Source organism: Scyliorhinus canicula, chromosome 9 (genome assembly GCF_902713615.1).
Source record: "Scyliorhinus canicula chromosome 9, sScyCan1.1, whole genome shotgun sequence".
Lineage (NCBI taxonomy): Eukaryota > Metazoa > Chordata > Chondrichthyes > Carcharhiniformes > Scyliorhinidae > Scyliorhinus > Scyliorhinus canicula.
The window spans coordinates 142,586,210-142,658,139 of NC_052154.1; the positions used below are offsets into that span (position 1 = coordinate 142,586,210).

At 47.6% G+C, this 71,930-nt stretch overlaps 2 protein-coding genes across 13 annotated transcripts in view; both read left to right on the top strand.

The window, feature by feature from the left end:
• Window positions 1-29,973: 29,973 nt before the first annotated feature.
• Window positions 29,974-42,878, top strand: slc35c1 (solute carrier family 35 member C1). 2 transcript variants are annotated; one of them, XM_038807805.1, is made up of 3 exons: window positions 29,974-30,091; window positions 30,292-30,797; window positions 40,984-42,878. In XM_038807805.1, exons 1-3 carry the CDS (start codon window positions 30,063-30,065, stop codon window positions 41,541-41,543), a joined length of 1,095 nt encoding a protein of 364 aa, XP_038663733.1. In that variant the 5' UTR covers window positions 29,974-30,062; the 3' UTR covers window positions 41,544-42,878. The 2 variants fall into 2 exon arrangements, with proteins under 2 accessions (XP_038663733.1, XP_038663734.1); XM_038807806.1 differs by having other exon boundaries at window positions 30,080-30,198.
• A 16,388-nt stretch (window positions 42,879-59,266) lies between these two features.
• Window positions 59,267-71,930, top strand: part of cstf3 (cleavage stimulation factor, 3' pre-RNA, subunit 3) — a 221,347-nt gene continuing 208,683 nt past the window's right edge. For 2 of the 11 annotated variants that reach the window (XM_038807807.1, XM_038807808.1), the window contains exons 1-4: window positions 59,322-59,591; window positions 67,270-67,378; window positions 68,159-68,301; window positions 70,301-70,485. In XM_038807807.1, the coding sequence (XP_038663735.1) occupies window positions 59,434-59,591; window positions 67,270-67,378; window positions 68,159-68,301; window positions 70,301-70,485 (595 nt within the window). In that variant the 5' untranslated portion in view covers window positions 59,322-59,433. Of the gene's footprint in view, window positions 59,592-61,092; window positions 61,112-67,269; window positions 67,379-68,158; window positions 68,302-70,300; window positions 70,486-71,930 lie in introns of those variants that run through there. The other 9 variants (XM_038807814.1, XM_038807812.1, XM_038807815.1 and 6 more) reach the window with 9 other exon arrangements.

The window sequence follows — 71,930 nt, forward strand, 5'->3', positions numbered from 1 at the left end:
GGATGCACTGCAGCAATTTTCCAAGCCTCTTTCAACAGTACTTTCCAAATGACATCTGGTGGCAGCCATGGAGTGAGCAGTCGCACTTTTGGTGACTCGTGGATTCGTTCGGGGCGGCACGGTGGCACAGTGGTAGCACGGCTGCCTCACGGCGCCGAGGAACCAGTTCGATCCTGGCCCCAGGTCACTGCCCGTGTGGAATTTGTACATTCTCCCCATGCCTGCGTGGGTCTCATCCACACAACCCAAAGATGTGCCGGGTAGGTGGATTGGCCACGCTAAATTGCCCCTTAATTGGAAAAAAAATGAATTGAGTACACCAAATTTATGTTTTTTAAAAGTGGATTGTTTTTGGTCTTTCCCCGCCTGAAGGGTGTAGTATTTGAGGGCAAAAGGGGCAAGAGTGCCCAGGGAAGGCAATTACCCCTCTGGTGTGGATGGTGCATGGATCAGCGGATGAGGAGCGCCACAAGAAAGAAAGAGCAGTTGGAGCAGGAATGTTTTCGTGGTGCACCACAGGTAAAGATGGCAGAGAGCAAGGGGCGGCGTGCTGCCCACCCAGTGGTCGATGGAGCAGCTGGTGATGTTCTTGAACAAGTTCCAGCAGCAGAGAACAGAGGCCTGGAAAACCTGGCCATGGTGGTGGAACCGCTGAGATCTGCGATTGAGCGAGTTGAGCAGAGGCTGGATTCCCAGGGCCGGGCGATACAGAAAGTGGAGGAGGCGGTTAGGGAGCATGAGGAGCAGATGGCCTTGTTGACGGCGGAGTTAGGAGTGCTGCGGGAAAGCCAGAAGAGGCTGAGGGAGAAAGTGGAGGACCTGGAGAACTGCCCCAGGGAGCAAAATGTGAGGCTTGTTGGGATGACTGAAGGCACTGAAGGAGCAGAAGCCGCTGTGCAGGTGGCAAGAATGTTGGAGAAATTGATGGGAGAAGTGCCTCTGATCGGCCTCTTGAGGTGGTCTGAGAACACAGGGAGCCGAGGAGGAGGCCGCAGGGGATGAGCCGCCGAGGGCAATGGTGGTGCGGCCACTGTCCCTGGCAGGGCAGGTGCAGAAAGTGAAAATGACGGTGCTGCCTAGGTGCTTTCAGAGTGGGGACGGTGGCTTTGCCGAATATGATAAATTATTACTGGGCGGCGAACATTGCAATGTGAGGAAATGGGCCTTGGGGGAGGGGTCGGTGTGGGAGCGGGTGAAGGTCGCGCCGTGTAGGGAAACGAGTTTGAGGGCTTTGTTGTTGGTGCCTTTACCATTCTCGCTGGCCAGGAGCTCCGCGGGCTCAGTGGTGGTGTTGGTCCTAAGGGTGTGTGGGCTGCGGAGGCAGCATTTAGGGCTGGAGGGTGCCTCGGTGTGTGCACCGATCTGCAATAACCATAGGTTTGCGCCGGTGTGGCTGGATGTGAGGTTTAGAGGTGGCGGCAGGTGGATTTGCGCGGTTTGGGGGCTTGTTTATAGGGGGCAAGTTTGTGGGACTGGAGGACTTGGAGGAAGTATATGAGTTGCTCAGGAGGAATGGCTTTAGGTACCTGCAGGTTCGGGGCTTCATGAGGAGAGGGATGCCGTCCTTTCCTGGGCTGCTATCCTTGGGGTTGCAGGTCAAGGCGCCGTCAAAGGATGAAATATGGGAGGGGAAGGTGTCGGATATCTATAAGGAATTGATAGAGCGAGAGGGAGCCCTGGTGGGGGACATTAAATGTAAATGGGAGGAGGAGCTGGGAGGGGGAGTAGGGGCTGAGACGTGGGCGGAGGCCTTGCGAACGGTGAAAGCATCCTCGTCATGTGCGAAGTTAAGCCCCATCCAGTTTAAAGTGGTGCACGGGGCTCAGATGAGTTGGTCCTTTGCGGGGCTAGAGGATAGGTGTGGGCGGTGCACGGGGGGCCCCGTGAATCATGCCCCCATGTTCTAGGTGAGTCCAAGACTGAGGGGGTTCTGGCAGGGGTTCTCGGACGTGATGTCCGAGGTGTTGGGTGTGGGAGTGGTTCTGAGTCCAGAAGTGGCAACATTTCTGATGTTGGAAGATCCGGGAGTCCAGGGGGCGAGAGAGGTCCATGTTTTGGCCTTTGCCTCCCTAATAGCCCAGAAATGGATTTTTCTAGGGTCGAGCGACTCGGAGCCGCCGAAAGCGGACATGTGGGTTAGCCACTTGGCAGAACTCCTGAGGCTGGAGAAGGTCAAGTTCACTCTGTGAATGTTGGAAGAGGGGTTCACCTGGAGGTGGAGGCCGTTTAGCGATTTCTTTAAGGAGGATTGAGGGGTCAGCAAGGTGGGTGGGGTGGGTAAGGGGGTTAATATGGTGAAGGCAGGTTGTGGCAGGGGGTTAGTGTCGGGTGGGGCAGGTTGTGGTTGTTTACTGAGTTGTTTTGTTGTTCTTCTGAGATTTTGTGTATATAAGTGAAAATGCTTTGAATAAAAATATCTTTTTTTTAAACAGTAGCTTCCAAACCCGCAACCTCCAGCACTAATTGCAGTGGCTCCCCAATGAGGGTTTCAAAAACAAGTATTTCTCATAACTGATCTTGGATGCTTAATGGACATATAACTTTAAGTCGAGCGGGGGAAATGAGGAATTCAGAAGTTACAAAAGAGATCACTGTGCTATCCTTTGGATAGCAGAACTCAGACTTTTAGGCAGCCAAGAGATTGGCCAAAAGATTGGTGGGACTTGGTTCGATTGGATGGCAAGGCCATGCCCTACCCTGTAACAGGCGGTGATTAGATTCTGCCAGAGTTGGGTGATTTTCTTTTCAGAGATGATGTCGAGATGCTGGCGTTGGACTAGGGTGAGCACAGTAAGAAGTCTTATAACACCAGGTTAAAGTCCAACATGTTTGTTTCAAATCACTAGCTTTCAGAGCCGTGCTCCTTCCTCAGGTGAATGAAGAGGTAGGTTCCAGAAACATATATATAGACAAAGTCAAAGATGCAAGGTGATACTTTGAATGTGAGCATTTGCAGCAAATTAAGTCTTTACAGATCCAGAGAGAGGGGTAATCCCAGGTTTTAAAAAAAATGTTTGTACCCCACCCCACCCCACCAACAAGAAATAAACGGTAACAGATACGAAGTCAATACCCTTAACATCAGCAACGATCCTATCCTCCCACCACCCCAATCAATGGCCCACCTGTCAATATAGGCATCAAATAAAACAAACCATCCCACGGTGGAAAAAAAACAAAGGCGAAAATGCGAAGGGAGTCTGGAATCGCCCATGGTCACCATTAACCCAAAGAGAGCCCCCCCCCCCCCCCCCCCCTCCCGCCGCCGACACTCAATGCCATCCAACCATAAATGACACCAAAGAGTCGTAACCCCCCCCCCCCCCAACCTCGGTTCCTTCCCCCCCCCAACTTTCCACCCCGGCTAAACCTCTCAGACCCTGTTCTGCCAGGCTCCGATGGCCGCAGCCCCTCCCCCCCACCTCACCCCCGTTCACTGGCAGGCTTAAACCGGCCAGCGTGGAGGCCCCCGCCCAGGTCTCTTTCCCCATTGCCCGTCCCCAGGAAAAACCCAGAGGACCCCTTTAGCACACAAACCCCGCATACACATACACACCCCAAAGAACCCTCATTACGACTGAAAGTCCCATTTCTTCCCTTGTCCAAATATATACAACGTTGGCTCCTATAGCTCATACACCAGCACGCAGTGAAACAAAAAAAACAAAAAATTAGTCATGAGGCTACATTGGCGCATGACCATTTCTCAATTCTGCCACAGTCCTTCTGCCTTCGCAAACTCCTCCGCTGCTTCCGCCGTCCCAAAATAAAAGTCCTTGACCTTGTAGGTCACCATCAGCTTTGCTGGATATACAATGCCGCACTGCACTTTGCTAATGTACACTGCCCTCTTCACCTGGTTGAAGGCAGCCGGCCTTCTTGCCAGCTCCACCGTAAAGTCCTGGTATACACATATACCAGCTCCAGCCCACTGCACCACCCACTTCTGCTTTTCCCAGCACAGGACCTTCTCCTTTACACTGTACCTACAGAAGCACAGAGTCACTACTCTTGGCGGCTCATTCGCCTTTGGTACAGGCCTCCACGACCAATGAGCCCGATCCAGCTCATATCGGGAGGGATCCCCCCCTCCCCGAATAGCTTTGCCACCATCGTGGCAAAATACTCAGTCGGCCTCGGGCCTTCCACTCCTTCGGGCAGCCCCACAATCCTCAAATTAATCTGTTGTATTTGCTTCATAGCTATTGTTAATAATAACATTAATTGTGTTTAAATTGGGCAGCACGGTGGCGCAGTGGGTTAGCCCTGCGGCCTCATGGCGCTGAGGTCCCAGGTTCGATCCCGGCTCTGGGTCACTGTCCGTGTGGAGTTTGCACATTCTCCCCGTGTTTGCGTGGGTTTCGCCCCCACAACCCAAAATGATGTGCAGGATAGGTGGATTGGCCATGCTAAATTGCCCCTTAATTGGAAAATGAATTGGGTACTCTAAATTTAAAAAAAAAAAGAATTGTGTTTAAATTTATAAACTTGGTGACTGTAGTTATTGGGAAGCCAAGGGCCAAAGACTTTGGATGTTTTTCTAAGAATTATTTATTAATTTAAATTATGCTGTGATCCTGAGTCAAGTGGGCTGGAATTGACCGTGCACTATCCCAGGGGCCCGCAACACCATGAGCAATGCACAGGGCAATGAGGATAAGCCTAGCAAAATCTTTTTTTGTTAATTTAAGGATTGTGGGTGTTGCTAGCTCATCCAGCATTTATTGCCCATTCCTAATTGCCCTTGAGAAGTGCTGCCTTCTTGAACTGCTACAGTCCATGTGGTGTAGGTATACCCACAGTGCTGTTAGGGGGAGGGGAGTTCCAGGATATTGACCCAGCAACAGTGAAGGAATGGGTCCCCCTGACGGTGAGAAGCATGCAAGATGCATGAAGTTATTTTTGGATGGAACTAGAGACAATTAAATCACGTTAAAAGGGAAAGAGAAGATTATCATTGACGCTGTCAATGTTATTTGTGACACAATAATTTTTTTAATTCATTTTTACAGGATGTGGGCTTCACTGGCCAGCATTTGTTGACCATCCCTAATTGCCCTTGAGAAAGTGTTGGGAGCTGCCTTCTTGAACCACACAGTCCATATGGTATAGGTAAACGACAGTGCTATAAGGGAGGAAGGTCCAGGATATTGACTCAGCAACAGTGAAGGAATGACAATATATTCCCAAGTCAGGATGTTTGCCTGCCTCAAGACACACATTGCAACATTGACCATCTTTCCCATCATTCTGACAAGAGGTGTTTGGATTTCAATTCAGCAATTATTAATACAGGCGTGTTCTCACAAGTTAAAAAGCACTAAAGCAGTTAAGCAGTGTTCACTTTGTGTATTTTGGTGGCTTGCATCTTTGTGTTCTAAGGGGCGAGAATGGTCAGGGTCGAGAGGGGTGTGATGTCATTGGGAGATGGTCGTGACATAATTTGGGGGTGCAGTGTGACATCATAGGAGGGCCCAGGAATGATGGCCAGCATGGGGCTCCACAAAGTGTAAATCCGTCTCTGCTGTGCACAAGTGTAGTCCTTGAATGAGGTGGTGAATAGGTGGAAGACCATTAGATCACAATACATAGGCATAATTCAATCCCCATTTTAATCTATACTGTGGTATTTCAAAATGATAGGATTGCAGACCACAAAGGTACAAACAAACAACAGCTTTATTGGAAAGGTGTTTACTCAACAGGTTTTAAAGATAGACTGCCCATTCGGCCATGCAAATGGCCACTGACATCGTCAATGCATCATGTGATTGGACTTTTAAAATGACCCTGTTTTAACTAGGACAGCACGGTAGCATTGTGGATAGCACAATTGATTCACAGCTTCAGGGTCCCAGGTTCGATTCCAGCTTGGGTTACTGTCTGTGCGGAGTCTGCACATCCTCCCCGTCTGTGCGTGGGTTTCCCCCGGGTGCTCTGGTTTCCTCCCACAGTCCAAAGATGTGCAGGTTAGGTGGATTGGCCGTGATAAATTGCCCTTAGTGTCCAAAATTGCCCTTAGTGTTGGGTGGGGTTACTGGGGTTATGGGGATAGGGGGAGGTGTTGACCTTGGGTAGGGTGCTCTTTCCAAGAGCCGGTGCAGACTCGATGGGCCGAATGGCCTCCTTCTACGCTGTAAATTCTGTGATAATCTATGAAACTAGAAACAACATGAATCCACAACACTTTCATCCCCTTTACTTTAGACATTTCTGCAATGCATCAGGGCAGCATGGTGGCGCAGTGGTTAGCACTGCTGCCTCATGAAGCCAAGGTCCCAGGTTTGATCCCGGGTCTGGGTCACTGTCTGTGTGGAGTTTGCACATTCTCCCCTTGTTTGCATGGGTTTTGCCCACACAATCCAAAGATGTGCACACTAAATTGCCCCTTAATTGGAAAAAATGAATTGGGTACTCTAAAGTTTTTTTAAATTCTGCAATGCAACACAATATGACATCAACAATAAAAAATTATAATATGAACAATTAATAAAAACAAGTCAATAAGTTAGACATTTCGGAAGATGTCGATTTCTCTGTGGTTGTCGGTGATCCTCGGGCGTCTACTTTTCCGTGCTGACTGCAACCTCTGGTGTTTTTGGTTTAATTTTGATATCACCCATAGTTATCTCAACCAGAGCCGATGTCGTTTTCAAAGGTTGGCTCAATGTTGAAGTGTCCTCAATGGGTACTGTCTTCCACATTTGTTTCTGGTATTGTCAGGTTCTCAGAAATGTCTAGGTCTTCACTTGGCACAGATTGTTGCGGACTCTCGGTTGATTCTGTCTCTGGGGGAGCAGGATGGTGGCACATTGAGTAGCTAATCCACACATTTCCATTTCCTGTTTTGACGCAATAAATTGTGATTTTCAGTCTTGAGAATAGTTGCCAGATTAGGGACAAACCTTCCATAACAATTTAATAAACGCAAAAACAATCAAAGTTGATTTACTGAGGTGCAGATGCCTCAGTTACGGCTTTTACTTTTGAATGTGATTTGTGCAGTCCCTTTGCAGTTCCAGGGACCTGGGTTCAATTCCGACGTCACGTGCCCCAGGTATTCAGTAGAGGATTTGAAGAATTCACATTTATCCTTCCGTACTCATAGTCTGTAATCCTCTAGGCTCTGGAGTGTAGCATCTAAGTTTTGAAGATGCTCTACTTCATTCTTTCTAGTAATTAAGATATTGTCTAAGTAGCACCTGACTCCTCTAGTCTGCTTAGAATTTAATCCATTTAATCCATGGCACGTTGGAACAATGCAGGTCCGAATGTGTTGCTAAATAGAAGTCTTTTATATCTGAATATCCCTTTGTGTGTCACGATTGTCAAATATCGGCAGCACGGTGGCACAGTGGTTATCTTTGCTGCCTCACGGCGCCGAGGTCCCAGATTCGATTCCGCCTTTGGGTCACTGTCCGTGTGGAGTTTGCACATTCTCCCCGTGCTTGCGTGGGTCTCATCCCCACGACCCAAAGATGTGCAGGGTAGGTGGATTGGCCACGCTAAAATTTGTCCCTTAATTGGAAAAAATGAATTGGGTACACTAAATTTATTTTTAAAAAATGATTGTCAAATATTGTTGCGAATCTGGATCCACATTTATCTGGAGATAAGTTGACTAAGGTCAACGTTACTAAAATGCTGGCCTCCAGCCAAACCAACAAATAAATCATCAATTAAAGGTGAATGTTACTGCCCTGCGCACAGTATCAGATTGATAGTGACTTTGAAATCACCACATATGTGTACTGAATCATCTTTCTTCATTGCGGATACTATGTGCATGGCCCAATCACTTACATAAACAGGTTTGAGGACATCCATCTTGGCCAGACTCTCCAATTCTGCCTTAACCTTAAGCCTGATGGCTTACGGTACTAGCCTAGCCTTCCTGAGCTTTTGCCCTTAATCTTTACCTTGACTGAGATCCCTTTCATGCTTCTCAGCTCTCCATTAAAGACAATGGCATGTTTCTTTAAAATCTTCAGTCGACCTGCTTTGGACTCTGACATGTGATTCACCGCGGCCCATTTTGTTTTATTCTCTCTGGCCTAGTTCTCCCCATTAGGGTGGCACGGCGACACAGTGGTTAGCACTGCTGACTCACAGTTCCAGGGACCCGGGTTCAATTCCGGCCTTGGGTGACTGTGTGGAATTTGCACTTTCACCTTGTGTCTGCGTAGGTTTCCTCTGGGTGCTTCGGTTTCCTCCCATGGTCCAAAGATGTGCAGTTTAGGTGGATTGGCCATGCTAAATTGCCTCTTCGTGTCCAAAACGTTAAGTGATTTACTGGGTTAATGTGATAGGGTGGAGGCGTGGGCTTAAGTAGGGTGATCTTTCCAAGGGCCGATACAGACTAAATGGGCCAAATGACCTCCTTCTGCACTGTAAATTATATGATATATGATTAGGGGACAAGTCTGAGGTCCATCCATTTAGCTGCACATTTACATCGATAAAGCTCCTCAGTGGAACTACTTCCCCAGTATATGTTTTTAATATTATCTTTGAGGATTTTAAGGCGATATGTTATAGTTTCTTTGAGCTTCTGGTATCAATTAAATGAAATGAAATGGCTGTTCCACTGACATTTTCACCAGTGGACCGGCGTCCATCCGGCCCAGTAATGTTTTTTGTGCCTGCAATGGCCAGTATGTTTAACGACAATTCGCCATCTGACTGTTATTCTGGTTCTTTATCCTGCCTTTTTGTATCACGCAGATCTTTTCTCTTCCAGTCAGTTTTCCATTTAATATACTTGGTGTCTTTCTTTTTATAGTTTTTGTTTGGAGCGTGTTGCTTCTTTCCCCAACATGTGCATTCAATGAGCCCCTTTTTACCACAGTTCCAATGTTTTGAATCTTTGCACTAGCAGTCTGCTGCTGTGTGCTCAATTATTGCATATTGGTGCCAATTTCAAACCTGTGTCTATGTTTGGGTCTCAGCTGGCGTTTGATGGATTCTAGTGCTCAAACTTAAGAGTTAGGCTTCCTTAACTGCCAATTCCATAGAGGACGCGATTTCTAAAGCTTTCTTCAGGTTTAAGTTGCTTTCTGTAAACAGTCTTTTTTGGATAGCATCACTGTCTCTTCAAGACATCCACAACACAGAACTCAGCTACTTTCTTCAAAGCAACTGCAAAATGTGTGGTTGATTCATCTTCTTGTTGGTTACGCTTCTGGAACCTGAACTTCTCAGTGATGGCCAAAGGTTCAGGTGAGAAGTGGCCCTGCAATATCTTCACAATCTCATCATAGGTTTTCGAGCCTGGTGTTTCTGACTGCACCAGACTTCACAGTGGGTTGACGGTTTCCCACCCCATTGTACTCAGGAAAGTGGGGACTACAATATCTGACACCATTTTGTTAGCTTGGACAAAATACTCAAATATTTCAGTATATGAGCTCCACCGCTTGGCGTTCTCATCATACCATCCCATGGTGGCAAAAATTCCTGCATTTGTATTATGGAAAGGGCCTGCGTAAGCACAATGCGGCATAAAACTTTTAGCACTACCTCGCTTTTTTCAAAGAAGGTGCTCCTGAGCTCAGTCTATTTCCTTCCGAGTTTTGGAGCACCTCCACATCTGAACAATTGTTGTCGGGTACTTACTCCCTCTACTGTTCCAGATCTTTCCAGGCAGAGCATGTGGTGAGCTTCTTTTCAATGTTGTTTCCCCCGAATCTATGTTTAAATCTCAGTTCCTTCGATGGCTTCTACCAATATTTAGCATCCCTCAGTCACCAGCTTTGGTGTAGCGAAGGTTTTAGCTTCTTAATCCTTTTCAGATGTCTGCTCACAGATCAATGATTTTACTATTTTTTTCTTCTCTGGGAGTCTGTCAGCACGGTACTGACCTCCTCATCGCCAGTTTTCTTTGTGGTATTTTTAAAGGATAGACCTATAGACCACGTAGGTACAAAGAAGCAAGAGCTTTATTGGAAAGGTGTTTCCTCAACAGGCTGTAAGGATAGACTCCCCATTTTCCCATGCAAATGGCCAATTATGTTATCAATATGTCACACAATTGCACTCAAAGTGACCTTATTGATACCAGGAACAATATGAATACACAACACGGGGACTTCCGGTGGCAACTATGGAGTGAAATGTCGCACATTTGGCAGTTCCCACTCTTGGTGGTCTTTTTATGGCTTTTAAGCTGGATTTCTACAGGAACTTTTCAAAATAAAGGTGTAAAATCGAGAAGAGAAGGAGGTGACCCCTTAGTTTATGGAGCTGCACACAGGGAAAAATCGAGCTGGGGAGTTGGAAGCTGGGGCCCTTTTAGCGAGGCACACTCTTGCATAATGGCCTTTTCGCCCGCAGCTGCTGCAGGTCGCGTTGCGGGCCGGGCAGTGCTGCCGCGGGTGCTGATTCTGGCTGCAGAAATGGCAGGCTGGAGCAGCATAGTGGCTGGCTGGAGCAGCATAGTGGCTGGCTGGGGCAGCATGGTGGCTGGGCAGCCACGTAGCACAGGCCTGGGGGAGTCGCTGGTCGGGGGCCCAAGATTGGGTCGCGGGGTCCGCGGGGAATGAGTTAAGGCTGCTAAAGGAGACCTCCATCGTGGTAGCAGCTTCCATAGTCGTTTCTAAGTCCTGGGCCCCCTTTTCCAGCAGTCGTTGGTGCACATAGTTCGATCTGAGGCCCGCTACAAAAACATCGCGTACAGCAAGTTCCCTGTGTTCAGCCGTGGTAACCACTTGATAATTACAGTCATTGGACAAATTATTGCGTTCCCTTAGAAATTCGGCGAGTGATTCTGTAGGCCGCTGGCGGCGAGTCGTGAACACATGGCGAGCGTAACCTTTATTAATGGGCTTTACATAAATTTTATCGAGAACTGCTAGCGCCGCAGTATATGAACTAGCCGAGTTTAGTTGCGTAGAGATTCTGTGGCTCACCCTTGCGTGCAGTAGACTTAGCTTCTGATCCTCAGTCTGCGTTTCCTCTGACCCCATGAGTTCCTTGTAAATGTCCGAAACCCTCCCTTCTCCCACCCATACTCTGGAAACTACCCTATCCTGTATCCCCCTTGGTGGTAAGAATGGGAAGGTTGAGACCTGCCCGCGTAGGAAGTCTTGCGCCTGTACGTACCTAAATCCATTCCCTCCCACCAGTTCAAATTTCACCTCCAGTTCCCTCAAGCTGGGAAAGCTCCCTTCTATAAACATATCGCCCATCCTCTCGATCCCTGCTCTCTGCTACCTCTGGAACCCTCCATCTAACCTCCCCGGGGCAAACCGGTGATTATTGCAAATTGGGGACCAAACCGATGCTCCCTCTGCTCCCACATGTCTCCTCCATTGCCCCCAGACTCTCAGGGCCATGACCACCACAGGGCTGGTGGAGCACCGTGTCGGCGGGAACGGCAGAGGCGCCGTTACCAATGCCCCCAAACTAGTGCCCTTACAGTGCCTCTACTCGCTCCCACACCGACCCCTCCCCCCCACCACCATCCACTTCCTAATCATGCTATATTTGCCGCCCAATAATAATTACTAAAGCTTGGTAGCGCCAGCCTGCCCTCCCCGCCCCCCCCGGCTGCGTCCGACTTCCCCGTTTTAACTCGCGGGATCTTACCCGCCCATACAAAGCGCGAGATCACTTTGTTGACCCATTTAAAAAAGGACCAAGGAATAAAGATGGGGAGACACTGAAACATAAACAGGAACCTTGGGAGAACCGTCATTTTCACTGTCTACCCACCCAGCCAGTGACAGCGGGACCACATCCCATCTCCGAAAATCCCCTTCATTTGGTCTACTAGTTGGGCCAGATTAAGCTTGTGCAGCCGTTCCCATTCCCACACCGCCTGGATACCTAGATACTGAAAGCTTCCCCCTACCACTCTAAATGGCAGCTCCCCCAGTCGCTTCTCCTGCCCCCTTACCTGGATTGCGAACATCTCGCTTTTCCCCATGTTCAATTTATAACCCGAAAACCAGCCAAAATCCCCAGAATCCTCATGATTTCTTCCATCCCTTCCAATGGTTCCAACACATATAAGAGCAGATCGTCCGCGTATAGCGAAACTCTGTGTTCCACACCCACCCCGGACCAGTCCCTTCCAGCCCTTTGAGGCTCTCAACGCAATTGCCAGCGGTTCTATGGCCAGAGTGAACAACAGCGGGGAGAGGGGGCATCCCTGTCTCATCCCCGGTGTAGCCTAAAATAGCCCACTGTCAGCCTGTTCATCCGAACATTCACCATGGGCGTTTGATATAGCAGCCTGACCCAGTCAATGAAGACCCATCCAAATCCAAACCGTCGCAGTACCTCCCACAGATAATCCCATTCCAACCGGTCAAATTCCTTCTCTGCGTCCATTGCGACCACTACCTCTACGTCCCTACCCTCTGGGGGCATCATGATAACATTCAACAGCCTTCTTACGTTGGCCGCCAACTGCCTCCCCTTAACAAATCCCGTCTGGTCATCCCCAGTCACGTCCGTGACGCAGTCCTCAATCCTGGAGGGCAAGATCTTAGCCAACAATTTGGCATCTACATTTAGTAGGGAGATCAGTCTGTAGGACCCGCATAACTCTGGGTCCTTATCCCGCTTCAGGATTAATGAGATTGTGGCCTGTGACATCGTCGGGGGCATTCCCCCTTTCTCCCTTGCCTCAGTAAATGTCCTCATCAGCAGCGATCCCAGTATCCCAGAGAACTTTTTGTAAAGCTCCACGGGTACCCATCGAGTCCCGGGGCTTTACCCGACTGCATGGCCTTCAGCCCATCTTCTATCTCTTCCAATCCGATCTGGGCCCCCAGCCCTTCTACAAAGTCTTCATCAAACTTCCGGAACTTCAACCCCCCCTAAGAATTGCCTCATCCCCTCTGGCCCAGCTGCGGGTTCCGACTCATACAGCCTGCTGTAGAATTGCTCAAACGTCTTATTGACCCCAGCTGAATCTCCGACCAGGTTCCCATCTCTGTCCCTTACTTTCCCAATCTCTCTGGCCACCTCCCGCTTTCTAAGTTGCTACTGGCCTTCTCCCCATATTCATAGATTGCCACCCTCGCCTTCTTCAGCTGCTCTACCGCCTTCCCTATAGTTAACAAGCCAAACTCCACCTGTAGCCTCCATCGTTCCCTCAGAAGCCCTGCCTCTGAGGTCTCCGCATATCTCATGTCAACCTGAAGTATTTGCTTTATCAGTTGGTCCATCTGTGTCCTGTCTGCCTTCACCCTGTGGGCCCGTTTCAGGATCAGCTCCCGTCTAACCACCGCCGTTAGTGCCTCCCAGACCACCGCAGCCGAAACTTCCCCCTCATCAGCTAAAAGCCCCACGTCTGACTCATCCTTCCTTAGTCTGACCTGGTCAGTTACTCTAAGGTGTGTCTCCTGCACCATTGTCACGTCCGCCTTCAGTGCCGTTAAATGCGCGAACACGCGTGCCCTCTTAACCGGCCCATTTAGCCCTCTTATATTCCATGTGATCAGCCTAGTTGGGGGGCTTCTCCCGCCCTCCCATCCCCCCCTCCGCCGATCAGCCATCACCTTTCTTGGGCCAGTCTCCAGCCCGCGCCCCGCGCATCCGCAGCCCCCCCACCCCCTCGGCAGCCTCCAACCCCGACCTCCCTATTGTCCCACAGCAAAAGTCCCTCCCCCGTCAGCAGAACATTTCCCCCCCTCCCATCCCTAGTAACAGCACTATATACACAGCCCCCTCCAACAAGCAAACCATCTGCTCACCCCCCACTGCGCGTCCATGACCTAGCCCGCCCAGCTAGCTTGGTGGCTCCTGCCCATGGCGCCAGACCTTTTCGCACATATTGTTCCCTACACCCCACCCCCCCACTGGGACACATATTCAAATGTAAACAATCCCAACCCAATTGCCCAAAAGAAACACACAGACAAAATCAAAACGATCAAACATCTAACATTCACACTTCCATCCCCCATCAGTGCAAATGCAAATTTTAACTCAAGCAGCTCGTCCGCAGACCCCAAGTCAATACAAAAGGCATTCCAAGTAACATCCAAAGACAAAATCTTTTCTTTTTAAAAAAAAATACTAGTTCAGGCTTTTAATGAGTCTAAGGATTTGGCAGTGCTCCCCCCAACGTTATCACAAGCATCGATCTCTCTCATTTTGAAGTGGGATAAGGACCCAGAGAGCTGTGGATCATACAGGCCATTTTGAACGTAGACGCTAAATTGCTGGCAAAGATATTGGCCACACATATAGAGGACTGTGTCCCGGAGGTAATTGGGCAGGATCAGACGGGATTTGTGAAGGGTAGGCACCTGACATCCAACATTAGACAGCTCTTAAATGTTATTATGATGCCAGCGGAAGGGTGCGAGGTTGAGTAGCCATGGATGCAGAAAAGACCTGTGACCGGGTGGAGTGGAAGTACCTATAGGATATTCTAGGCAGGTTTCGGTTCGGGCAGGGATTGTGGATTGGGTCCGGTTGCTATAACAGGCTCTGGTGGCGAATGTAAGAACCAACCGGGTACGGTCAAAATATTTTAGTCTTTGTAGGGGGACAAGGATGTCCGCTCTCCCCACTACTGTTTTCCCTGGCCATAGAACTCTTGGCAATGGCCCTTAGGTGAATGTCCGGCAGGGGATAGTGAGGGTGGGGGAGGGGGGGGGGGTGCACAGGGTCTCACTCTACGTGGACGATTTATTCATTTATATCACAGACTCGTTGGGGGGCATGGCTGGAATTATGGAGGCACTGGAAGAATTTGGGTGGTTTTCAGGCTCCAAGCTAAATATAGGAAAGAGCGAGGTGTTTGCGATTCAGGCATGGGGGCAGGAAAGGAGATTGAAGGAGTTATCTTTTAAAGTGGTGGGGAGGAGTTTCCGGTATCTGGGGATTCAGGTGGCTAAGGATTGGGGGCAGCTTCACAAATTAAATTTGGATAGAGCGGTCGATCAGATGAAAAGGGATTTCCGCAGGTGGGACGCTGTCACTGGCGGGGAGGGTGCAGATGGTGAAGATGATAGTCCTCCCAAGACTGCTGTTCTTTTTTCAATGTCTCCCGATTTTTGTCCCGAAGGCCTTTTTTAGGAAAATGAACGCGGCGATCTTAGGTTTAGTGTGGGCTGGATGGGAACTTTAGGAGTTGGCAACAGGCAGCGATTAGGAGATCTGGGGATCTCTTCATTGATGGGGAGGCATTGGAGGAGGAGTTTGAGTTGCCGCGTGGGAACGAATTTCGGTACCTGCAGGTACTTTGTTCGGAGGCAGGTTCCAAGCTTTCCTCACCACCTCCTGAGGGGACTACAGGATAAGGTGACGTCAAAAATGGGAGTTGGGGAGGGTCTCGGAGATATACAAGGAATTAATGGAATGGGAAGGAGTCCCAATCGGGGAGGTGAAGAGGAAGTGGAAGGAAGAGATGGGAGGGGAGTGTTAATTCATCCTCGTCGTGTGCTAGGCTTAGCTTGTACCAGATTAAGGTCGTTCATAGGGCTCACATGAATGTGGCCCGGGTGAGTAGGTTTTTTGAGGAAGTGGAGGATAGGTGCGGACGCTATGGGGGAAGCCCGGCAATCATGTACGTATGTTCTGGGCGTGTCCGAAGGTGAGAGGATTCTGGCAGGAATTTGCGGACGTCATGTCAGAAGTCCTGGAAGGGAGGGTAACTCCGAGTCCAGAAATGGCAATATTTGGGGTATCGGAAGATCTGGGGGCCCAGGGGGGGAGGGAGGCCGATGTCCTGGCCTTCTCCTCCCTGGTGGCCCAGAGACGGATTTTGCTGGGATAGAGGGACTCGGAGCCTCCAAAGTCAGGTGTATGGGTTAGTGACATGGCAGGGTTTCTCAGTCTGGAAAAAATTAAGTTTGCCTTGAGAGGTTCAACCCAGAGGTGGCAGCCGTTCATCGACTTCTTTAAGGAAAATTGAACGTCAGCAGTAGGGGGAGGGGAGGAAAATGGGAGGCATGGCAGTGTAAAATAAGGACAAGGAACATAATAAACGGGGAATCAGGAGATAGGTGTAGTAGGGTATGTTATTTTAATGTCGTTGCGTGAGTCAGCCTGCTCGGTTGGTTAAGGAATGCTAAATTGTTAAACCGTGAAAATTACAAATATTTTCTGAAAAAAAATGAATACACAACACATACAATCTGTCTTTATTTTTCCTCTGTCATTATGGGGAAGGAGTGTAATTAGAGGCTGGCAATTTTTATATGAACGGATTCCATTATGCATGAGTGCAGAGGAATTCATAATGGAAAAATAATTGCCGGTAATTGCACACAGATGCATGTTATCTTTATAAGCTTGACAGATTATACAGATGATCATTGCGAAAAGGGTATTCAATGTCACCCTCACTTGTGAATTAGTGGGAGTCTCAGCCATGCAGCCCCAGTGACTGAAGCATAGCTGTGATCCAATGGGAAACTGTCACACTTCATAAAATGTCAAGCAAGCATATTAAATATATCAGAAAACAGAAATACACAACCATTAACATGCTCTGCGTGGATCTCACCCCCACAACGCAAAAAAATATGCAGGGTAGGTGAATTGGCCACGCTAAATTGCCCCTTAATTGGCGGACCATCATCCACTAACAATGATTTTTGCACCTCATACCAGGATTCCATCATTAACAGCAAGCCAAATGCAGAGGTAGATATTATTCTTGTCAGCATACACAAAGATAATCAAGTATCGTCAGTCAAATGTTCATGCAAACACAGATGGACTCTCCCGACTACCTTACCAAATAGTTTATTTGTAAGCAGTTGGTGTGGAAACATTTTCTACTTAGAGGAAGTAGATAACAATCCTCTGACCGCAGGGCAGGTGAAGAAGCATACCAGAAGTGATCTAATACTGTCTGTAGCCTTCTAAGATGGCCACCTGCAAAGGACTATGGGAATTATGGCCAACCCAGATCTCAGACAGATACAGAGCCTATGTGTAGCTGAAACACAGGTAACCAGGCCTGATCGAAACCCCCGCTCATTTGCATTTTAATGGCCCATTTTCCCAGGACAATAGAACTCCAATCAAGCAACCGGTACAGCCACAGACTGATCAGCGCCACTCCCTTTACTCAGAAAGCCCAACTGCCAAGGTCAATGACCGCTAAGGACTCGCCCAGCCACCAAGACACCTGCCCCTTTATTGGCTGAAATCGAAGACGGTGATCAGAGCCCTGTCGAACTATTGGGTCCAAGGTTAAGGACCGTCCCAAAGAGCGTGAAATCCCAGAGGGATAAAAGAGAGCACAGCCATGTGTTCTGTCTCTTTTGGATCCGGCCTGTGCCAATCCAATCGCAGCAGGAACAGCCAGCCAAGTTCAAGACCAACGATCGCTACCTGACGGATGAGCCCAGCAGAGACAGAGCCACTTTCTTCGAAACAGTCAAGTGAAATCCAGATAAAGGCCTTAACCATCTGCACAGTGCCGGTCACCCTGAAGTTAAGTATAGGTTATTGTAGCTGATAGGTGTTGTTTAACTCGTAGTAGATATTGTATTTGTATGTCGAGATAACTCTTGTGTATGTAAATAAACCATCGTTTGAACTAACTACCTGGTTGTGTGGTCATTTGATCAATATAAGGGAAGGCTTGTGGTTCAACAACATTGTTAATAGAGCAACATGTCAGAGGTTATGGATATAGTATTCCAAGGCAAGACTTTAGGAGCAAACCCTGAGTTAAGCCGATATTCCACCTGAAGACTTGAGTTATCTGTAGGTTGTCTCCTCTGGGGAATGAGAGTCATCATTCTAGCATTATTACGAAAATGTGTATTAAACCAATTACACAAAGACCACTGTGGCATTGGCATTGTAAGGATGAAGTCGATAGCCAAGAGCCTTTTTTGGTGGCCAGGGCTAGATGCCAATATTGTGGAGAAGGTGGGAATGTGTTTGTCTTGTGAAAAAGTACAGAACCTGACACCTTTAGCTCCATTGCATCCATGACAATGGCCAGAGGAAGTCTGGCAATGGGTATATGTTTGAAGAATAAAGGGATTAAGGGTTATGGTGTTCGGGCCAGAAAGTGGAGCTGAGTCCACAAAACATCAGCCATGATCTCATTGAATGGCGGAGCAGGCTCAAGGGGCCAGATGGCCTACTCCTGCTCCTAGTTCTTATGTTCTTACACCGGATCATTTGAATGGCACATGTTTCTCATGGACACCCAGTCTCATGGATGCCTAGTCTCCAGGGAACAGTCTCGGAGGGCAGAGCATTGAAGTGGTGAGTATATAAAGTAACTTACCTCATGGATTTCATAGAGGGATTGTTTCTGAGAGCAATACGTTATGGAGCCAACCAGGGAGCAGGCTATTTTAGATTTAGTGTTATGTAATGATGAAGGGTTGATAAACAGTCTTGTCATTAAGGATCCTCTTGGAAGGGGTGATCACAGCATGGTAGAGTTTCACATTCAGATTGAGCGAGAGAATACAGAATACCATTCTCGCGTTTTAGTGTTGGGCAGAGGTAATTATACAGGCCTGAAGAAAGAGTTGGTCCAAGTAGACTGGGCACAAATAATTGAGGGTAGGGCAGTTGAGGAACAATGGTGGATGTTCAGGTAGGTATTAAATACCGCTCAATTAAAGTATATTCCTGAGAGGAAGAGGAATTGTAAAAGGGAGAAAAATGTTCCATGGCCAAACAAGGAAGTCAATGAAGACATAAAGGCTTGCGAGGAGTTGCGAGCTGGGTAGATGCTAGGAGCGGGGCCTCCTGGCTTTTATCAGCCATGCTGCACCGCGGCGAGCTGCTTTTCAGTTGCAGCATGGCTATTGGAACATACCCAGAGTGTTTTTAGTATTTTCTCAGAAGCAGCCTTGTAACTGAACAGGGGCATTTTGAGAGAATCATTGCAAGACATCATCGGATCAGCCGCTTGCACGGAAAAGCGGGCAGCCTAACATCACAGCCTGTAGTGTTAACATCTTCCAAATAAAGTTCTACATTTTGGTTTAACTTCCAAGGCCTGCGGACCCAATCTTGAATCTACCACACTCTCCACGTGCCTGGATGAGTGCACCTACAACAACAATCAAGAAGCTCAACACCATGCAGGACAAAGAAGCCCATTTGATTGACACCCCATCCACAAACATTCGCTCCCTCCACCACCTGCAAACCGTGCCAGCAGTACATACCATCTACAAGATACACGCAGGAACTCACCAAGGCTCCATGGACAGAACCTTGAATAGAATTTGAATTTCACAGAATTTACAGTACAGAAGGAAGCCATTCGGCCCATCGAGTCTGCATCGGCACATGGAAAGAGCACCCCACCTAAGCCCACACCTCTACCCTATCCCCACAACCCAGTAACCCCACCCACCTTTTTTGGACACTGAGGACAATTTTAGCAAAGCCAATCCATCTAACCTGCACATCTTTGGACTGTGGGAGGAAACCAGAGCACCCGGCGGAAACCCACACAGACACAGGGAGAACATGCAGACTCCACACAGACAGCGACCCAAGCCGGGAATCGAACCTGGAGCTGTGAAGCAACTGTGTTAACTACTGTGCTACCGTGCTGTCCCTTTCCAAACCCACCACCATCAACACTTTAAAGTCCAGTGCAGCAGGCACATGGGAACACCACCACCTGGAAGATCCCCTCCAAGTCACTCACCATCCTGACTTGGAAATATATTGCCCTTACTTCACAGTCACTGGGTCAAAATCCTGAAAATCCTGACTGAAGGAGGCTGCTCACCACCCCCTTCTCAAGGGCAATTACGATGGGCAATAAATGCTGGCCTAGCCAGTGACGCCCACATCCCGTAAAGTAAATTTTTACAAATGAGATGCAGTATAAATTCAGATCATTTGTAACATCAGATGGAGAGTAAAATAAGGGGGGTATAAATCAAACAGGGTATAAAATTGGACAGGATGTAAAATCAGGGGGTGGCACGGTGGCACAGTGGTTAGCACTGCTATCTCACGGTGCCGAGGACCCGGGTTCAATCCCAGCCCCGGGTCACTGTCCATGTGGAGTTTGCACATTCTCACCCCCACAACTCAAAGATGTGCAGGGTAGTTGGATTGGCCACGCTAAATTGCCCTTTAATTGGAAAAAAATACAATTAGGCACTTTAAATTTATAAAAAATGTTTTAAAAAGGATGTAAAATCAGGCACCTGGCCTGTTTGTTTCCTGCTGTGCAGGATGGGTTTAAATTACCACAGTTTATTTTTGAAAATTCACGCTTCTGTTCATTTGTCTGTGTCTCAAGTTGTTGGTGCTTTGATTTGGAATGTGTCCAAAAGTGAGGGAGCAGCCTGTTCAAACCTCCAGGCACTGAGAATTCAAGCAAGACAGTCCAATAATAAAGGCGCAAGCATCAAAATGACTGGTTTGCCAATGCATCAGGGGTCAGATTGCTTGGGCTGAAGGCCATTTTTGGACAACCCTGTCTTATGGAAAAAAAACCTTTGTTAGTATTGCTAAAACAATGTGAACAATTATTCTCAGAAGAGGAGAAAACATCAGGCATGCATCCCAACGTCATCACGCTGTTGCGCTATATTACAGTAGTAGGCACGGTTGGGAATCCCCTCGCCAATGTATGGGCAATTCAGCCCATTAAAAATTCAATTGCTTGGCCCATGCAACTTAGCGGTCGGTGTTCCATCCACACGATCAGACGGCCATCCCAGTTTTAATTGAAACTCAATCCAGGGTGGGATAAAATTCGACCAGAGCCATGGCACTGTGAAGAGGTAGGAGTTTAGTGAGAATTGGCTGTTGGTGGTTTTCTGTGTTTCCTACGTTTTCTGGAGGACTCTTTGGCTCAGAAGTTTTCTTAGAGGCTTTCTACTCAGTGCACCCATCAGTGCACTATCCTGTTCCATCTGTATTCCACTAAATGGGGATTTCCCACTCTGTTGGAGGGACCTATTCTGAAGAGCAGGAAAGGGCCAGAAAGGAGAGAAGACCTGTTGCCCAAAGGCTTTTACCCAAGAGAGTGATCTGTCGCAAGAGAGGTGCAGTCAGACAGGGTGCAGGGCCACCAGGAAGTGTAAGATGGAAGACTCCACAGAAGACATCATTATTCTGTAGCCAGAGTCTATAGGCAGTGCTCCAGCTACCTGGACATGTCCAAGATCCAGTGCTGAAGAAGGCTCTGCCTCTTCAGGGACACTGTGATCTCCATATGTCAGATGATTGGCCCAGAGATTGTCTCAAACTGTGCAGATGGCCACCGAAGCTATTGGTTCTTAGGGAACAGTAGCCTTAAACCATTTTGCCTCTTGTTCTTTCCAGGGGTCAGTGGGAGACCAATGTGGTATTTCCCAATTTGTTGTCTCAGTTGCATCAAGCTGGTCACTGATGCTCTGTTCATACAAGTCATTAACTTGATTAATTTCCAGACTGGCAAAGCCAGCCAGGCTGAGAGGGTCACAGGTCTCACTGTGATTGCTGGGTTCCCCTGCATCTAGGGAACCACAGATTGCATATGTGGCCATAAAGGCGCGAGCCTATGAGCTGCATAATTTCATCAACAGAAAAGGCTTCCACTCTATGAACGCCCAGGTCAACTGCGACCAAAAGAAACTGATTCCGCCCTGGCAGCTCCTATCATGTGTACACATGCGACATTCCCATTGGACTATTCAAGATGCGGTTCCACTGCCAGAACTGATCAGGGGAGCACTGCAGTATCCTCCAGAGGATGACTTGCTCAGTGTCATTGTGTGCTGTGCTCTGCGCAATCTGACTCTGTCAAGTAGGGACCCATTGGAGCAAGGCAGCTCTCCAGGCTACAGAGAACAACTCAACTGATGGGTCTGATGAGGAGCCTGAGGAGGCCTAGGCTGTGGATGTTGCTGCAGAAGTGAGGAACCTTGCGGGACACAAGGAGACCAGGAAGGCATTTATTCTCCATTGTTTCAGCTCGGCATCCAAGATATGGCTTGAAATTGAGGGCAAGGGTAATGTCTCCTTACTGAACATTCCTGATGAGGGAGTTCTGTGATCCTTAAGCCAACTAAGCACCTCTGAAATATAGTTTGCACCCTTCTGTCTGTCATAAGCCACTCCCATGCACCGCCCCTAGAAAGAACATGAAACACATTCAGGCCATGACACATAATATCTTTAAATGAAATTTGAACATAGAACACTTATCAACTCAAGTTATATAAACCATGACAACTGCTCTTATGTTTGTGCGTTATTGCCCACCTACGTGGCTGCTTCTGCATTGCTGCTTGGTGCAGAGAAAGGATGTGACGCAGGTGCATCTGCCCACAGCTCCTCCTCAGCTGCCATGGAAGGGTCCTCAGAGTTTCTCAGGCATCGTGAGATGACAAATCTGAGGGAGAAAGAGATGTCAGTTGATTAAATTGCAATAAAGTGACTGTGCAAACACAAAGGTTGCTTATCACAATGGACAACTGAGGCATTGAGATTGGATGAGCAATGGGGACTTGTGATTTGAACTTCTCTTTGGGGTGCCACAAGCCTGCAATTCCTGCACACTTCCCGAGTTACTCACCTATCCATTGGACTCCGGGACCTGTGGACCTTGCTCCACACTCACATTCCACGTGCAGGATGTCCATCTCAAACTGGGAACGTATCAGTTGGTTGGGCACCCAACCAGCCATTCGTGTATGCTCCAGCACATTATGACTTCTCTGAACAAAAGTACATTTATTTGTGCAACCTTTATCTGCCACACTGTACCAGCCTCGCCTCACACCCCTCCTTCCCCCGCCCTGCACCCCCCCCCCCCCAACCCCCACAACCCCAGGTTGATGTGCCTGTCAGATTAACACACTTCTCTCTTCTATACGCCGAAGGCAAGAGGGCACATCTCCCAGCCTTGGCCAGCACAGGCATATGTGCCATTTGGAACTCTACATCTCACACCCCTGAACACCACGAAGAACAGCCGCCCTCCAAAATATCTACACTCTTTATCATGTCAACTCGGTCCTCACCCTTGCACAGTGCAGAAGATCATTAAATGTTTTCTGGCACTGGTTCCATGTGTGGCACACATCATGCCCACTCACCTGGGTGACCAACTCTGTCCAGTCCTTCTTTGTCTGGTGGAGTGGTCTCCTCTTGCCATTGAGGATGTCACACTGAGCATTCAGTGCCTCCATGAGTGCATAGGCACTCAGGGGGAAGAGTGTCCACTGGCAGTGCCCTCCCGTCTGGTGTGCCCTGTGGGTGCTGAAGCCCCAATTCCTGCCATACTCTCTCATGCACAGCTTGATGAGGTGCCTCACAAACCCCTGGCAGCCTTCACAGAGATGTCTGAGCTCTTTTAAAAGCCCCTCTAGTTCACCATTAGACACTACGGCCACCACACTCCCACCTCTGCCCGCAAAGCTGAGTCAATGTCCAGGCACTTTTCACGCTGGGTGGCCCTTAATTGGTCAGCCATCATGAAATCGCGTCCAGGTGGTGATAATCTGGAACTCACTGCCTGAAAGACTGGTAGGGATGGGAACCCTCACAACATTTAAGAAGCATTTAGATGAGCTTTTGAAACGCCATAGAATACAAGGCTATGGACCAAGTGCTGGAAAATCGGATTAGAATAGATGGGTGTTTAATGGCTAGTGTAGAAGCGATGGGACAAAGGGCTCCATTCTGTGCAATAAAACTCAAAACAATGTGAACCATTTTTGTCAGAATATTTAGCACTATGTATGTGGGAGTCTTCTCCTCTCCAACATGTTTGATTTTAGATAGTCAGGCGGTGACAGAGATAGGATAGAGCTGAAGCCTAACTAAATAGTATCAACTAAATGATACTGGAATCAAGAGGTGAGAGAGGCACTAGGGGGTGAGAGCACCCTCGATAGGTTTGCCAATCTTCCCCCAAGATTGTCTCCAGGATTTTAAGATCGATCCCCAGGATACTTCAATCAACTCCGGGAGAATAATTATCAGGACACCATAAAAATGCATGCACTTTTATTCATGATGCGCTAACAATTGCACACAGAAACACAAAACGGTACAAAAGAGACTTTATTACCGTGAGATGTTATTCCCTCAACTGCAGCTGTAGAATGGCAGCTCAGGAGAGCTTATGAATATTTATACTGCTCCCTGTGGGCGGAGCTAGCCGGCAGGGGCTTACCAGAAAACGTGTAATAGCAGGTCCTATTGTACATCCCGTAATAGAGGCGCACACATATATATAGTGGTGGATCACCACATTCACCCCCTGTTAAGAATGAGTCCGGCGGGGGTGACATGAAACTATAATACATAAGCAGTGATTTATTTACAGAGGGGGAGAAAAAAAATCAGGTGTCCATCTTGCAACCCGGTGCCCGTCATAGATTGAGTCTGACCGGCGGTCTGACGGTGCGTTGAGAGCGACGCAGCAGTGGTAGCGACATCTGCACAGGTGGTGTCGGCATCGACAGCATCGGTGGTGGAGGTGTTGGTGCTGGCCAGTGGCTGGACGACTCCGGGAGCGTGCCGAAATCTTCCATGTCCTCTAGTGTGGGCAGGGGAACGAGGGATGGACCTGGTGGGGCTGACGTTGGGGGCGCCGGGGAAAAGGAGGGTGGCGAGTTGTGTGGGCGTGGGATTGGCACCCGAGGGAGCCAGGTCCCTGAGCGAAACTGTATCCTGGCGGCCGTCAGGGAACTCCACGTAGGCATATTGGGGGTTCGCGTGGAGCAGGCGCACCCGGTCCACCAGACGGTCCGCCTGGTGGAGTCTGACATGCCTATGAAGTAGGACCGGCCCTGGAGCTGCGAACCACGTCGGGAGTGACACCCCGGATGTAGACATCCTAGGGAAGGTAAAAACACGTTCATGGGGTGTTTTGTTAGTCGCAGTGCACAGCAGTGACCGAATGGAGTGGAGTGTATCAGGGAGGACCTGCTGCCAGCGAGCGACTGGGAAGTTCCTGGACCATAGGGCGAGCTGAACGGCCCTCCATACCATCCCGTTCTCCCTTTCTACCTGCCCGTTTCCCCGGGGGTTGTAGCTGGTCGTCCTGCTGGAGGCGATACCCCTGCTGAGCAGGAACTGACACAGCTCATCGCACATGAATGAGGATCCCCTGTCACTGTGGATGTAGTCGGGGAAACCGAACAGAGCGAATATGGAATCGTGGGCCTTGATGACTGTGGCAGACGTCATATCCGGGCATGGGATGGCGAAGGGGAACCTAGAGAATTCATCGACCACACTAAGGATGTCCGTGTTGCGGTCGGTGGAGGGGAGGGGCCCTTTGAAATCCACGCTGAGGCGTTCAAAGGGGCGGGACGCCGTCACCAGGCGCGCACGGTCTGGCCGGTAGAAGTGCGGCTTGAGCTCAGCACAGACCTGGCAGTCTCTGGTGACTGTCCGTACTTCCTCGATTGAGTAGGGCAGATTGCGGGCTTTGACTAGGTGGTACAACCGAGTGACCCCCGGATGGCAAAGGCTCTCGTGCAAGGCACGGAGCTGGTTCACTTGTGCGCTGGCACAGGTACCTCGGGAGAGGGCGTCTGGAGGTTCATTGAGCTTGCCGGGGTGATACAAGATCTCGTAATTAAAGGTCTTGCCCCGCTGCGTGTTGTTGAACATGAAGGCTACCGACCGTTGGTCAGTGAGGAGGGTGAACCTCCTGCCGGCCAGGTAATGCCTCCAGTGCCGCACCGCCTCAACAATAGCCTGGGCCTCCTTTTCAACAGAGGAATGTCGAATTTCGGAGGCATGGAGGGTGCGGGAAAAGAATGCCACGGGTCTGCCTGCCTGGTTTAGAGTGGCGGCAAGGGCGACATCTGAAGCGTCGCTCTCTACTTGGAAGGGCAGTGTCTCATCTATTACGTGCATACCGGCCTTGGCTATGTCTGAGCGAATACGGGCGAAGGCCTGTTGTGCCTTGGCCACGAGGGGAAATTGCGTGGACTGGATCAGTGGGCGGGCCTTGTCCGCGTATTGTGGGACCCACTGGGCGTAGTAAGAAAAGAACCCTAGGCATCATTTGAGAGCCTTGGGGCAGTGGGGGAGGGAAAGCTCCATGAGGGGGCGCATGCGGTCGGGATCGGGCCCCAGTAGTCCGTTTTGGATTACCTAGCTGAGGATGGCTAAGCGGTCTGTGCTGAATACGCACTTTTCCTTGTTATAAGTGGGATTGAGGAGAGATGCGGTGTGGAAAAATTTGGCAAGGTTGGCATCATTATCCTGCTGGTCGTGGCCGCAGATGGTGACATTACCTAAGTACGGAAACATGGCCCGCAGTCCGTACTGGTCAACCATTCAGTCCATTTCTCGTTGAAAGACCGAGACCCCGTTAGTGACGCCGAAGGGAACCCGAAGGAATTGATAGAGGCGACCGTCCGCCTCGAAGGCAGTGTAGGGACGGTCTGATTTACGAATAGGGAGCTGGTGGCAGGCGGATTTCAGGTCAATTGTTGAGAAGACCCGGAACTGTGCAATCTGATTGATCTTTTCAGATATGTGAGGGAGGGGGTACGCATCGAGCTGCGTGTACCGGTTGATGGTCTGGCTGTAGTCCACGACCATCCTGTGTTTCTCCCCAGTTTTAACCACCACCACTTGTGCTCTCCAGGGACTGTTGCTGGCCTCGATAATACCCTCCCGAAGCAGCCGCTGGACTTTGGACCTGATGAAGGCCTTGTCCTGGGTGCTGTACCGTCTGCTCCTGGCGGCGACGGGTTTGCAATCTGCAGTCAGATTGGCAAAGAGGGAGGGAGGGTCAACCTTGAGGGTCGTGAGGCCGCAAATGGTGAGTGGGGGTAGGGGTCCGCCGAATTTGAGGGTGAGGCTCTGGAGGTTACATTGGAAGTCCAGGCCCAGTAAAAGTGTCGCACAGAGGTTGGGGAGCACGTACAGGTGGAAACGGCTGAATTCCACGCCTTATACGGTGAGTTTGACCAGACAGAAGCCCCGGAGCGGGACAGAGTGGGATCCGGAGGCCAGGGAGATCCGCTGGTTGGCGGGATGGACCGTGAGGGAGCAGCGCTTTACCGTGTCCGGATGAATGAAGCTGTCGGTGCTCCCGGAGTCAAGTAGGCAGTAGGTCGCATGCCGTTGATGAGCACCGTCGTTGAAGCGGTAGCCAGGTTGCGAGGACGGAATTGGTCGAGCGTCATGGAGGCAAGTAGCGGGCGAACGCCTGAAGAGTCCGAAGATTCCGATGAGTAGCGGCCGCGACCCGGGTCCCGTGGTCCAGTCCCAAGGGGAGGACAAAATGGCGGTGTCCGAAGTACCTGCGGGGAAGAAGATGGAGGCGTCCATACAGAGCACGTTGTGGGGCGGGGCCAGATGGCAGCGACCACGAAGTGCATGCTGCGGGGGCGGGGCAAGATGGCGTCACCCACTGGTCGCACATTGTGGGGGCGGGGCACGATGGCGGCGCCCACTGACTGCATGTGGAGTCGGGGGAGGGAAGATCACGGTGCGCACATTGTGGGGGCGGCGAAAGATGGCGGCGCCCACTGATCGCACGTGGCCCCGGGGGCTGCGGACAGCGGGGCCCATTGCGAGATAGGCTGGGGAGAGGGGGAGAGGTCGGGCATGATAGAGGCAACAGCGCGGGCCTGACACACCACTGCAAAGTAGCCTTTCTTGCCACAAGATTTGCAGGTCGCGGCGCGGGCCGGGCAGCGCTGGCGGGGGTGCTTCTGCTGGCCGCAGAAGTAGCAGCAGGGACCCCCAGGGTGCGCAGTGTGCCGAGTAGTGCAGGCATACTGCACGGGAGCGGCCCCAGTTGGGGGGGTCGGTTGCGGGGTAGGATGAGTGGGTGGGGTAGGATTGCACGTTATGGGAAGCGGCCGTCATAGAGAGCGCTAAAGTCTTTGTCGCTGCTAGATCGAGCACGGCCCCTTCCAGCAATCGTTGCCAGATGGGGCCGATGCAATACCCATCACAAAGGCATCTCGCATGAGGAGATTCGAATGTTCCGTAGCCGAGACGGCCTGGCACTCGCAGTCCCGTACTAGAGGGATAAGGGCCCGCCAGAAGTCCTCAATCGACTCACCCGGTTGCTGGACGCGAGTGGAGAGTACGTGCCTCGCAAACAGAGTGTTCGTCAACTGGACATAATTTTCTTTGAGCAGTTCCATAGCACGGGCGTAGGTCGGCGCATCCTGTATCAGCGGAAACATGCTGGAGCTCAACCTTGAGTAAAGTAGTTGCACTTTCTGAGCTTCCGATGGTGAAGGGTCCGCAGAGGTGATGTAGGCCTCGAAGACAGCCAGCTAGTGGTTAAAGTCTTTCCTGGTGTTCGGCGATTGCGGATCCAGCTGCAGGCAGTCGGGTTTAATTCTGATGTCCATGATGTGGGAAATCTCACAGTAATAAATTGATGCGCTAATGGTACAAAAGAGGCTTTATTACCGTGAGATGTTATTCCCTCAATTGCAGCTGTAGAATGGCAGCTCAGGAGAGCTTATGAATATTTATACTGCTCCCTGTGGGCGGAGCTGGCCGGCAGGAGCTTACCAGCAAACCTGTAATAGCAGGTACATCCCTAATAGAGGCACACACATATATACAGCGGTGGATCACCACAATTCAATTTCCTGTCCACATACATGAGCTATAAAAAAATATTAGAGTCAATAAAAAAGCAATATGACTTGAGAGTCAAGCATTATCCAATCAGATAATGAAGAGTGTGTTTGCCTTCCAATTGGATGCTCAGAGGATAGACATGTCGGGCAACCATTGGCAAGAATGTGAAGGTGGGGCAGGTTGGAGGCCGTGAACCCTCCAGGAAAACAAACGCCAGGAGTTGGCCACCGTAACCCGGGAGAAGGATCTGTGGGCATTGAGACAGGTACGGGTCCACTTTGAAGACAGAATTAAGATTGTGGACCCAATCTATTGTCAAGCCTGGTTTTCCTGTGTTGACTCCATTACCAGGCGTGATTGGAAGAAAAACGTGGGGCGCGATTCTCCCAGAGAGGGAGAAATCGTAAGGCTGGCGTCAAATCCGGGCGGGTTTGACGCCAGCCTCCCCCTCCCCGACCGGGAACCGATTCTGGTCCCCGGTCGGGGCTAGCATGCCGCCGCCGTAAACTCCGGCATCGCGGGCTTAACAAATTTCGTTAAGCCCGCTTGCCAGAGTTTGCGCCGGCTGACGCGTCACATGACATCAGCCGCGCATGCGCGGATTGGAAGACTCCAACCCGCGCATGCGCTGATGACGTCATCGCGCATTTGCGCGAAACCCGCGCATGCGCGGGCCAGGATGCCCCTCAGCCGCCCCGCAAAATGATACAGCGGGGTGGCGGAAGGACAAAGAGTGCGCGGGTATCGGACCCGCTGCCCGCGATCGGTGCCCATCGATCGCGGGCCCATGGCACCCTTGGCACGGCCGTGGTACTGCCGTGCCAATCGGTGCCATGGTTTTAAAAATCGGCACTTTACGGCCGTTTTTACGAACGGCCAGACCAGGTGTGTTTGCCGTTCGTAAAAACAGCCGTAAAGGGCTTGGACTTCGGCCCATCGGCCAGCTGAGAATCGCTGCTGGCCGTAAAAAAACGGCGGCAGCGATTCGTATCGGGAGTCGGGCGTGGGGGGGGGGGGAGAATAGCGGGAGGGCGTCAGACTAGCGTGGCCGTAAAATTTTACGAACTCCGCTATTCTCCGCACCGTCGTGATTGCGGAGAATTTCGCGCGAATTCACGGGAAGTTCCGAAAACATTTTTGTCGTCAGATTAAAAATATTTGAATCAGTTGCTGAATCGGGCGTGACCCGATCAAGAAAAGGGTGGGTGCTATCCTTTATGAGAAATTAAATCGAGCCCTCTTCTGCCCTCTCAGGTGGATGTAAAAGATCCAGGTTTCTAAAGCAGGTGAGTTCTTCCTCGGAAACATCATTAAAAAGGAAAAAGATTTCCTGATCTTTGCTAACGGTGGGATCTTGCTGACCAGCCACGTTTCCTACCGCTAAGAAAAATAAACCTTTTTCATTGTCTTGAAAGGGCATTGGGGTATCGGGGGGGGGGGGGGGGAGGTGTTAAGCTAGGCGCTACATCAATGGAAGCTCTCTGTGTAAAGCGGTGGGCGGAGCTTCCCAGGGCAGCGATCGATTGTGGAACGTTGCTACATGTCCGGTTGTGAAGCGACCGAGGGAATTGACACGGATGGCACGTTACCCGGAAATGCAGCGTGGGTGAGGCGGGCCAGCTTCTTGTCTCTGTTCCGCCGGAGTAGCTGTTTGACAGTGTGTCTGTCTCTCTGTTCGTTATTTGCCTTCGCTTTATTTATGTTTTTGCATCGGTAAATGTTATTTTAATACTGACTGTTTAGCATTTCTTTTAAATTATTGCATGTACTTTAATCACGTTCATTTCTGTTGCACACCATGAACAGGACTCCTCTGAAACGGTCGAATATTCTCAAAATGGCGTTGTACAACTTGGAACACGGCAGCCCCGAGTCTTTCATATCGAAGGCAGTGAAAATCGCTTGCGTGGTGATTATGTACTGGTTCATATCGATCACTATGGTCTTCCTAAACAAGTACTTGCTGGACAGCCCGGATCTGCGGCTGGACGCGCCCCTGTTTGTCACTTTCTTCCAGTGTTTGGTGACAGTGTTACTCTGCTGGCTGCTGAATCTGTTCAGCACCCTGTGTCCTACTATGGTGGACTTCCCATCGATTGGATTCGATCCTAAGATTTCCAGGGAGATTCTCCCTTTGTCCGTGGTCTTCATCGGAATGATTACTTTCAACAATTTGTGCCTCAAGTATGTCGGAGTGGCATTCTATAATATAGGACGTTCCTTGACCACTGTCTTCAACGTCCTACTGTCCTATGGGATTCTCAAACAGACCACATCATTCAGAGCCATAATGTGTTGTGGGATCATTATAGGTAATGAACAATATTTTTACCTTCATTATTATGCCATCTCACAGTGCAAGCAGTTAATTGCACGATTCCACAGAAATACTTGTGCAGAGGGTACTTAAAGCTATACGCTTTTATTATTTATGCGTGCGTGGTAAAGAAACAACAAAAACATGCATTTATATTACTGTGATGTTTTATTAAATTAATCAAATATTAACACCATGTCAAAGAAGAATATAATAGGAGATGGCCAAGAGTCTGGTGAAAAATATAGCTGCAGGGCCTTCAGGGAATTGGAAAGGGGGTTGAGAGGTTTGGGAATTCCAGAGCTAAGGGCCAAGGCAGCTGAAGGTATGGAAAGGAAGTGGAAGTTGCAGAAGAGCCAGAGTTGGAAGAAAGGGAGATTTCTTGGATCTTTTGTAGGGCTGGAGATAGTTATAGAGATGAGGAGCAGACTTTTATAACCTCAAAGTGTCTGTGAATATGTCAGTGAGCTGAGTTTTTTTTAATGAGCTCTGACTCATGGAGGGTGTAAGAGAAAGGGCTGACTGGAGACCCATGGAATAGTGGAGGTATTAAACATTGAGAGGACCAAAGTCATTGGCTTTGGATCCACACAAACTCAATTTCTGACTCCATCCCTCTACCTGGCCACTCTCTGAGGCTGAACCAGACTGTTAATTTCCATGGCATCCTATTTGATCCAGAGATGAGCTTCTGACCCCATATACTTTCGCACATCAAGGCAGCTTGTTTCCACTTCTGTAATCTTGCCCGTCTCTTCAAAGCCTCATCTGCTTTAAAAGTGCTCATTCTTGATTTTGGTACCTCCACTATTCCACGTTAAGGGTGGAGTCAGATGAGGGCTGCCTAAATAAAGTAATATTCTTTTATGAAAAACTGGGACGTTTTAATTGAATGACCTCTGACCCGATTCTGCAACTTAGAGGTGCATGTATTAAATTTGTGCTGTTTTAATGAATAAGGTGAATGTGTGATTTACAAATGCCATTTTCTTTTCCACACTAAAGGTGTTGACTCTCTTTGAGGTATTACAAAAGAACACAAGAAATAGGAGCAGGAGTATGATTGTTTGAACCTGCTCCACTATTCAATAAGATCGTGGCTACTCTTTTACATCAACTCCACTTTCCCACCTTAGCCTCAAATTCCTTGATTCCATCGGTGCTGAAAAATCTTTGGATCTCAGTTTTGAATATACTTTTCAGCTGAGTATCTGTAGCCTCTGGGATAGAGAATTCTAAAGATTCATAACCCCTGAGTGAAGAAATATCTCGTCCTGCCCGATGGAAGAGGTTGGAAGAGAGAATAACCCAGGTGGAAGGGGTATTTGATGATGATGATGCCGGCTTTCTCAAGGCAGTGGGAAGTGTAGACAGTCAATGGATGGAAGGCAGGTTTGAATGATGAACTGGGCTGTGTTCACGATTCTCTGTAGTTTCTTAAGGTCTTGGGCCAAGCAGTTGCCATACCAAGCTGTGATGCAGCCAGATAGGATGCTTTCTATGGTGCTTCTGTAAAAATTGGTAAAAGTCGATGTGGACCTGCCGAATTTCCTTAGTTTCCAGACGAAGTATCAGCCTGTAGAGGACAAAACGATCCAGCTAAAATAATAATAATCTTTATTATTCTCTTCCTTGTATTATTTATTATTGTCACAAGTAGGCTTATATCAACACTGCAATGAGGTTACTGTGAAAATCCCCTAGTCGCCACACTCTGGCACCTTTTTGGGCACACACACAGAATTCAGAATGTCCAATTCACCTAACAGCACGTCTTTCGGGACTTGTGGGAGGAAACTGGAGCACCTGGAGGAAGTCCACGCAGACACGGGGAGTACGCACAGACTCTGCACAGACAGTGACCCAAGCTGGGAGTTGAACCTGGGAGCCTGGTGTGAAGCAACAGTGCTAACTACTGTGCTACCGTGACACCCTTGCATCATAATCCCCTAAGGATGCCCTGATAAAGATAACAACCTTGGTCAATGGCCATTCATTACAATTGGAGGTTGATATGGGAGCTGCCATCTCCATCATCAGGGGAATAAAGCTTCCAGTGTCTCTGCATCTTGCCCCTAGGCCTGTGCGGCACCAGTGCCAGATTGGCTCAGTGGGCTAGACAGCTGGTTTGTAATGAAGAACAAGGCCAGCAGCACGGGTTCAATTCTCATACCAGCTTACCCGAACAGGCGCCGGAATGTGGCGACTTGGGGCTTTTCACAGTATCTTCATACTTGTGACAATAGAAGATTATTATTATATATACAAGGGAACCTTTGAAGATTATGGGAACCACAGCCCGATCCTCACTCATAATAGTACGAGGACCAGGACTCGGCCTCTTTGGCAGAGACTGGTTCCAGAGGATCCGTCTGAACCGGCTACAAATTTTTAAACTAAAAACCAGTATGAGGTCATTGGTAAATAACCCGGTGGACTGTATGAGGTAATTGGCAAATACCCCGAGGTATTCCAAGAAGGCCATGGTAGAATTAATGGGAGCAAGGGTAAGGATATATGTGGACCCTGACGCCCTACCCAAATATTTCAGGCCAGTGCTTTTACTTACCGAAGTAGAGACTGAACTCAAATGGTGAGCGAGCCTTGGGATAATACAACAGTGCAGTTCACAGAGTGGGCTGCACAAGTAGCCCAACGCGTCAGTCCACCTTTGCAGGGTATGTAAACTAACGGTTAATAAAGCCTCACGTTTCTATCAGCACCCATGCCATGCATAGAAGATCTATATGCCAAATTGGCAGGGAGTCAAACCTTCACCAAACTAATTATGAGCCATGCCTACCTCCAGCTAGAACTAGACAGGTGATCCCGGAAGTACATAATGATGAATCCCCATAACGGTTTATAAGAGTATACGCGCCTGCTAGTTCAAAGTCTCATAGGCATGTGTCATTTATTAACGCATGATGGAGAACATTTTCCAAGGGCTCCCTACGGTGGCAGTAAGCTGAGATAATGTACAAATCATAGGAGCCACGAAAAAAGAGCACCTAGCAAACCTGGAGGAGACTTTGAGACTACTTTCTGACGCAGGTGTCCGTCTCAAACGAGAAAAATTGTGTATTCGAGGTAGGCAAATTGATCTACCCAGGGTATCGAGTCGTTAAAAAGAGTCGTCACCCCGTGGAGTTAAGGCCATCAAGAGGCACCGACCCCTCAAAATACGACAGAATTAACATCTTTCTTGGGCCTCGTAAACTGCTATAGAAAATTTATCCCAAACTTGGCTACTTTATTGTCACCCCTACACATGCTGTTTTTAAAAAAACAGTAGTGACCATGGCTGGCGCTGCAAGATGAAGGCTTTGCGAAGGTGAAGCGACAGTTACTATCACTGAAGAACTGGAATTAACATGTGATGCCTCTCTAGATGGAGTAGGGGCAGTCCTTTCCCATCAATGGGATGATGGACAGAGAGCACATAGCATATCCATCCAGAACTTTGGCAAACACAGAAAGACATTATTCTCAGATCGAAAAGGAAGGATTGACTGGTATTTTTGAAATGAAGAAATTACAACTAAATATATTTACGGCTGACATTTCACAATCGTAACTGACCATAAACCCCTGCTGAGCCTTTTTCAAAGAGGATAAAGCAAGTTTCGCCCATGGCCTTTGTTCTGATCCAACATTAGACATTATTGTTAGAAACCTACGATACTCTTTCGAGTACCGCCTAGGATCACATTGCGAACTCTAATGCCGTGAGTCGCCTCCCGCTGCCCACAAGCTTGGCTCCTTTGCCAGCATTGGAAGAAGTCATCATGACCTTGAACTTCCTGGATACCTTGCCAGTGTCCACAAAGCAGATTCAAGTATAGACCTAGAAGGACCCCACACTGGCAAAATTGTGCCATATCCTCAGTGGCAGAATCAGAGGACACCCCACAGCTGACATGAAGGCCTTCAATGGCGAGAGCTGAGTGTAGAAGGTGGCTTCGTTCTGTGGGGAGCCTGACTAGTCATCCCCGCCCAGATCGGCACCCAATCCTGGCTGAATTACACAATGGCCACCTCAAGATGAAAATGCTCACAAGGAGCTACATCTGATGGCCCAGACTCGATACCAATATAGCATATTTGGTAAAGCAGTGTGCCCTGGGCCAGGAGAAGCAGACGTTCCCACCTTTGGCCTCTGCACCTATTGGAATGGCCAGAACGCCCATGGGAATGGGTGCACGTGGACGTCACTGGCCCATTCTTGGGATCAAAGTTCCTTATTATGGTCGATTGCCGCTCAACGGGGGAAGGTGGAGTCAAAACGGGAGACACAAAAAAAGGAACTACGACACCAGAAGACCTAAAAAGATCTTCAGGAAAGGAGATGCCATCTATGTGCAGAACTCTGAAGATGGCTCCCAATGGATCCCAGGAGTTGTACTGGAAAAGACTGTTTCTTACAAAGTCCAAGGGCAGGCTGAAAAAAACACCTAACCTTTTGGACACTAAGGGGCAACTTAGCATGGCCAAGTGACCTAACCTGCAGATCTTTGGACTGTGGGAGGAAACCACAGCACCCGAGGAAACCCCCTCGGACACTGGGAGAATGTGCAAACTCCAGACAGGTCGTTAGCAGTGGTTTGTAGAAGACTGAGCTGGTGTAGCAGTTGGATCTCCTCATCAATGCTGGCCTTTTGAATTGCCACGGTATGAGAAGTCCTCAACTCGCATATTCTAAAAGGTCTCCTTTAAGATTTATGGGAGGTGGAATATTTGGTTGGCGAGGTGTGGGTTGATATGAGATTTGTTTTGGCAACATTCAAGGGAAGACCAACTGTCTTGTATGTAGAATTGAAATGATCGAGAGTGGCTTGAATCTGGTGCAGATTTGCTGCAGACGTCCGCAAACTATCGATCAGTGGTGATCTGTTTAGTTTTGGCATGGAAACGGCTGAGGTTGCAGTTTGCCATTGGGCGGCATTAATACTGACCCCAGAGGGAACTTGATCTTTGAGGTGAATAGCCACTGTCAGGAAGATTGTAAATAATAAGGAAGCTAATTTGAAGGCATCCGTTTCAGATCTCCCATTGAAGATGGTTACAGTCATATCATCGTTGGAGCAGTTGCAGGATTGTGATGAAGTTTCTTGGACATCTTCATTTTTGGAGCATAATCCTAAGTGTAGTTACTGTTGGGGGCCTATAAACTACTCCCGAATGTGACATCTTACTTCTGCTATTTTTTCATCTCCTACCCAAATAATTCTACCTCCTAGATCTTTTAGATCAAAGGTCATTTGTCGTGTATAATAACATCCTTAATTAACAGAGCTATCTCCCACCTTTTCCTAGCTTCCTGCCTTCCAAAATATCATATACCCTTGAACATTCAGATCTCCACCTTTGTCATCTTGTGCCATGTCTCTAATTGTTATGAGATCATACTCATTTTTTTCATTTCAGTTGATAATTAATCTTTTGTTATGATCACTTTGCGTATATAGATATAGAGCCTTTAATTCTGTCTTTTTACTATTTTTGCACCCTCTAGCCTTATCGGCTGGCGCATGCTTAAGGTTATGCCCTCTTTCCCTTCCTGCCATGTTCTTTCCTTAACCTTATTGCTACCTTTCTCTCTTGCCTTCTTCTTACCCCATTAATTGATTGCATCTTCCCTTAATTGATACCTCACCCCCATGATTTAGTTTAATAATAATCTTTATTAGTGCCACAAGTAGGCTTACATTAACATTGCAATGAAGTTACTGTGAAAATCCCCTAGTCGCCACACTCTGGCACCTGTTCGGGTACACTGAGGGAGAATTTGTAATGTCCAATTCACCAAACAAGCACGTTTGCATGACTTGTGGGAGGAAACCGGAGCACTGGAGGAAACCCACACAGACACGGGGAGAACGTGCAGACTCCGCACAGACAGCGACCCAAGCTGGGAATCGAAACAGGTCCCTGGCGCTGTGAAGCAACAGTGCTAACCACTGTGCTACCATGCTGCCCTAAGCCCTTTGAGTTTTCTGAGTCCTAAAATTCCTTTTTCATTTGTACACTTTTTATGTTTACGAAATAATTTTTGGGTTCCCGTTTATATCACCTAATCCATTCTCATACATCCTCTGCTACTTTTTACTTTTTCAGTTTTAACATTTATCCGACTTCCACTTCACTTGATTTTTTTCACTAAATTATGAAATAGACATTTATCATGAACCTCCTTTTTCTGTTTCATTTTAATCTCTATATCTCCAAGCAGCTCTAGCATTGAATCCTCTTCTCTGCCTCCCACACCCCTTTGTGGGAATATGTTGAGTCCGTACCTGAATAGTCTGCTCTTTGAAGGGTGCCAATTGCTCAGTTATTGCTTTGCTTGTCAGTCTTTGATTCCAATCCATATGGGCAAAATTCCTTTTCAACCATGTTAAATTAGCCCTGCTTTAGTGCAGTATTTCCGCATGTAATTATTTCTCCTACTACATAACTGCTCTATTGTGATCACTGTTTCCCAAATGTTCCCCACTGAAAAGTGCGCCACTTGCATCCATACCAGCACCACTTCTTTCGTCGTTGGGTTAGAAGCACTCTGAGCAAAAACGTCGTCTCATAAGCATTTCAGACATTGCTCTCTTTATTTGCCCTTTCATCTGTTAGTTTCCCAGTCAATATAAAAATAATTGAAGTCCCCCATTATCATCACTCTGTTGTTCTCTCCTCTTTTTGAAATGTGCCTGCAATTTCCGTCTTTATGGCCTTTCCACTAATTGGTGGCTAAGAGTATATACTATTAGCATCATAGCTCCTATATTCTTCTTCTTTGGTTTTATTTGATTTTAGCCAAATAGATTCTGTCCTTGAACCTTAAAGTAAATTATTCTTTTCTGGTACTCTAACAGGAGCTTTGATGAATATTGCCCCCCCCCCCCCCCCCCCCCAACCTTGTTTGAACCGGGTCTTGCTACTATATCATGAATCCCATGTGGCCATTTGCTCCTGCGGCTCATTTATCTCACGCCGTGCATTTATGCATACACAACTTTAAACCCAGTTTAGTCGGCCTCACGTTTTCACCTCTGATCCCTCCTATTAATTAACCGCTGTTTATTCTGATGCTCTTTGTATAACTTGATCTTCTTTGCACCTTGAATCTCTTCTTGACTTCTTCATTCTGGTCCCAGTCCCCCACAACACTAGTTAACAATATAAGGCCTGTGGAGTTGCAGCCCTTCCAACTTGTGCAGGTTACTTCTGATTTGCTACAGAAATCTGAAGACCTGCCTAAGACTGGCACCGTTTCTCCAGCCATGCATTGACATATCTTATTGGTCTTGTAATCCAATGATTACTGCCTTTTGAGGTGTTCTTTAAATTTCTCCCTAACTGTTTGCATAGGTTCCCAACCTTTTCCCACATATGTCATTGATTCCATGACTTCTGGCTATTCTCCTTCCCCCTTCAAAATGTTCTGCACCCTCTTCACAATGTTCTTTACCCTGACAGCAGAGAGGCAACAAACCATAGAGACTCGTGTTGGTGTTTGCAGTCACCCCTACCTATCGAACTATCAAATCCCCAAACGCCATTGCATTTCTACTCTTTGCTGTGTCCTCCTTTCCAGGCATTTGCCCCACAGTGCTGGGGATTGGATCTAAGCTGCAACCCCACCCCAAGATTATGTTGTGCTCACCATCATTCAGTACCAAAAACCTATTTGAAAGTGCCACAGTCCCAGAAGGATCCTGCACTGCTTGCATCTTCCGCCTGAACTCTCTGTAGCTGTAGGTTGACCATCTCCTGGAACCTGTGCTCCAGGAAACTCTTGGCCTATCAGATTCCCAGAAATGACCTCAGCCACACTTCATGCTTTAGGTTCAAGCAAATTAAGGTGCTTCCTCTTCATGCGGTTATCCAGGACACAAAAAGTATCCCGGAGTTCCCAGGTGTCACAAGAATTTCAGGCAATTGGTCTCGAGTAGAAGCATCAAGCGCTGAACCAAAGAGTCAACATAAGAAAACCTATACAAGTAAATGGTTAGGCTACAATTTGAATAATGCGTCTCATTTTGGGTGCCCTACTTTAGAAAATGCGTTCAAATTACTATTGAAAGAATACAGAAATGATTTACCATGATAATGCCAGAAATCAGAGTTAGTAGTTCTAAGACAGGTGAGAGAAACTGAGCCTGCTTCACCAGAACAAAGAAAGCGAAAAGAAGGCCTGATAGAAGTGCTCAAAATTATGAGGAGTTCAATTAAGAAAATCATTTCCATTGGTGGGTATGTTAGAACTGAATTTGGATGAGCAATCCAAAGATTTTTTTTTTGGAAAACATTTTATTAAGGTATTTATAATTTTATAATAATAACAGGAAACAGTACAGATATAAACATAGTGCATGAACCATCTCCATCCCTAATAAATCCCACCTACCCTAAACAGAAAATAGCCTAACCCCCTCCCTTTTCTGATTGCCTTTGCCGACAGTTAGTTTTCCCCGAAGAAGTCGACAAACGGCTGCCACCTCCGGACGAACCCTAGCATTGACCCTCTTGAGGCAAACGTAATTTTTTCCAGCCTGAGAAACCCGGCCATGTCGTTAACCCAGATCTCTGATTTTGAGGGTTTTGAGACCCTCCACGCTAGCAATATCCGGTTCCGGGCTACCAAGGAGGAAAAGACCAAGACGTCGGCTTGTCTTAAATCCAAAGAATTACCTGGAACTTTTGGGAGTGTAAGGGTTGTGCAAATGCACAAGTTCTCAAACAAAATGTCAACTCTTTTCCTATCACCTCCCCATGGCCAGAAGGGAATTTGTGTCTTCTGGGACCAGGTGATGGCCATTACATTTTTCTGTACATGAATTGGTTGGAATCCCAAAACCACTTTGAAGGGCTGTAACTTGCTGTAGATTCCATTATTGTGATAACTACATCATAACCAAAACAGTTAAGCAGTTTAAATAATCAAATATTAGGGGCATTGATGACGGCGCCTCTGCCGTTCTCGCCAGCCAAATACGCCACAAGCCTGGTGGTGGTGGCGGCTTTGTGGGACAGTGGATGCAGCATTTCAGGTTGGAAGGTGCCTCGGTGTGGGCACCGATTTGCGGTAAACATAGATTTAGTTGTGAGGTTTTGGGGGTGGCGATGCAAAGGGATAGAGCAGTTTGGAGACCTGTTTGTGGGGGGATGTCTAGAGGAATTAGGGGATGAATATGAGCTCCCAGTGGGAAGAGGTCCGGGGCTATGTGAGGATGCAGGTGACGTCATTTCCCGATCTGCCACCCCGGGACTACAGGACAAGGTGGTGTCGAAGGAGGGTGTGGGGGAGGGGAAAGTGTCCGAAATTTACAACGAGTTAATGGACTGGGAGGGAGCCTCGATAGGAGAATTCAAGAGGAAATGGCCGGAGGAGCTGCGGGGTGCAATGGAGGCCTAGTTGTGGGAGGAAGCTCTGAGGAGGGTGAATGCAACTTCGTCGTGCGCAAGCCTTATTCAATTTAAGGTAGTTCACAGGGCGCATATGACAGTAGCCAAGATGAGTAAGTTCTTTGAGTGGGTGGGGGACAGGTGTGGGTGGTACAATGGGAGGTCCGCAAACCATGTCCTCTGAAGCTGAAGTGGTTCTAGCATTTATTCACGAGCATAATATCTGAGGTGCTGAAGGTGAAGGTGTCACTGAGTCCAGAAGTGGCAGTATTTGGTGTGTCGAAGACCCGGGAGTCCAGGGGGCAAGAGAGGCCAACATTTTGGCCTGTGCCTCCCTGGTAGCCCAGAGACATATTTTGCTGGAGTGGACGATTTGGGGCCACTGAAGCTGGGAGTGTGGGTTAGTGGCATGACAGAGTTCCTAAGGTTGGAGAAAATAAGTTCGCCTTAAGAGGGTCAGTTGATGGGTTTGCCCGTCGATGGAAACCATTCATCAATTTTTTTTCCCCAAGGAAAATTGAGGTGTCGGGGTGTGGGGGGGGGGGGGGGGGGGGGGTGTTAAAATGGAGAAGATAGGTCGGGGGGAGGGGAACAGCATGGAGGTTGGGGCATTTGAGTAGTTTCTTTTTTTATGAGATTTCTGTTTGTTCTTAATCTTGTGATGGTTTGTGTTTAATGTTCATATAAATGCCTTAATAAAAATATATTTTTAAATAATCAAATATTGAAAATGCAGATTTCCTATCCTCTTTATAGTTTCTATCATTTCTTTCCTACAGGTGGCTTTTGCCTGGGATTAAATCAGGAAGGTGCAGAAGGCAGCCTGTCCTGGACTGGAGTAATGTTTGGTGTGATTGCCAGTTTATGTGTATCCCTGAACGCCATATACACAAAGAAGGTTCTGCCAGCTGTTGACGGCAGCATCTGGAGATTAACCTACTACAACAATGTCAACGCCTGTATACTCTTTGTTCCATTAATTGCTTTCACTGGAGAATTGAAAACATTGTATAATTTTGACAAGATGGGCAGCACTAACTTTTGGGGTATGATGACCTTGGGAGGAGTGTTTGGTTTTGCAATCGGATACGTCACTGGGCTACAGATTAAGTTCACCAGCCCCTTGACCCACAACGTCTCTGGTACTGCCAAAGCATGCCTACAAACTATTCTGGCAGTGTTTTACTATGAAGAAGCAAAAACCTTTCTCTGGTGGACAAGTAATGTATTGGTGCTCTTTGGCTCCTTTGCATACACCTGGGTAAAGGGACTAGAGATGAAGAAAGTGCAAGATGAGGCACTAAACAAGAATCGTGAGAAGAGCGAGTCTGGAGTCTAAAATATGACTATTCGGTCAAACTTAATTTACGGTGGAAGCTTGATTGCCTGCCATGGTGGAGGGAAGCCTGGGTGTTTAGAAATTGGAAAGTGGCTCAAAATCGAGATTTCACTGCAACTCTTCCTGTTATAGCTCTCCCTCCTCGCCTCACCTACAAGGTGGGCTGTCTGCTTGAATGGGCAATCTGTATTAGCTGATCTGCCTGCCTCCCAGATTCTCCGGACTGCTCACGCATTCAACAAGCCCTTGCTGCCAACAACCATAGCTAAACATCAAACGCATAATGTGCTTCATCGCAGCAAAATCTTCAGCCACTACAGTGCCAATATCAACAACTTTGAAGAAAATGAAAAGCTGGTCTATTCAAGGGTACCCTCCATGCTGCTGAATGGCCAAATGGCTGGTTATTGTCCTCCAGCAACTGGTTTTGCTGGCAGATGCACAAACACATCACTCCTGTTATCCAAGTTCATTAAATCCTTGTGATGAAATGAAATTGTACTGTATGTTAATTAGACAATCTCCAGGGAATACCTTTTTTTCATACAAACTATTGTTAATTGACTATAACTTGGAGATTAGTTAAAAGGACTTGTTCGTTTAGCATTTTTGGAAATTGATGGTCTTTCTTGTAATGTGACACTCCCAAAGAACCTCTTGTGAAAATAGAAACTGTTTTTGCCCCTTGTGTATACCTGGAATCAGCATTCCATGTGGAAACTCTATTCCCTTCTCTTGCACACTCCTCTGACCTTCTCTCAAATACGCCAATATTATTTGCCTACTCAGGAACTGTTCTACTCAGTTCCATGATTTTCACCATTCTGTTAGGAAACTCGGAGGAAACTTATTTACTATTTGATTTCTTGATGACTATTTTATATTAATGGTCTCTACTTTTGCTCTTCCCCACAAGTGGAAACACTCGTGTTCTGTGTTACCCTGGGAGTTCTGTGTTAATGATGGTGACGGTGTTTAAATAGCAATTAGAAAATTCAAAGAGGTTCAGGGTGCTCAGGAGTTGTTTTTATTTGCTTGAGGACGTATGCTTTTTTTAAAAAAAAAACACTGTCCAGAACCATCTTGATTCCTTCCATCTTGATTCCTTCCATGATAAAGGAAACCTGAGAGTTGTTCTTGTTAAGTTTTACCAGAAGTAATTTGATTGTATAAATTATTTTTTATATTGTCACTGAAAGGGTAGACACATTGTGGCAGGGTTGAAAAGCACTACTTGATTGTTGGGGATTTTCAGTGGGTCTGAGCCTGCCTGTTCAAGTCTGTCTTGAAAAACATCTTTGATACTCTGGAAATAAACAATCTTTTTTATCACTATTTTTGGCTGTAAGTTAATTTCAACAGTATAACAAAGAGCATGTTTTTTGATAAGTTGAATGTTGGTAGAGTACATAATTGTACTGTTTAATATGTTCTGCCTTTAGTTTCATACCCTTCATTGAGGTTGCAGGTTCGCTTGAACTTGCAGGTGTGTTGTCACAAAACAGGTATGTTGTCACAAAACAGGATCAAACGACAAATTCTGCAGAACATGAACAGAAACACCTTAACTTAAGTCAGACTAAATGATTACAACACGCTACTCCATTGTGACTCAAAGCGCTGATGTTTGCAATATGGGTAATTGAGGCTGAAGACTCATCTGAAGCTGTATTTTGATCTGGGGTTTCTGCCTTTGCACCACTGCATGGTAGATTTTTACTTTTTGCAAGTGTATCTGTGACTTGGAAATAATCGGGTTAAATAGGATTGATGACTATGACCTGTTTTCCACTCTCCGCCTAGTTCTGCCTCCCCAACCCATATGTTTGATCTTAAACTTGTTTAACAGCCTCCACCCTGAATAAATGTAATGTAACCTTTGAGGTAGAAAATGTTTATGTTTGTTCAAACCATAGACCAGCATTTATTGCCTAACCATTTATTGCCTAACCCTAATTCTTGAGAAGGTGGTCGTGAGCTGCCTTCTTGAATTACTGCAGTTCATGTGGTATAGGTAGACCAATAATGCTGTTAGAAGTTCCAGGATTTTGATCCCGTGACAGTGAAAGAAGGGCAGTATATTTCCAAGTCTGGATTCTGTGCAACTTGGAGGAGAACATTCGGAAGGTGGTGTTCCCATACGTCGACTACACCTGTCCTTCCAGGTGGTAGAGGTCACAGGTTGGAAGGTGCTGTCGAAGGAGCTTCGGTGAGTTGCTGCAGTGCATCTTGTAAACAGTACATATTGCTGCCACTGTGCATCAGTGGTGGAGGGAATGAATGTTTATGTTAGTGGATGGGATGTCAATTAAGCAGGCTTTGGTGCTGTATGGTGTCGAGCTTCATGAATGGTGTTGGAGCTGCACTTGTCCATTATACTCCTGGCTTGTGTCTTGTAGGTGGTGAACAGACTTTGAGGAATAAGGTGAGCCACCTGCTACAGAATTCCCAGCCTCTGACCTGCTCTTGTAGCCACAGTATTTATATGGCTCGTCCAGTTGAGCTTCTGGTCAATGGTAACCCTCAGGATGTCTATAGTGGTGGATTCAGTAATGGTAATGCCATTGAATGTCAATGGGCATGGTTAGATCCTCTCTTGTGGGAGATGGTCATTGTCTGGCACTTGTGTGTGCGAATGCTACTTGTCACTTGTCAGCCCGAGCCTGGATATTGTTCAGGTCTTGCTGCATTTGGACACAGGCTGCTTCAGTAACTGAGGAATCGTGAATGATGCTGAACATTGTGCAATCATCAGCGAACATTCCCACTTCTGATGGAGGGAAAGTCAGTGATGAAATAGCTGAGGATGATTGTGCTCAGGACACTACCCTGAGGAACATTTGAAATGGGACAGATGAATGTCCTCCAACAACCCAAGCATTTTCCCTCTGTGCTAGGTATGATTCGAACCAGTGGAGAGTGTTCCAATTGATTCACATTTACTTTAGTTTTGTCCTGGCTCTTTGCCATACTCAGTTAAATGCTGCCTTCATGTCAAGTGCAGTCACTGTCCCTCACCTCTTTTGAGTTCAGCTCTTTTGTCTATGTTGGATCAAGGGTGTAATGAGGTCAGGAACTGATTGGCACCAGCAGAACATCAGTGAGCAGGTTATTGCTAAGCAAGTGAAATGAAATGAAAATCGCTTATTGTCACGAGTAGGCTTCAATGAAGTTACTGTGAAAAGCCCCTAGTCGCCACATTACGGCGCCTGTCCGGGGAGGCTGGTACGGGAAGTGCAGCCTGATAGGACTGTTAATGACCTCTTCCATCACTTTACTGATGATTGAGAGTACACTGATGGGGTGATAATTGACTGGGCTGGGTTGTTTGTGTACAGGACATACCTGGATAACATTGCTGGGTAGTTGTCAGTGTTGTTGCTGTACTGGAACAGCTTGACGAGGAGCACAGATAGTTCTGGGCACAGGTATTCGATACTGTTGTCGGAATGTTGCCAAGGTCTCAATGCAGTATTAGTGCCTTCAGCTGCTCTGTGGATCATATGGAGTGTATCAAATTGGCTGAAGACTGGCATCTGTGATACTGGGGAGCTTCAGAGGAAACTAAGATGAATCAGCCACTCTGCATTTTCTTGCTGAAGGTGACTGTGAATATTCAGTTTTTTGGGCCAATGTGCTGGGCTCTCCCATCATTGAAAATGGGATTATTTGTGGAGCAGCTTCCTCCAGTTTGTTGTTCAATTGTCCACCATCATTCATGACTGGATGTGGTAGGAGTGCAGAGCTTGGATCTGGTCCATTGGTTGTGAGGTCTCTTGGCTCTGTCTATCACTTGCTGCTGTCTGGTGTACAACTAGTCCTGTGTTGTAATTTCCTCAGAGTGACGGTTAATTTTTCGGTATGCCTGGTGTTGTTCCTGGCACGCCCTCCTCTCTTCTTTGAACCAGGGTTGATCTATCAGCTTGATGATGATGGTAGATTGGAGGATATGTGCAAAATGAGATTACAGAATGTGGTTGTATTCAATTCTGCTGCTGATGGTCTGCAGTCTCTCATGAATGCCCATTTTTGAGTTGATAGATTTGTTCACAATTATCCCAACTAAACACAGTGGTCGTACCACACAATATGATAAGAGGGTATCCTCAATGTGAAGAAGGGGCTTTGCTTTGCTTCACAATGATTGTACAGTTGACACTCCTACCAATACTATGATGGATAAAAGATTAGAGGAAGCACCCAACAAGGGCACATTATCCAGTTAAGATCACAGTGTCCTAATATAATGCCACTGGCTCATCGATATAATTGGAAAAGGGGTTTAATGTCAGCATATTCCTGAACGTGAGAGGCTCAAACCATTTATGGGAGCAACGGTCGCTGCTATACCCAAGCGAATATCTAAAGCGGGTCTGAAGCCGTAACAGCATGTTTCACTGCAAAATGCTTTGATAATCTCCAGACTGTAGGAATGATGTTGAGGTCAAGGAGACGGTGTATTATCGATACACTGCAGAGCTGCCTGATTAAACCAAATAGGAATAGAAAAAGACTTAAAATTGGGACTGGGACGGCACGATAGCGCAGTGATTAGCACTGCTGCCTCACTGCGCCGAGATCCCGGGTTCAATACTGGCCCTGGGTCACTGTCCGTTTGGAGTTTGCACATTATTCCCGTGTCTGCTTGAGTCTCACCCCCATAACCCAAAGTTGTGCAGATAGGTGGATTGGCACACTAAATTGCCCCTTAATTGAAGGGGGGGGGGGGAAGAATTGGGTACTCTAAATTTATTTATTTTTTAAAGAAAAATTGGAACTAATTTAATTAGAACAATAAAGGACTCGTGTGATTTGATATAGGGGGCCAGTTTAGCTCAGTTGTCTGGACAGCTGGTTTGTGATGCAGAGGGAAGCCAAAGGTGCGAGTTCATTTCCCGTACAGGCTGAGGTTATTCATGAAGGCCCCACCTTCTCAGCCTTGCCCCTCACCTGTGGTGTGGTGATCCTCAAGATAAATCACGACTAGTCAGCACTCTCCCTCTAAGGAGAAAGCAGCCTATGGCCATCTGGGATATGGCCACTTTACTTTGCCTTTGCTCACAGGAAGTTTATGCAACAGACTGAAATCAATGGGTAAGAATTGCTGATTCTTCACCAGGCTGCTGACTTGTTGTACACATGAATCACTCGTTTATTTTGCCGAGCTTTGAGAGGTCAGTATCACCACAACACAACAATAAAATAATAAAAGAACATGTTACTTAAACATTAAGTGAAATAAATAGTTATTGATCCACTACAAGATTTCACATGTCTATAATGAGAGCTAATTCTCCTCCATTTTGTATGGTACCAGCTGCAAAATGTTAACTCACATTTTGTTTAGATTGTATGTTTCGAGGGAGAAATGGTTGATCTGCCACAATCTACATGTTGTTGTTGAAAATTCTTTGGACGAAACTCTCCCGTCAGCCATAATTATCTTGTGAAAGCAGGGACCAAGACCTTGCATCTTTGACATTTGTGCCTACTTCAAGGATCACGATTGATGCCCACGTTTAAAATATTTTTTTCAAAAGATTTTTCATGGCATTTCGGCTTCTACCTTCATTCCACATACATGTGCCAATCATTTATTTCAGAATCTGAAAACATTTTTCAGTGTATTTTGCTTCCTGGTTTTCTGCTTTTTGAGAATAGAAAAAGAAAATTTATTGGCTGTTTAGTCACATCACAGTTGATGGGTGCCTGGAGATCTCCTTGATTTGGTACCAGATTCCAACTGACATTGGGAAAGGGGAAATCCATGCCACAGAGATCACTCGAACTTTGCAGGCAGCTTTCCTTGAACTCACCGATGTGCACTGCTGGCTATGAAATTCAGGCCAGTGTCTAATTCCCACACCACCAAGTACTGGGACATACAGGGCCCTGTTTGGAGGATATTTACTGCTTCTGCATAGGTTTGCCTGCAGATACTAAGTGATGGTTGGTCCTGTTTCCGTCTCGTGGTCTGAAGACGTCAACAGGAAACAAATGGCTCTAGTATTTTTTTAAATATTATCTCTTTAATTAATTGATACCAAACAATATGACCCATTTTGTCACAAAAGCTCTGCACTGACGATTACTTTCCAATCCTCTGAGGCGACAAGGCTGGCACTGGAGGGCACTGACATACTACCGCTGTTTTTAAAAAGGGAGCAAGGGATAGGCTGAGTAATTACAAGCCAGTCAACCTAAACCAGTTGGCCAAATTATGGGAAAAAATTCTGAGGGACAGTATTAATCGCCATTTAGAAAGATAAAGATTAATCAAGGACAGTCACCATGGATTTGATGTGCAGAGGTATGGGGAAAAAAGAAGGGGAATGGCACTAAAGCATACTTGTTTGGAGAGTCGATGCAGACACAATGGGCCAAATAGCCTCCTTCTGCACTGTGATTCTGTGATTGGATTGGATATTTTGACGAGTAACAAGGAGAGTCAATTGATGTAGTTTTTGGATTTTAGGAAGGCTTCTTCCAAGGTCCAATGTGGAAAACTGCTCCGACCACCAAAAGCCCATGGAATGCAAAGGAAACTGAATCCAAAACTGACTCTGTGGCAGGGATTCTATGGTTGCAACACTGCTCAGCTTGAGGATCATGATTAAGGAAAACATTGTTAGCAAATGTTTTTGCCTTTGTTCGTGTTGTGCAGATCCAGGATTTTCCACCCACAGTGTGGGTGGATTGGAATTCTGTGGGAACCTATTTTGGATCTGCTTGCCTTCCTTTCTCAAGCTCCTTAGCAAGTCGAGGGAGGAGCACTTTGCAAAGTCTGATTTAGGATTGACTATAGTATGCATTGACCAAAATGGGGAGGGAGAGGATGAGAAACAACGAATATGTTGCAACAAAAAAGAATCTTGTTCTATAATGGCTATTTTTTTTAATATAATTTTTATTGGAATTTTTTACAGAAAATATAAAACATAACGACAAACAATGAAATGCAACAAAATAACCCATAATAACTGTAACACCCCCAGACCGTATGTATCACATCCCCCCCACCCCCCCCCCCCCAACCCCAATGAACAACAAAAGAACTTAAAAATAAATTAAAATTAAATAAACAAACATAGTCATCGTCTCCCCCCCCCCCCCCCCCCCACTCTTCCCTCCCCCCTCCCCCCGGGTTGCTGCTGCTCCTGTCCCAGTACCCTATCGTTGAGCCAGAAAGTCGAGGAAAGGTTGCCACCGCCTAAAGAACCCTTGTACCGACCCTCTCAGGGCGAATTTGACCTTCTCTAGCTTAATGAAACCCGCCATGTCATTGATCCAGGTCTCCACGCTTGGGGGCCTCGCATCCTTCCATTGTAGCAAGATCCTTCACCGGGCTACTAGGGACGCAAAGGCCAGCACACCGGCCTCTTTCGCCTCCTGCACTCCCGGCTCCACCCCACTATAATGGCTATTGTACTTTTTTATTTGCTTTTCCAATTATGAGACAATTTAGCATGGCCAATCCACCTACCCTGCACATTTTTGGGTTGTGGGGCGGAAACCACGCAAACACGGGTAGCATGTGCAAACTCCACACGGACAGTGACCCAGAGCCGGGATCGAACTTGGGACCTCGGTGCTGTGAAGCAACCATGCTAACCACTTGCGCCATCGTGCTGCCCTTGCAGTCACTATACTTGATCAGGATTATTATTAGTAAATGTGGCATGAAATACAAAACATTAATTTCTCTGGTGTTTCAACCATCCTGAGGCACATGAGAAGGCAGTAAATGGTTAACTGCCAAGTTTCTGATAGTATTGCTTTGAGCAAGTGTGGGAGATTATTGACCTCCACTCGGCAGCTCCCACATCAAAAGAACACAATGATAGGGATTCAAATATAAATTCTATCCGCAAACAAAATATAGTAGTGAACTTCCTGTGGCTTTGCAACACAGCTGAGGAATATAATTGCTTTTAATACGCCTGTAATTGTCAGCCGGGTAGCAAAATTGAATGGGAATTGTTGACAAACAGAACAAAGATTAGAGGACGCCTTAGGCAGTAATGAACACAAATACTTTTTAAATCAAATCTGTACTGTGATAGATTCTGTGCTGACAAACATGATGGAAAATTGAGACCATTCCTAGGATCTGATCATGTTAAAACAACTATTGAAGTTATGTGGCATCTTTTGCACAACCATGAAGCGATTCATGGTGTGGTATGACCCAGAAAGTGCAGTACACTGTACAACAGTGAGATTAGCTTAATTGTGACATCCTTATTGAAGGTCAAATATCAAACCTTGCAACACAACAATTTGGCAGAATGACGAATTATCCTTGGCATTTCACTAAACAGGTTTGCCTCACAGCCGTCACAGTGCTGTCATAACTCCTAAAGAAGTGCACTGGAGTTTATGCCACGAACCAATCTTGCATCAGACTTTCCTTTGGTCACCATTGATCCAGAGCCTATCGCCTGTTATCTACAAAGGAGAGACTTGCGAAAGCAGGAGTTCCTATGCCTTCAACTCTTGGACAGACCACACGGAGCAGATCACCAAATGGTAAAAGTGGGCCTCCAGTTTATTTTCCAGGCAATATGATCGTCACTTGGCCTTCCCAAAAACGGATAGTAAAGTGTTATTTTTTTCTTTAAATGATCTACATTTTGCCACCTTACAAAGAAGGAAAGGCAATCCGGGAGAGACATTACAGTCACTCCCCAATCCTGGGATCACCACAGAAATTTAGCCTGTGAAGATGGAAGTGCAATGTTATGTCATGCTAATTGAATGGAACACGTCATGGGGTTTGATATAGGCAATCGAATATTCAATATAACACAGATTGGGGAGTGTTGAGTTTGGGTCTTTGCCAGACAACATGGTAGGTATATCGCTTTAGTCATGCCAAAACCTGCCCCCTCTGACCTCCACGAACTTTCAACACCAAGATCTGTAAATGTCTTAAAATCATTCAGGGCATGCACAGTGGTGCAGTGGTTAGCGCTGCTGCCTCATGGCACTGAGGACTAGGCCCAGGTCACTGTCCATGTGCAGTTTGCACATATTCTCCCCATGTTTGCATGGGCCTCACCCCCACAACCCAAAAGGATGTGTAGGGTAGGTGAATTGCCCATGCTAAATTGCCCCTTAATTGGGGGGAAAAAATAACCCCTGATTCCCATATTAATCAAGAACTTATCTATCTCTATCTCAAAGACACTTAAGTGATTTGGCCTCCACAGCCTTCTGCGGCAAAGTGTTCCACAGATTCACCAGCCTCTGGCTGAAGAAATTCCTCCTCATCTCTGTTTTAAAGGATTGTCCCTTAAGTCTGAGATAGTGTCCTCTGATTTTAGATTTTCTATAAGTGGAAAAACCTCTCCACGTCCACTCTATCCAGGCCTCGCAGTATCCTGCAAGTTTCAATAAGATCCCCCCTCATCCTTCTAAACTCCAATGAGCACGGACCCAGAGTCCTCAACCATTTCTCATACAACAAGTTAATTCCAGGGATCATTCTTGTGAAACTCCTCTGGACCCTTTGCAAGGCCAGCACATCCTTCCATAGATACGGGGCCGAAAACTGCTCACAGTACTCCAAATGGGGTCTGACCAGAGCCTTATACAGCCTCAGAAGTACATCCCTGGTCTTGTTTTCTAGCCCTCTCGACATGAATGCTAACATTGCATTAGCCTTCTTAACTGCCGACTGAACCTGCACGTTAACCTTAAGAGAATCATGAACAAGGACTCTCAAGTCCCTTTGTGCTTCTGATTTCATAAGCATTTCCCCATTTAGGAAGTAGTCTATGCCTAAATTCCTCTTTCCAAAGTGCATAACCTCACACTTTTCCACATTGTATTTCATTTGCCGCTTCATTGCCCACTCTCCTAGCCTGTCCAAATCCTTCTGCAGCCCCATTGCTTCCTCAATACTATCTGTCCCTCTACAGATCTTTGTATCATCTGCAAACGTAGCAACACTGCCTTCAGTTCCTTCTTCAAGATCATTAATTTATAATCTGAAAAGTTGTGGTCCCAGCACAGATCCCTGAGGCACACCACTAGTCACCAGCTGCTATCCTGAAAAAGACCCCTTTATCCCCACTCTCTGCCTTCTGCCAGTTGGCCAATCCTCTATCCATGCCAGTGTCTTACCCTTAACACCATGGGCTCTTAACTTATTTAACAATCCCCTATGCGGCACCTTGTCAAAGGCCTTCTGGAAATATAAATAAATCACGTCCACTGGTTCTCCTTTGTCTAACTTCTTTGTTACCTCCTCAAAGAACTCTAATAGATTTGTCAGACATGACCTCCCTTTGACAAAGCCGTGCTGACAGTCCTATTTTACCATGAACTTCTAAATACTCCGCGATCTCATCTTTAATAGAACATAGAACATAGAACATAGAACGATACAGCGCAGTACAGGCCCTTCGGCCCACGATGTTGCACCGACATGGGAAGTCAAAAACTAAAGGCCATCTAACCTACACTATGCCATTATCATCAATATGCTTATCCAATAATCTTTTAAATGCCCTCAACGGACTCTAAAATCTTAACAATGACCGAAGTCAGGCTAACCAGCCTATAATTTCCCATCTTCTGCCTCCTTCCCTTCTTAAACAGTGGTGTTACATTAGCCACTTTCCAGTCCTCTGGGACCCTTACTGCCTCCAGTGATTCCTGAAATATCGCCACCAATGCCTCCACAATCTCCTCAGCTATCTCTTTTAGGACCCTGGGGTGTAGTCCATCCAGTCCAGGTGGCTTATCCACCTTCAGATCTTTCAGTTTCCCCAGACCTCTCTCCTTAGTGATGGCCACTGCATTCACCTCTGCCCCCTGATTCTCCTGGAGCTCTGGCATCCCACTGGGGTCTTCCACAGTGAAGACTAATGCAAAGTAACTATTCATTTCATCTGCCATTTCTTTGTTTCCTTTTATTACTTCTTCAGCCATATTTTCCAGTGGTCCAATGACTATTTTTGTCTCTCTGTTACCTTTTATATATTGAAAGAAACTTTTCCTATCTTCTTTTTTAAAATATAAATTTAGAGTACCCAATTCATTTTTCCAATGAAGGGGCAATTTAGCGTGTTCAACCCACCTACCTTGCACATCTTTGGGTTATGGGGGTGAAACCCACACAAACACCGGAGAATGTGCAAACTCCACATGAACAGTGACCCAGAGTCGGGATCGAACCTGGGACCTCAGTGCCGTGAGACTGCAGTTCTACCACTGCGCCTCCGTACTGCCCTAACCCTTCATATCTTCTTTTATATTACTAGCTAGCTTGCACTCATATTTCATCTTCTCTTCCCTTATTGCTTTTTTAGTTGTCCTCTGCTCGCTTTTAAAGGCTTCCCAATCCTCTGGTTTCCCACTAATCCTCGCCACTTTTTATGTTTTTCTTTTGATTTTATGCTGTCCTTGACTTCCCTCATCAGCCATGGATGCCTTGTCCTGCCCTTAGCATATTTCCTCCTCCTTGGGATGAATTTCTGCTGTGTATCCCGAATAACCCCCAAAACTCCTGCCATTGCTGTTCCACTGTCTTCCCTGCTAGGCGCTTTTGCCAATCAACTCTGGCCAGCTCCTCCCTCATGTCTTTGTAGTTACCCTTATTTAATTGTAATACTGTTACATCTGACTCCAGCTTCTCCCTCTCAAACTGCAGATAAATTCTATCATATTTTGGTCACTGCTCCCTAAGGGTTCCTTCACATTAAGATCCCTAATCAAGTCTGCCTCATTATACATCACCAAATCCAGAATTGCCTTGTGGTGAATGTGATTCACACTATGTATAGTTGCCAATATCACTCCATGTATATACGTTCGTTATCTACCCATTGTAAGTGCAGTTGCACTATCCGACCACCAGGGGGAGTCGCTCTGGGAGTACGCAAGAGTTTGTACTGGGCTCCTCCCTTGGCTCCACCCAGGACTCCTCCCTCTGGGACCGATGTGTAAAGATCAGTGCCTTAGAGCCAGCCTGCCAGTTCACCTGAAGTTCAACGACAAATAGGCTGGCTCTATTGTAAGTGTATTAAAGCCTCTGTTCAGATCCAACTACACGTGTTCGCTGAATTGATGGTTCCATCATGCCTGTTCCCTCGTGGGCTCTACCACAAGCTGCTCCAAAAACCCATCTCTTAAACAGTCCACAAATTCCTTTTCTTGAGATCCACTACCAACTTGATTTTCCCAGTCCACTTGCATATTGGATTCCCACATGATTATTGTGATATTTCCTTTTTTTACATGCTTTCTCTATCTCCTGATTTATTTTCTGCCCCACATCCTGACTACTGCTAGAGGCCTTTACATAACTCCCATCAGGGCCTTTTTACCTTTGCGATTCCTTAACTCTACCCACTGTTGGAGGTGTCTTTCAGATGTCCTGTTAAACTGATATCCAATTTGTTGACCCAGATGGATTTAAAAGATCCCATCGTACTATTCAAAGAAGAGCAGGAAGTGCCCCCTGCTCTCCTGGCTAATATTAATCAAAGAATTGTTATGGCGCAGAAGTAGGCCATTTGGCCCATTGTGCATGTGCAGCTCTCCAAACGAGCAACATGACTTAGTGCCATTCCCCTGCACATTGTTTCTAGTCAAGTAATCACTTGAATGCCTCGATTGAACCTGCCTCCACGTCCAGGCAGTACATTCCATACTCGAAACACTAGTTTAGTGAACGTTTTTTCTCACATCACATCTGCTTTTTTGCAAATCACTTTAAATCTGTGCCCTCTCGTTCCTGATCCTTTTACGAGCGGGAACAGTTTCCCCCTATCTACTCTGACTATCCCCCTCATGATTTTGAACATCTCTATCAAATCTGCTCTTGGCTTTCTTCTCCAAAGAGAATAGACCGAACCTCTCCAAACTATCCTCATAACTGAAGTTTCTCATCCCTGGAACCATTCTCGTAAACCTCTGTACATATTATTCCAGCTGAGGTCTAATAATGTCTTAAGTTCTGCATAACCTCCTTGCTCTTTTAAACTTTGTCCCCACTAATAAAGCCCAGAATACTATGTTTTATTAAGTGCTATCTCCTCCTGCCCTGCCACCTTCAATTATCTATAAACATATACACCCAGGTCCCTCTGCTCATGCACTCCCATAAGAATTTTATCCTTCATTTTATATTGTCTCTCCACACTCTTCCTACCGAAATGCTGACTCATGGGGAGCACCACTACAAACTTTCCTCCAACCTGAAAAATATCCATTGACCATAACTTTCCGCTTCCTATTTTTCAGCACATTTTGTATACACTTTGCTACTGTCCCTTTTATTCCATTATTTGCAACTTCTCTCAAGTCTGTTGTGTGGCAGGCTTTGTCAAAGGTAGACAGCTTACCTCCAACATCAGGCGCCTGCTGAATGTGATCATGACCCCCTCCGAGGAGAGAACACCAGAGGTGATCGTCTCCCTAGATGCAGAGAAGGCCTTTGACAGACTCGAATGGAAATACCTCAGAGGTACTGGAGTGGTTCGAGCTTGGAACAGGATTCACCTCCTGGATAAAACTCCTATCCAACGCTCCCATGGCGAGCGTACAGACAAACGACACCAACTCCCGATACTTCCAGCTGCACAGGGGCACCAGACAAGGATGCCCACTGTCCCTGCTGCTGTTCGCCATAGCGATCGAGCCACTAGCAATTGCGCTCAGAGCAGCAAAAGATGGAGGGGGATCCAAAGGGGCAGCAGAGAGCACAGAGTCTCACTCTATGCAGATGACCTGCTCCTCTACATCTCAAACCCACAGAGCAGCATGGACAGAATCATCGCGCTCCTGAAAGAGTTTGGCGCCTTCTCGGGCTACAAACGCAACATGAGCAAAAGCGAGATCTTCCCGGTACACCCACAAGGAGGGGGGGCAGCACTAACGGGACTGCCGTTTAAACACGCCTGACACAAATTCCGCTACCTGGGGATCCAAATAGCCCACGACTGGAAAGGGATCCACAAATGGAACCTCACCAGTCTGATAGAGGAAGTAAAAAAAGGACCTGCAAAGATGGAACACACTCCGACTCTCCCTTGCGGGGAGAGTCCAGACAATCAAAATGAACGTGATGCCCAGGTATCTCTTCCTGTTCAGATCCATCCCGATCTACATCCCCAAAGCCTTTTTCAAAGCGCTGGTCAAACTTATCATGGCGTTTGTATGGGGGGGGAGAGAATGCTAGGATCACAAAGAAGGTCTTACAAAAAACAAGATCAAGGGGAGGGCTAGCCCTCCCAAACCTACAATTCTACCTCTGGGCGGCGACAGCCAAGCGAATAAGGGGATGGATCAAGGAGCCAGAAGCCGAGTGGGTGCGCGTGGAAGAGGCCTCCTGCATGGGGACCTCCCTCCGGGCCCTCGCCACGGGCACTCCCATCCCCACCCAAAAAACACACCAACAGCCCAGTGATGATAGCCACCCTCCAGTGCTGGAACCAACTACAGCAGCAATTTGGCCTGACCAAAATGTCGGACAATCTGCAACAACCATAGGTTCACACCAGCACTGACTGACGTCACCTTCAGGACGAGGGGACACTGACAGTCAGAGACCTATACACGGACGACAGGGTTGCGACACTGGACGAACTGACGGAGAAATTCCAGCTGGCAAGGGGGAAGGAGCTAAGGTACCTGCAGCTCAGAAAATTCAGGAAACTGTAGCGACATGTACAACTGACTGGTAGAAGGGGCCGACACCATACTGGACGCAACAAGAAGGAAATGGGAGGAGGACCTGGGGATGGAGATAGTGTGGGGACTCTGGAGCGAAGCACAGCATAGGGTCAACTCCACCACCATGTGCGCAAGGCTCAGCCTGATGCAACTAAAAGTGGTACATAGAGCCCACTTAACAAGAACCTGTATGAATAGGTTCTTCCCGGAGGTGGAGGACAGATGTGAACGATGCCAATGAGGCCCAGCCAAACACGCCCACATGTTCTGGTCCTGCCCCAGACTTGTGGAGTACTGGACAGCCTTCTTCGAGGCTATGTCCAAAGTGGTGGGGGTGAGGGTTGAGCCAAGCCCGAAAGTGGCAGTCTTCGGGGTTTCAAACCAGCCAGATCTATTTCTGGGGAGGAGGGCAGACGCCCTTGCCTTTGCCTCCCTGATCGCCCGACGTAGATCCTGTTCGGTTGGCGGTCAGCAGCACCACCTAAAGCTGTCCGACCTCTCAGAATTTCTCCAAATGGAGAAAATCGAATTCACCCTCCGAGGGTCAGACAACGGCTTCCACAGAATGTGGGAACCATTCATCCGATTGTTCTGGGACTTGTTTGTGGCCAACAAACTAGGAGAAGAATAGCCAGGTAGCCAGGAACCAGGGGAAAGCAGCCAAAGCATGAGAGGGAGAGATAGAACGGGGGTGGGGGGGTGGGAGGACAACTCTTTCTAAGAGGAAGGAAAGGCGAACCACGGGGGGTGAGGGGAGTGGGGGGGGGGCAGGGAGGAGGGAAGAGATAGGGAACAATAGAGAAGAGCCAGGGAGGCCGGGGGGGGGGGGGGGGGGGGGGCAGGGAACCGTTAACCAACCTGACATCCACAGGAACAGAGAAAAAGAAGAACACAGGCGGAGGGCGGGAGGGCCGGATTAAGCGGCAGCACGCACGAGAAGATAACGGCGGTGAAATCCGACCGGGAGAAGTGAGGGGCAATACCAGCACCAAACCCACTGGAGGATTGCCCTCCGGAAGTGCCTTGCCTGCACGAACAGATGCCTACTTACGTATATATAGAGATATCATATCCTGTGTAAATAACGGCAAAATATACTCTGTGCATAAATCCAATAAAAAATATTTTTTTTAAAAATCTGTTGTGTGTGGCACTGTATCAAATGCCTTCTGAGTCCATGTACACCACCTCAACAGCATTACCCTCGTTGACTCCTCCTGTTACCTCATCAAAAGCTCCAGTAAGTCAGTTAAACATGATTTTCACCTTTAGAAATCCATGCTGGCTCTTCCTAATCAACCCACATTTTTCCATGTATCTTCCAATTCTATCCCAAATAATTGTTTCTGGAAGCTTGCCCAGCACTGATGTTAAACTATCTGGCCTGTGATTGCTGGGGCTATCCTGAAAAGGTTTTTTGAAAGGGGCCGGAACATTTGCAATTCTCCAGTCCTCTGGCACCTCCCCTGAGTCTAGAGAAGACTGCAAGATTATTGGCAGCGCCCCTACAATTTCCTTCAATATCCTTGGGTGCCTCTCATCAGGTTCTGGTGAGTTGTGAACTTTCAGTACTGACAATTTATTCAACAGTTTGGGTGGTACGGTAGCACAGTGGTTAGCACTGTTGCTTCACAGCTCCAGGTCCCAGGTTCGATTCCCGGCTTGGGACACTGTCAGTGCAGAGTCTGCACATTCTCTCGCATGTCTGCGTGGGTTTCCTCCAACAGTCCAAAAATGTGCAGGTTAGATGGATTAGCCATGCTAAATTGCCTTTAGTGTCCAAAACAGTTAGGTGGGGTTGCTGTGTTATGGGGATAGGATGGAGGTGTGTACTTAGTTAGCGTGGTCTTTCCAAGGGCCGGTGCAGACCCGATGGACCGAATGGCCTCCTTCTGCACTGTAAATTCTATGTTAAGCATCTATGATATCCTCCTTATCAATTTTGAACCCTTCCAGGGACAGAGTTTCCTCATCTATCACCATGTCCTGGGTAATATCTACTTCCTTGGTAAAGACGGATGCAAAGTATTAGTTTAATACCTCAATCATACCCCCAGCCTTCATGTGTAAATTCCCTTTCAGGCCCCTAATCGGCCCTACTTCTTTTACTACCCTTTTACTATTTATATGCCCATGGAAGACTTTGGGATTTCCTTTATGTTGGCTGCCAATCTATTCTCATAATATCTCGTCATTTCTTTAAAGTGCTTCTTCACCTCCCCTCTGGAGGTAATGGGCAGGACGTTTATAGGAAATATGAGGGGAACCTTTTTCACCCAGAGGATGACTGGAATATGGAACTCATTGCCTCAAAGGGTGGTAGAGCGGGAACCCTCACAACATTTAAGAAATATTGAGGTGAGCATTTGAAATGCCATAGCATACAAGGCTGTGGACCAAGTGCTGGAAAATGGGATTAGAGTAAATAGGTGCTTGACAGCTGCCGCGGACACAGTGGGCTGAAGGGCCTCTTTCGGTGCTACAAAAACTCTATGTCACGGGTTCAAATCCCACCATGGCAGCTGGTAAAATTTTAATTCAGTAAATAAATGTGGAATTATCATGCTAGTTCTACAAAACCCATCTGGTTCACTAAGTAAATCTGGCATCCTTACCCAGTCTGGCCTACGTGTGACTCCAGACCCACAACAGCATGGTTGACACTTAACTGCCTCCCTAACAGGTCACTCAGTTCAGGGGCAATTAGGAATGGGCAGCGACAAACGCTGACCTTGCCAGTGAACCCCACATCCCATGCAAGAATTTTTTTAAGTTTGCAGAGAAATTGGCTTATGTTGTTAATCAGTTCTCTTATGTTTTAGGGTTCAATGAACACAACAGAATAACAAAAAATAAATCAGAAACAGATTAAAGGGATAAAACTTAAAGGGGCAGCGCCTTAAAGGGATGCTGCCTGGAACAAGAAGCAAATCACAAATGAAACTTGAAACGTTAACCCAACCGCTCTCTTTATTGCTTCTGTTTATGTCGAACAACGAGTGGATCCTATTCTCAATGACGTGAGCTGCTTTAAGATCCTGGGAGGAGAGTGATTGGTTATAAAGGGATCATTGGAATAATCCAGTTACATCAGTTTAAGCTTCTCGGGCATCGCGAGTGATGCAGTTTGTGAGTTGCAGAGGGTGAGTGAGGTTGCAAAGAGAGTCGGTGGGTTGAATTTCCTTGGTTGTTAGCTCGAGTCAGAATGGTGCTGAACTCCGTACACTGGTTTCGCAAGGGCCTTCGACTCCATGACAACCCAGCTTTGCAGCGATCCCTGTCGGGGGCTGACACCGTCAGATGTATTTACATTTTGGACCCATGGCTTGTAGCATCTTCAAACATCCGGATCAATAGATGGAGGTCTGTCGTTTGTATTTAATATTTTTTTATTGCTATGATCCAGTTTCTGGGAGTGAGAGTCAATGATTTGAGGGCTCTCGAATGAGGCCGCTATCAGCAATACGTGTTGAAGTAAGAATCAGAAATTGTCGATTAAACGTTGCCTTTTCGTGTTGATAAAATACGAGGGGAGGCGCTTCAGTTCTTTATGATTCCATGTGTATCGTGTTCAGCAGGTTTGCATGAGGTGCCCAGTGAGAGATTTAGAGCAAAGCACTCCTGCAGCAAGTAACAAGTTAGCTCTGAATTATATTTGACTGTGTGTCTCTGAATCGAGTATCTGGTTCCTCTCAATCCCTCTTCTGCTAGTTAGCACTGAACCAGCATCCCTAATAACAAAAACCTTTTAGACAAGAGCTGCTCCATTGTTACTCCAAATGCCAATAATAACGAAAAACGAGGAACAAACAACAACATTTTCAAAGGTTTTTTTTAAAATAAAAAGTTATTAATGAACTTTTCGGATAAGTAAGAAGTCTTACCAGTTTAAAGTACAACAGGTTTGTTTTGAATCACTAGCTTTTGGAGCACTCCTTCCTCAGGTGAATCTTTCGGACAAGTATAATGTTCATAAAAGTTTACAAGCCAGTGGGGCGGCACAGTGGTTAGCACTGCAGCCTCACTGCTGTCATGGACCTGGGTTCAATTCTGGTCTCGGATGACTGTGGAGTTTGGACTTTCCAACCGTGTCTGTTTGGGTTACTTCTGGGTGCTCCGGTTTTCTCCCACAGTCCAAAGATGTGCAGGTTAGGTGGTTTGGCCATGCTAAATTGCCCCTTAGTGTCCAAAAGGTTAGGTGGTCAGTTTGATTGTTGAGAACTTTTATAATGTTCCCTAAATGAACAAGGTAGAGGTAGAACCGCAGTTGCAATGCTTCTTTCTAATCTGTAGCACACTCTGCCTGGTACTGGGGTATAGTGACCCAAGGCTATTGGGACCAATGCTGGTTGCTCAGGTAACAGCCATATACATTTGTACCATTTTGTAATTTGTGGAACTGGATTTGTGGATCCTGGCTGCACAAAAGTATTGTGGGCTGTTGTTGGCCTTGCCTCTCTCCCACGCAGCAAGACCCCAACCTGAGTATTCACAGCCAACCCACGTTCCTGGGACTGCAAAACTGACTAGATCAGGTAAGCTCCATAATTAGGGATAAACAAGGTCCAGGCATTTAAAACTACTGACCTCATTTTGAAGCGACTACTGCCATATCAGGCAACAATACTCAAAGGTTGAACTCTGCTGACTTTAATACCATGATGGTGCAGTTTTGTACAGGAGGCTGCACCCACAATGAACTGCATCGACATTGTCCAGAACTAATTTTCATTGCATCCTCCCATGTAGCTTAGGGAAAAACTTCCAAATCTATGACGATAAACTGGATGTGACCCAGGTTTCAGAAGTGAAATGACTGCCAACCACAAATCAATCAACATCCCAGTATTTTCTCCCAGCTGGCAGATGGTAACTTTTTAAAGGTTTGTAAAACAATCTCTTGTATGTGTGTGCCCATATGAATGTAGAACTGCCTCTATACCCTTTTTATAATGCAATCCAAATCAATAGCAAATGGAATTTTGGCATTCATTGCTAATGGAATAGAATATTTGTGGTAGCATGACTAGGGGTATTACGGTACCTCAGAGGTGAGCTGCCATTGGTGCAGAGGACTCACTGCCCATTGGCCCGGGTAAGTCATGTGCCTCTCAGTCGATTGGCTGAGAGATAGGTAGCTCCGTCTACAGGGCGGGATATAAGAATCCGTGTTCCCCTGAGGTCGGCCATTCTTCTGTGCGTCTGCTGCCGGGCACACATCTTTTGCATTAAAGCCTTTTGTTTGGATCACATCTTCGACTCGTGTCCAATTGATGGTGCATCAATTTAATGCACAAGTTTTAAAAGATGGAGCTTCGTATCAAGCTGGAGTGCCTTCGACTCAGCCCGCAAACAACAAATGCAACAGCTGCATTTAAACACTGGCTAGTGTGTTTCAACAGTTATTTGAGCACAGCCGAAAACCGCCCGACAAGGGAACAAAAACTGCATATCCTCCACTTGTGCGTGGGCACCGCCGTGTACGCGCTCATAGAGGACACGACAGACTATGACGCAGCTATGGACTTACTAAAGGGACATTTCATCCGGCTGGTGAACCAGGTCTACGCATGGCACTTGCTGGCCACGAGACAGCAATCCCCAGTGAGTCCTTAGATGAATTCTACCAGACCCTCCTTGTTCTGAGGAGAAACTGCGCCTGCCCACAAGTTTCTGTGGCCGAGCACACCGAACTTTTAATTCGAGACACTTTCGTGGCGGGTATTCAATCTACCCAAATCCGCCAGAGACTCTTGGGGAAGGGAACTTTAAGCCTCGCTGAGGCACGGGCCCTCGCCTCCTCTCTCGGTATCGCTAACCGCAACGCCCGCGCTTACGCTCCCGACCGTGCGGCGGCCCCCTGGGCGGCATGGAATGCGACCCCCCCCTCACCCCCGCAGAATCTGACACCCCCCCAGGCCTGCACCGTAGGGCGCCCCGATAAACCCACGGGGCCCTGCTGCTACTTTTGCGGCCAGGCAAAGCACCCCCGCCAGTGCTGCCCGGCCCGCACCGCAACCTGTAAATGCTGTGGCAAAAAGGGCCATTACGCGGCTGTTTGCCAGTCCAAGGCGGTCGCTGCAGTCCCGAGCAGCGACCGCGGGTCCCCCGCCCCACGCGGCCCACGGACCTCGCTGCCCCCACCGCCACGAGTGATCACTGGCCGCTGCCATTTTGGGCCCCCGACGCCACGTGCAATCCCCGGGCGCCGCCATTTTGGCCCCCTGACTCCACGTGCGATCCCCGGGTGCCGCCATTTTGTTCACCCCCATCATGTGCAGCCGATGGGCGCCGCCATCTTGGATCGGCACCGAGGACCCCGCAAGTGACCACTCGCTGCCGGATGACAACGGCATCCGTTCCTGCCACGACTCGCCTCAGTAACGTTGGATCAGTCATGTTTCCACGGCGACCACAAAGATCTTCCTCAACGGTCACGAGACGAGCTGCCTGTTGGACTCCGGGAGCACGGAAAGTTTCGTCCACCCCGCCACGGTAAGACGCTGAGCACTTCCCGTTTATCCGGTAAAACAAAGAATCGCTCTGGTCTCCGGTTTGCACTCGGTCCAGATCACAGGGTGCTGCATAGCGGACCTCACCGTCCAGGGGAGGAAGTTTAAAAACTATAAGCTCTTCGTCCTTCCCCAACTCTGCGCGGCGGCACTCCTGGGGTTAGATTTACAGTGCAACCTCCAGAGCTTAACATTCAAATTCGGCGGCCCTATGTCCCCCTTACTGTCTGCAGCCTCGCGACCCTCAAGGTCGATCCCCCATCCTTGTTTGCAAACCTCACCCCGGATTGCAAACCAGGAGCAGACGGTACAGTGCCCAGGACTGGGCCTTCATCAGGTCCGAAGTCCAAAGGCTTCTGAAGGAGGGGGTTCTTGAGGCTAGCAACAGCACCTGGCGAGCACAAGTGCTGGTGGTTAAGACCGGGGAGAAAAATCGGATGGTCATAGACTACAGTCAGACCATCAACTGATTTACGCAGCTGGACGCGTATCCTCTCCCACGTATCTCTGACCTGGTTAACAGGATCGCGCAGTACAAGGTTTTTTCCACGGTGGACCTTAAGTCCGCCTACCACCAGCTCCCCATCCTCACGAGTGACCGAAAGTACACTGCGTTCGAAGCGGATGGGCAACTCTACCACTTTTTAAGGGTTCCTTTTGGTGTCACGAATGGGGTCTCGGTCTTCCAAAGGGAGATGGACCGAATGGCCGACCAATACGGTTTACGGGCAACCTTCCCGTATCTCGACAATGTCACCATCTGCGGCCACGACCAGCAGGACCACGACGCCAACCTCCGCAAATTCCTCCGTACCGCAAAACTCCTTAACCTGACCTACAATAAGGATAAGTGCGTGTTTAGCACCGACCGTCTAGCCACCCTCGGCTACGTAGTGCGTAACGGAGTGATAGGCCCCGACCCCGAACGCATGCGCCCCCTGATGGAGCTCCCCCACTCCCTTAAAGCCCTCAAGCGCTGTTTGGGCTTCTTTTCATATTACGCACAGTGGGTCCCGAATTACGCCGCCAAAGCCCGTCCCCTCATCCAGTCCACCACGTTCCCTCTGTCGATGGAGGCCCGCCAGGCTTTTATCCGCATCAAAGCAGACATTGCAAAGGCTACGATGCGCGCTATCGATGAGTCCCTTCCATTTCGGGTCGAGAGCGACGCGTCTGATGTTGCTCTGGCGGCCACCCTCAACCAAGCGGGCAGACCCGTGGCCTTCTTTTCCCGGACCCTCCACGCTTCCGAAATCCGACATTCTCGGTCGAGAAGGAAGCACAGGCCATAGTTGAAGCTGTGCAACATTGGAGGCACTATCTGGCCGGCAGGAGGTTTACCCTCCTCACAGACCAACGGTCAGTAGCTTTCATGTTGGATAATGCACAGAGAGGCAAGGTAAAGAACGATAAAATCTTGCAGTGGAGGATTGAGTTGTCCACGTACAACTACGACATCATGTATCATCCTGGGAAGCTGAACGAGCCTCCCGATTCCCTGTCCCGCGGCACCTGTTCCAACGTACAAGTGGACCGCCTTCGAACCCTCCACGCGGACCTCTGCCACCCGGGGGTCACCCGCTTTTTCCATTTCATAAAGACCCGCAACCTGCCCTACTCCATCGAGGAGGTCAGGACAGTCACTAGGGACCGCCACATCTGCGCGGAGTGCAAGCCGCACTTCTACTGCCCTGAACGAGCGCACCTAATAAAGGCTTCCCGCCCCTTTGAACGTCTCAGCATGGACTTCAAGGGTCCCCTCCCCTCCAACAACCGCAACACTTACTTCCTCAACGTGATTGACGAGTACTCCCGTTTCCCTTTCGCCATCCCCTGCCCCGACATGACCACTGCCATCATTATCAAAGCTCTGCATACCATCTTCTCCCTGTTCGGTTACCCCGCATACATTCATAGCGATCGGGGGTCCTCATTTATGAGCGACGAGCTGCATCAATTCCTGCTCAGCAGGGGCATCGCCTCCAGCAGGACGACCAGTTACAACCCCCGGGGTAACGGGCAGGTCGAGAGGGAGAACGTTACGGTCTGGAAGACCGTCCTGCTGGCCCTACGGTCCAGAAATCACCCAGTCTCCCACTGGCAAGAGGTCCTCCCAGACGCCCTCCACTCAATCCGGTCACTTCTCTGTACTGCCACTAACCAAACGCCTCACGAACGTCTTCTTGTTTTTCCCAGGAAGTTCTCCTCAGGGACCCCACTCCCGACCTGGTCCGGAAACACGTGCGGGTGCACAAGTCGGACCCGTTGGTCGAAAGAGTCCAGCTATTTCACGCAAATCCGCAATACGCGTATGTGGAGTATCCCGACGGCCGACAGGACACGGTCTCCCCCCAGGACCTGGCACCCGCCGGATCTCGGTCAGACCCTCCAGCACCAGCCACCCCCCCCCCCCCCCCCCCCCCCAAACACCCACTGCCCCCAGCAACGATGCACCCACAGCTCAGCGGACAGGGACCCCCTGGCCTGGCCCCCGCTAGCTCCGACTGGGGGTACGGACACAAAAACGAGGTCATCCCTCCCGGAGTCACGGACAACCATCGTTCCGACGTCACCGGCACCACTACACAGGTCAAGCAGGACATCGAAGGCGCCCACTCGAATGATTGAATCGATGTGACCTACAGGTGGACTTCTGGCTGCGGATGGACTCTTGTGATTTTTTGTTCTTTAACTGTTCACCTATTTCCCCCCCCCCCCCCCCCCCCCCCGGGCCCGGATTATGCACACTGTACATAGCTATTGTCTTTTCTCCTCTTGCATATTAGCTACGGGTCAGTGGGCAGCCATCGATGCAACGGAACGGCCTAAACATCTCTAGTCATACTACCAGTCTCACGTACTCATGGGAAACCCCCCCCCCCCTCATGCACGTCGCCCCCACCTCCATCTCCCCCGGCTTCCTTTTCAACAAGGAGTGAATGTGGTAGTATGACTAGGGGTATTACGGTACCTCAGAGGTGAGCTGCCATTGGTGCAGAGGACTCGCTGCCCATTGGCCCGGGTAAGTCATGTGCCTCTCAGCCGATTGGCTGAGAGGTAGGTAGCTCCGCCTACAGGGTGGGATATAGGAACCCGTGTTCCCCGGTAGAGACACAGGAAAAATGTACAAACTCCACAGTTACCCAGGTCCCTGGCGCTGTGAGGCAGCAGTGTTAACCACTGTGCCACTGTGCTTCCCTGTAACCTCTCTATTTATCAGTTCTATTTTAACAGTTGACTGTTTAACAAAAAATTAAGGCTTCATCAATAATTAAAATCTATAGCAATGGGAGCGGCCCAGTGGCACATTGCCGCCTGCGCCGCTGAGGACCGGTTTGATCCCAGCCCCTATCTGTGTGAGTTTGCACTTGTACCCCATGTCTTGTGCGTTCCTCCAGGGCTCCAGTTTCCTCCCACAAGTCCAAAGATATGCAGGTTGGGTGGATTGGCCATGCTAAATTGCCCCTTAATGTCCAAAAGGTTAGGTGGGATTACTGGTTATGAGTATCGGGTGGAGGCGTGGGCTTAAGTAGGGTGCTTTTTCCAAGAGCCAGTGCAGACCTGATGGGCTAAAAGACCCCCTTCTGCACTGTAAATTCTATGATTCTATGAATAAACTCAAATCTCTTCTAATTATCTTAAGGCACAATGGGAGCTAGAAGGTGGTACTTTAGTTATTGTTTTGTTACAATACACAGTTCACCAAGGTAACGGACTTTATTGTAGGGACCACCTTTTGGACAATTTTTTTACTTATTCGTGGGATGTCGGTGTCGCTGGCTTGACCAGCATTTACTGCACATCCCTAATTGCCCTTGGGAAGATGGGTGTGGAGCTGCTTTCTTGAACCGCTGTAGTCCATGTGGTTATAGGTACACCCACAGTGCCGCTAGCGAGGGACTTCCAGTATTTTGACCCAGCGGCAGTGAAGGAACAGCGATATATTTCCAAGCCAGGATGGTGGGTGGCTTGGAGAAGAACTTCCAGGTGTTGATGTTCTCCTCTGTCTGCTTCCCTTGTCCTTCTGGATGTCGTAGATGGTGGGTGGGGCAGGGGGGGGGGGCGCATTTCATCTTAATCAACAGATTCCTTTACCTCAAAACTTGTTAAATATTATATAATTGTTGTGACTGCTCAACAGTTGGAGAATTGTCATAAGAGACTGAGATATTGCACCAAATTGGTTTTAATCAGCAATAGAGATGGTAATTTGCATAAAAGTAGTCGGCCATTTAGGACTGAGATGAGGACTTTCTTCACTCAGTTCTGCATCTTTGCCGTCCTTCACCCCAGAGACGTGTGTTTGCTCAGCTGATGAATACATTCAAGACTGAGATCGGTAGATTTGTGTACATTGTGTTTAACAAGGGATAGAGAGAGGGAGCAGGAAAGAGGGGAATATGTATGTATTCAACCATGACCTTGGAATGGCAGAGTATGTTTGAAGGATGGTATGGCCTCCTCTCCCTCCTCTCTCATGTCCTTGATTATCATTTAATGCTTTTTCGGTCCTTTTCTCCTGTCTCTAGGTTTCTTCTCCAATGCTTGGAAGACCTGGACAGCAGTCTAAGGAAACTAAAATCCAGGCTTTTCGTTGTTCGTGGGCAACCAGCTGATGTCTTTCCAAGATTATTTAAGGTAAATTCAGATTTGTATCATCTATAACTTAATTTTCACCCCTTTGACAGCGGGGAGTTAATTGGCCTGCAGGCCCACCCTGATTTTTCAGGACCTGGGGGCAGCCCCTTGGTGGTGGACTGATGCACTATCAATTACGACGAGACGAGAGTAGAGTGTAATCAAGGCTTTATTACGCAGATATGTGTAGCGTCCCGCAGCTGCTGCTGAAATGGCTGCAGCTCGGAGAGCTCACACATTTATACTCCGCCTACTGGGTGGAGCCAGCAGCCCGGGATCTACCCCTGTACCTGTAGTACAGGAGCCTTACCGTAATACACCTCATATGCGATATATACAATACAACAGTGGTGACTACCACATGGACCACAAGGCCAGTGCTACAAGAAGGCTTTGCGTTCCTACCTATTTACAGGCCACCCTGTGGAGGGGCTCCCCCACCCACTCCAGTGGCCCTGCTGCACCGGCCATTATTTAGTTTAACGGTTTTAATGTTTGCTGAGTGGGAACCTTGTGAAGGAAGCATCCTCTCTCACCCTTACCTGGAATGGCAATCTGCAGCTCTTGCTTCTGCTGGAGAGCCTCTTATTGACCCACCCTCTGGTTCACATGTGGGGCATTATAAGTGTAAACAGGCATCTTTGTGCTGCTACATGTTTGAGCTATTAGCATGTTGTGTACTTATTGACTTTGCTGAGTTTGTTCTTTAAATTGGCATCGCCATCGCCTGTAACCCTAACACTCTACGGTGACATGGCATGTTTTATTTTTCTGTGCCAGGAATGGAACATGACACAACTGACTTTTGAATATGACTCTGAACCTTTCGGAAAGGCAAGGGATGCTACTGTAATGAAACTGGCAGAAAATGCTGGGATAGAAGTTATTGTCCGGAACTCGCATACGTTATATGAAGTTGACCGGTAATTAGTTATGTATATTTAAATCAAACAGACACTTTTTATTTAGTGTTCTTTTTTTAAGCGTAAAGTGCGCCATATAAAGGAAGTTAGTTCTATCTATAATCTTTATTGTCACAAGTAGGCTTACATTAACATTGCAATTAAGTTACTGTGGAAATCCCCCAGTACCTGTTTGGGTACACTGAGGGAGAATTTTTAATGTCCAATTCACCTAACAAGCATGTCTTTCAGGACTTGTGGGAGGAAACTGGATCACCCGGAGGGAACCACACAGACACGGGGAGAACGTGCAGACTCTGCACAGACAGTGACCCAGCTGGGAATCGAACCTGGGAACCTAGAGCTGTGAAGCAACAGTACTGCCTAATGTGCTAACGTGCTGCCCTGTTTCGGATAACCGATCATAAAATAAGAGATGGGGTGGGAGAAGTTCACTTAGCCTTCAAGCCTGGTCTGCCATTGTCAGATCACACTGATCTTTAACTTAAACTTCACTTTACCGATCAATTTCTATATCCCTTCATTCTCATTGCGTCATAGAATTTCAGTTCTGAATCTAATCAATCGCCACAACCCTCTGAACGAAGAAATTTCTCCTCATCTCGGTCCTAAACGGCCAACCCCTTTTATCCTGAGACTTTTGCCCTGAGCTCGACTCCCCAGCCAGTGCCTCCGAATGTAGTTCAAATACTTCAAAGAATACAGTTGTAAAATAAAGATATTGTGCTGTAATTGGGAGTATATTTTACATCACTGTCACTTTGACTGAAAAGCAGCTTTTGATTTCTAGACTTTTAAGAATGTCTACAACTGCCATGCGGAGATTTGAACTCAAATACTCACGTTGTGAGAAGCGTGTGTGTGTGTGTGTGTGTGTGTGTGCAGAGCTGAGTTATTGTATTTTGCCACCTAGTGTTCAGGTTAACGGGAGGAAGGTCACACTGCTGTACATGTGATGTAACAAATCAGTCACAGGAAAGCCGCCCAGTCACCAAACTAAACATGTGCCGGCTAAACTGAGTCAAATAAACATGTGGCATCCATCTGGTAACAGTACAATTAGGCTCGTAATGCACAAAGGACGGAACAGTTATATAACTCTAGCATTAGATTATTTTCATTGCTGTTAGCAAATTTAAATGTTTGTGCATTTTCTTTTAAAGCCATATATTTATTGCTCCCCGTTGTAAAAGTGATTTTTTAAAAATATTTTATTCGGACATTTGCATAAACAAATAACAAACAAAACAAATGAAAGCAGAAGTTAAATTATACAACATAATAAATAACCAACCCCCCCCCCCCCCCCCCCCCCGCCGCTTTACCTCCTCCTCCCGTCCTCCCTCCCCCGCCCCCCTACTGATACCTCAATCCTCCTTAAAGAAGTCAATGAACGGCTTCCACCTCCGATGAAAAAACCCATCAACTGACCCCCTCAGGATGAACTTGACCTTTTCCAGCCTCAGGGATTCCGCCAGGTCACTCGCCCACACCCCTGCTTTTGACGGATCCGAGTTCCAAACAAAATCCGTCTCCGGGCTATCAGGGAGGCAAAGGCCAAAACATCGGCCTCTCTCGCCCCCTGGACTCCCAGGTGGTCTGATACCCCAACTATCGCTACTTCTGGACTCGGGGCCACCTTCGTACCCAACACCTCGGACATTACGTCCGCAAACCCCTGCTAGAGCGCCTTCAGCTTCGGACATGCCCAAAACATGTGGACATGATTCGCGGGCCTCCCCGCGCACCACCCACACCTGTCCTCTACTCCCTCAAAGAACCTACTTATCCTCGCCACAGGTCGTATGTGTCCTGTGAACTTCTTTAAACTGAAGAAGACTGAGCCTTGCAGATATTTTTGTGCTTTTTAAAATTAAATATTTTCAATAACAGAATTATGAAATTAGTGTGGGCTGTTATTAAAACAAAAGTTTCGCCTCTTTTTTTTTTTAAACACCTTGCTATGAATGATAAAAGTTCATCTGTAATGTATTTCCAGAATAATCGAGGCAAATGATAATAAACCCCCACTGACTTTCAAACGTTTTCAAACAATCATCAAGCAACTGGAGTTACCCAAAGCTCCAGTCAACCCGGTAACACTGGACCAGATGGAAAAGTGCACCCGAACTATCCAAGAGAACCATGATCAGATGTATGGGATACCATCGCTGGAAGAGCTTGGTAAATAATAATGGCATTTGTAACGCAATTCGCTCCTTTTTTTTTCTGATTTACTCGGATGTCATTTGGGAGCAGCATGCATCATATACACAATGTTCTGCAGAAACTCCCTAAGCCTCCTTCAACAGCAACTTCCAAACCTGTGACTCCACCAACTAGAAAGACAGGATCAGCAGGCACGTAGGAAAATCACCGCCTGCAAGATCTCCTCCAAGTAACATGTTATCCTGACTTGGTGCTATATAGCCATTCCTCATTGGCACTGGATCACAAATCCTTCCGAACAGCACTGTTGGTATAACTACAACAGATGGACTGCAGCGGTTCAACAAGGGACTCACTGACAATAAAGTCAGGGACACTTACACATGCCATGAAATAATTTTTTTTAAAGTTCTATCTGTCAAAAGGTTGGATTCAAGTTCTCATGCAGAGATCTGAGCATACAAATCTAGGCTGATGGCCCTAGTGCATGGGAGCGTTGAACTGTTGGATGTGCAATCTTAGTTTAGGTTCTGTCTATTCTTGTCAAATGGTTGCAAAGAAAAATTCCTTGACACTCGAACAGATCAAGAGGGTTAGCGCTGGTATCATAGCTGAAATTTATCTCTTTATCAACATAATAAACAGATTGTTTGACCATTATCAAATCAATGTTTTGTGAGAGTTCGCTGTGCACAAATTGTTCACCCAGATTGCACCTCTAAAGTACTTCATTGACTGTAAATGTCGGAGGTTATGTGATATAAAAGCAAGTCATTGTTTTTAATTAGCTGGTAAGCTTTTTTTTTAAAATCCTATCCAGTCAAGTTTTGTTTAATTGGAAACCGTGGTCTCTATTTGTGCTGAACATTGAAGAAGTGATCCAGGAGGGTTTTGTGGGGGCAGTAGCGTAGTGGTTAGCTGGCCACTAAGAGGAGCAGTATTGAGCTACCCGGCTCCACATTCGGGTAAGCATATTTTAACACGGAAAACACTTCATTTTGTATAGCACCTTTTCACCATCATAGGACGTCCCAAAGTGCTTCACAGCCAATTGAGTCGCTTTGCAATGTGGTCATTGTTGTAATGTAGGAAACAAGATTTCCTCTCTGCTGTAGAAACAGAAAGTGCAGAAAATACTCTGGTCAGTCGGCATCTATGGAAAGAGAAACAAGAGTTAATGTTCCCTTTCTGGTTGCTGTGCAGTGGTCCCCAAGTTGGTCAGGGAGTATGTAGAACTGTCTTTCCTGGACACTGCTAACCCGGTTTTGCATAGGGACCACCAAACTGTGGTTTGCATAAGTAAAGGCCCTAATGTCTATTAGGGGCAGCAGGGTAGCATGGTGGTTAGCATAAATGCTTCACAGCTCCAGGGTCCCAGGTTCGATTCCTGGCTGGGTCACTGTCTGTGTGGAGTCTGCACGTCCTCCCCCTGTGTGCGTGGGTTTCCTCCGGGTGCTCCG

Coding starts and splice junctions, on each gene's coding strand:
- slc35c1 (XM_038807805.1), top strand. CDS start 30,063: ATGGCACGTTACCCGGAAATGCAGCGTGG. Junction 30,092..30,291: donor TACCCGGAAATGCAGCGTGG/GTGAGGCGGGCC, acceptor CACCATGAACAG/GACTCCTCTGAAACGGTCGA. Junction 30,798..40,983: donor GTGTTGTGGGATCATTATAG/GTAATGAACAAT, acceptor TCTTTCCTACAG/GTGGCTTTTGCCTGGGATTA.